Here is a 72,089-nt window from a genome sequence, read left to right as displayed (position 1 = left end):
TTTACAGGATTCCGGGCAATGGCAAGCGCACCCATCTGTGGAATGACAGAATTATGGGGAAAGAACCTCTGAAGGACAACGAGGACATAGCTGATCTCAGGGATTGGCTGAAGCAGGCAAGAGTTAATACCATATTTGAACTGTCAAAATGGGACCAACGTGGAGATTGGATAGGGTGGGATTTCCATGGAGTCCCAGAGAGGTTAATTCATCAACAAACTATGCTAGAAGACTTGCTGGAGGAAGCAGCGCCCACCAACATATATATGTATTACAAATGGGGTTGGGGACAGACAGGAGTGTACACGACAGCAGCAGGATACAGAGCTTTGCAAGAATAAAAAAATAGCAGTCAAAACCCGGCCTTTTGGAAGAATGTCTGGGACCCTCTAGCCCTTCCAAAGGTGAATTTCTTTTTCTGGACTCTGGCCCATAATAAAGTCTTGACCGGAGACAACCTCGAAAAAAGGAACATAGCTGGACCTCACAGATGTATTTTATGTAGTAGCCATGCAGAAACAACCCAACATCTTTTTCTGGAGTGCCATTTTGCAAAAGAGGTATGGAGTATCATTTTATATAATTTTCAGATTTCTATGCCTTCACCATCCTCTGTTGCAGATATATTTGCCATTTGGTACAATATCTATCCTCAGAGCATCCCTCTTAAATCAATCTGGAAAAGATATGGACAGCAATCCCAATGTATGTGTGTTGGCAGCTCTGGCTTGCAAGAAATTAGCAGATCTTCAGAGAGACGAAGCACACTCCAATGCAAGTTGCAGCAAAAGCTAAATCATTCCTTCTAGAAGCAGTTCAACAACAGTACGTTAAAGAAGATCCATTGCTCTTGCCTGAAGAAAAAAGATGGATTGGCATGCTAGAGCCCAGGCCGCATAGGCAGCTCCTCTCTCCTCAAAAGGCAAATCAGGATTGGCGCATAAGAGAAGAAAATGACAAATTCCAACAGTGGTGGCGGTCTCAAAAGTTAACTACAATTTTCTTTGATGGAGCATCCAAAGGGAACCCCGGTGATGCAGGTGCAGGGGGGGTCATATACTCAATTGATGGTATAGCAAAAGACTGCTTTAGCTGGGGACTCGGCCAGAAATCTAACAATCAAGCAGAGATACTTGGGTTGCTAAAAGCCTGTCACATTGCAAGAGACAAAGGAGTTAAAGAACTTCAAGTTTTTGGAGACTCAGAGTTAATAATCAAGAGCCTGAAGATGGGAAGCTTATTTAGAAATGCCAGCCTCAATAAAATCCTGGACAGGCTGAAGAGAGTACTTCTAGATTTTGATACATGTAAATTTTACCACATACTCAGAAAGTCAAATGCTGAAGCCGACCAGCTTGCAAACAAAGGCAGCTCCCTGCTGAAAGGATTGCTAATTGTAAACACTGAAAGCACAATTCAAATGCCCTGAACATCACGCTGATTGAGAACAACAACAGCCCGGAATCTGAAATATGTATTGTAATGTAACTGGAGCAGCTTGGGCTTAGACCCAAGGTTTTCAATTCAATAAAATCATAACCGTTTTAGTTAAAAAAAAAAAAACTGGCAACTAACTCCTGTATTAGCAATTAAAGCGCATAATTATGTGTCAGCTTATGGCAAGTGGATTTTCTTGAATATTGTGCCCAAACGATCTGCGATGGAGCGATTTTGCGATTTGCTTCGCAACATCGCAGATTGCAACATCGCAAATCGCAACATCGTAATATCGTAACATCGCACAAATGTAATATCGCAACGCTGGTGTGGCTTGACATCGCAACCATCGCTATATCGCAGAAGTTTATGTGTGACAAATTTATTTAACCTGTTTTCCTACGATATGCGATCTTGCGATCGGCGTCATCGCAGATCGGTAAATCTTGAAGTTTTTCTTATAAACTTTGCTTATTGCGACGTGATAGTTGCTTTAATACCATAATCTCGCATATGCCGGGATTGTACTTGTATGGTGGGGTTCTACTACCATTTATACGATGTGTTTTAAAGATTTCTCCCTCATCATAAACTTTAGGTTTTAAGTATTCGAAGGAGTTTCCTAAGCTTAAGATGGTAACTTTATTTTGAGGAAAAGAAAGCTAAGCCCTACTCTGGTTTTTCCTAAATTTTAACTAAGTGTTATAGACATTTTTGTGCCTCGCAGCATGGAGCATGAAATGTCGATAATTACAGGGATCCAAAGTCCCTAAACATGTTGTTCTTACCCCTAGAGGAACAAGGTCAGCAAACCACAGCACTTCCTATCAGTTCTCCACCTGAAAACACTCAAAAACAGGCTATTTTTGGATCATGTCAGCTGCTCCACTGAGCATCTGCACTGAATGTCAACTGCTCCTCCTTGTACCTGCGCTGAAAGTCAAAACCAATGAAGGCTACCTGCGCTGGGCGAGATTGGCCAAGTGGCACAGTCATTCTGCAAGGTGTCAAATGCCCAGGAAGCTTCCAAACTGACACTTGGTTCAAGGAATTCGCCCTATGATGAGTAAGAGGTACTTGATCTCCATGTGGAAGCAAGGATCTCCAAGTGGACTCAAGAACTGAAGTTTAACTGAAGAAGGAGAGGACACAAGGCAGCTTTATGTCAGTCTCAAGCTGACTCATCCTCTCTTCTTCTCTCCTATATATAGAGCTCTTCTATGAGGTCTAAGGAGGCTGGAATTTTGTGCAAAGCAAGGAAGTGCTGTTGGTTTACAGTTAGAGCTATTGGGTGATTGCTTTTATAGAGGGGAAGAGGAGATTTCTTGCTGCTGGGGAGGTGCTGTTGGATTGGAGCCATTTATGGTTGTAACCTTCTCAGAACCTTTTTCTTCTATCAATAAAGCTTTGATGTTCTCCTATATACTTGTATTGCAATGATGTATTGTTTTTATCTGTATATTTGATTCATCCTAATCCATGCATCAGTTATGAGTACATGTTTCTTGTAGTTTCCCTCTCTTGTTTTTGCAGGATCTTTGTGTAGCTGGGTCGGCAAAGGGAGCAAGGAGCTGGGAACAAGAGGCAAAGATAGAAGACAGGATCGACAAAAGCGAAAGACATCAGTTGGTCAATCTTTTCTTCCTTCTCTGTACTTTCATAAAGGAAAACTATCAAAGCTTTACTTTCAGTTGTTGCTAAGGAACTATCACCCTTAGAGTAGGGATAGGGTCATTCCGAGTCGGATACTTTTCCCCACAACAAACTGGCGACTCCACTGGGGATCGTATCCGTTTGATTGTATTTGTAGTATCTTTGCTATTCATTTCCTGAAGAAAAGAGTACCAAATCGAAAAGCTTTTGACTATATCAAAAGCGAAGTAGAGGGGCTGCTACTCTTGCTCATTTTCTGAGCAGATTCATGATTTGAAGAGCTGATCTACAAAATACTCTTGTGCTCTTTGTGATAGCTTTTCATCCTCTTGATCATCCCTTAACTTGTACTTGACCTATAGCATTTTATTTCAGCAAAAACAGTGAATTTTTGAGCTTTTTATGACCCGGAAATCCTTGTAAACGCAACTCTCGTGTCTCAGTGCAGGCTGTCCAAAGGCAGTCTGCATTTCAGCGTAGGTACTCCCTTCGGGAACTGTGCTGAAAGTCAGTTTGACAGACCAGAGCCTGCGCTGGACCAGTTAGCCAATGTCTTGCTGAGGTTTCCTACTGAGTCTTGGCCCTGTTTTCACTGTTATTTTGCTGCTGATTGCTTGTCATTTGTACTTGCTGTAAACCAACTTTCCTTGACATTATTCCGCCTCAGTTGTGTGATGAAACTGTGATTGTTCTTTCAATATTTCTTGTTTCAGTTACAGTTTCCCATTGTGAAAAGCAAACCAGTATAGCTGTGGCCTCTTAGATCCTGAACTGTAAAAGTGTCTTTGTGATCTTAAGAGCTAGTTTTGTTACTGTTCATGGCTGTTTGAGTTTGTTTGTTTTTCATTTTGTGGTTTGAATCTATACATTTCCAGTGTCTAAACAAGTCGATCTTAAGGTGTCTTTTGATTTTGGACAAGCTTGTTTACTTTCGCTTGAAATTAGATTCAAAGTTATACAACAGTTTCCTTTTTGTCTTACATCAACATTAAGGATAAAGAAAAGAAATATCTGCATTGTGCATGTGCATTATTGACAGTTTGCATGTTGATTTAGGAAAAAGTGCATTTAGTGTGTGTTCTATGATCTGTGTGAAAAGTTGATGTCTTTCTTTTCCCTCAGTAGATTAAGGTTTTCAAAGTTGAAAGATTGAAAAGTTTTGCTTCTCATCTTAGATTGCATTTAGGAAGTTGTATATATACATCTCGTGGTGATCCTTAAAGGCAAACTGCTAAGCAAGATCAACATTAAAATAAATCCAATTTACATAACAACGCTTTGTAACATAACGCAAACATCTAGAGGTCTAGGTAGAGACGTGTTCCGGCGTCGTTAAACATAGTGACTGTCGATCTCTACGAAGGTGGGTGATTCCTCCTGAGAGTCGGTGGCACTAATACGGACTTGTGCTCCCACGTACCGTCGCGTATATATTGGGAGACCCCTATAGGCAATTATCCTTTATCCATAGGAAGCCGTGTCGACCGCCCTACTGATCGCGATGCAGTGAACACAGCATTCACGAAGATCGACCACCCGTACCGTAAAACGTATTCTGTGGTTTCGCGAAAGGTTTGGCACACCCTCTGCCTAGAACTCCAGAGCAGTTTCTTTTGGCCTTTTTCAAACTCTATAACTGAAAAAGTCCAACCGAGCATTTGTCACTTCGGGCTCGTTAATACATCGAAGGCGACTAGAGTCATCTTTAGCTTTTTCTCGACTCTTAAAACATGAAAAAGCAAGTTTGTGTCTAAAAGCGTCGTTAATAAAATTTATTTTAAGCGGAACAAAATCACCTGTTATTCCCACGTTGATCTTTCAGTTGAAAAGTATGGAGCCCACCAACCAAGGAGGCAACCTTGGCGGAAGTCCAAATCCCTTCTCCTCTTGGGGAGATGTTGGTGCGCCTCATATGGCGACATTGTCACTTCCAGGATTGACAATTGGCCTACCTGTATGGCTCTTTTCAACTAATGTAGTCCAGATCGCCACTAATCCTGAGCAGTCGAATCAACAGTCAGAACAGTCTAGAACTACCCACCAGCCTTCCACTTCTTACAATACTTCCTCTGATCCTTCATTTTCGCAAGGTAGAGCTGGCAAAAGTCAACCTCCCAAGGAGAAGAAGGAAAAGAAGAAGAAAGAAAAGAAGCAGAAGGAGCCTATGGCGAAGGCGACTGGGGGCAAGCAGAAGACAGCTGACAAAAACTCACACACTGCACCGACCGGGCCTAAATCGCCATGTGTCATTTGAAAAGGGACCCACTTCCATCGTGATTGTCCTTGTATTCCCCGGATACTAAGGGATTGGTCCCCGAGGTTGCACAATCCGGTAGCATCAACCTCTGATAGTCATGTTGATTGCAATTCGTCGACTAGCGAGAGTGAAGGACGAAGAGGGAGATCAAGATCACCCTGTGTATTGTGTGAAGGCAAGCATGCCATCCACAAATGTCCATTCTTAGATGAGGTAAAGAGAGTTTTGGAAGATCGTCCGGTTTCACCGTTACGACTTCCTCCTGGATACCAAAAACTCGCGCCTAATCCCTTGATAGTTGAAAATCCAGCTGACCCGCCCAAGTGGTCAGCTGAAGTGTCAGTCATTGAGAATGAACCCACTGAATCCAGACCAGACGAAAGTCTAAAGGTCGAAACGGCAGTTGACCCGGTTCTTCCTTCAGAGGTTTCATCGTCCAATGACTCTGTCATTGAAGACCCATCTTCAAATGACATCGTCGCCGAAGAGTCATCTTCATGCGACACCCTCACTGAAGAGAATAAGGATGACACCATCCAGGTTCTTTTCATTAGCACCGATTTTGATGAGCGTCAGGGCAATGCGCCCATTCCTTTATCGCAGGAAGGAACATCATCAGGGTCATACCCGGCCGTATATTCGGTCCCACCACCAAGCAACCTGGTTGTATCCTTTGATTGGAATCAACTAGGCAGACCCCGGTTACCAGCCAGTATACCATTCAGAATCATTGTCCAGATCTATAGAATGATTATGGCTGGTACTATCATTGATGAGGGGGCGTCTGTGAGTATCCTTTCCTCTGTTGCTTGGAAAGCATTGGGTTCCCCGGCGCTTTTACCTGAGTTAAGAAATCTCTCAGGTTTTGATAAAGGAACCAGTCGACCATTAGGAATCCTCCCCAATGTGCCTGTTACATTGAAAGGGAAGACCGTCAATTTGAACGTGATGGTCGTCCAGGGACCCTTGGATTATAACCTACTCCTTGGACGTGACTATATTTATTGCATGGGAGCGATAGTCTCCTCACTCTTTAGAGTAATGTGTTTTCCACACGAAGGAAGGATGGTCAAGCTCGTAGACCAACTTTCGTTTCCGGGATCTCGCATCGCAAATAGTCAAATACCATTCCTAAATGGTCTGTTCACTCAAGATTCGCCTCCACCCCCAGTCCTCCTTCCCAATGAGTGCGAGTGATTCGGAAAGAAAGACTGGAACCCAGGGGGCATGCACCCTGGTCTGCTTCGGGCAGAAGAAACCCCGGGTATAAGGTAGAATTTCCGCAGAAGAATATGACTAGTCCGTACCCCGTCCGTGGATGGAAGAGGGGTTGTTCTGGAATAGTATTCTTTTGTTAAAGTTATGTGTTTGGCAAAAGAGTCATTCACCTTTGTCTAAAGAGGTGGGCACTGCCCAAGTAGGAATTCCCTTATTGCGACAAGCAGTAACCATCTTTGGGGAAAAGCAAGCCTCACCCATTAAAACAAATGTTTTGAAGGATAAGTAGGGGCAGCCTCCAAAGAAGGAGATTCTATTGTTGTGACAGAGGGTAACCATCTTTGAGTAACCCAATGATAGACATCGCCGAAGAAAGAGATTGATTTGCGGCAGCAAATAGAACCCTCTTCGGATAATAAGAAAGAGGCAAGCCTCCCTCAATAATACCAATGTTTTGTCTTTGAGTAGTGTTCTTCTCTTGTCACGAATAGCTGTTCGTTAAAAGTTGGGCCGACGGGAAGACTGAGTACCGCGTAAGACCCCTTAAAATAACGAGAAGACTAGTATCGTTAACATTAGATTGGCAAGATGACAAGTAGCTGTGAACACCCAAAGAAAAGCAGAGGTAGGGGAGAGGAGGGGCAGCCTCGAAATTCTATCCTATGTCTGGGGGCATGCAAACTTTTGGAATGTGAGCGAGGGATGACTATTTATTTTTTAAATTTTTAGGTCCTCCCTTTAAACCTGTAGGTCTAACCCTTTAAACTCGTAGGATTAGCCGATTCCGACCTTGCATGAAGAAAGTCTGTGGGGCAAAGGTAAAAACTTGCCAAAGTTGGAGCATAGCTTCGTGAGATAAAGCTCCTTAAAAAATAGCTATCTCACGGGAGGCGTTCTTATTCTATGACTGGTATATCGAGCAGTTTTAGCACATAGTTCATGCTCGTTAAAAAATAAACGCAAGATCCGAGCAGTTTTAGCACATAGTTCATGCTCGTTAAAAAATAAACATAAGTTGTGAGCAATCTTCCCCTAGAGTTCAAGCTCATTCAGAAAAAATGAACCGGTAAATAGCCTTTTGAGATCGTAAATTCATCATCCATAAAAGCCTTGGTCGTGTTTGTGCACCGTCACCTCCACTTTTCATTTGGCCGATCATTCACCTCCATTTGTGTGTTTACCTCTTTTGAGAAACAACTGCGAAGAGTGATTTCACCTAGCCATCCTTGTGACACTGCCGTGATTGGAAAATTCCAACCTGTACCTGGAATCTGCTGCTATCCCTGTTTATCACTCATTCCTCAAAAGACGAGTCTTCTTTGAGCTCTTTTCACTGACTCGTAAAATATGAAAAGTTTGCCGAGTTTTGGCCTTCCAGCTCGTTAAACGACCGGAAGAGCTATCCCTCCTCTAAATTTTAATCTTTTTGGACCTGAGGGATTATTGCACAAAAAGATCGAGCGCTTGTCTTGTTCGGCTCGTTAAAAGTACCGAACACCCATCCCTTCTGTATTGTTTTATAATTTTTCGGACTTAAGGGATTAGATGACGAAAAAGGAATTATGGAGTTAACTTTCTGTACCTTTTCAGACTCTCTAAAAATGAAAAGGACCGAGTTTTCCTTGTCGTTAGACTCGTTAAAATAATTAAATAGCGACAAACTTGTCTTTAGACGAGAACGAGTTTCCCTATCGCTAAGCTCGTTAAATCATAGCGATGGGCTTGCCCGAAGGGCAAGTTATAGAACAAGCATATGTTATCCTCCTCAAGCTTGACAAAAATAAAGAGGTACTGGTCAGAAATGACTGGGGAAAAATTGGGAGAACATCGAAGCTTAATGGTAGCAAGTCGCTCTTGAACATGACACTTTTCTTCCGTACCACATCGGGTTGGGTTGTTTCATTCACCGGTCTCATCACCATGGTCTTCGCCAAACCATCCACATTTCGGGGTAATGCTACCGATCCATCGCATCAGTGTCGTTACATGTTCAAGAGAGGTCATTCTGAAAGTGTCAACCGTGTCCCATCCACTGCCATACATTATCCTTCATCCATTCATGATCGCCACCCTGAATCATATATCACAGTTTGTTTTCACCTCCACTAAAATCATTAGCTCCGTTCCGTGTCATTGATGTGGGATTCATTAAGGCCCTCCTTTGACGGATCGCTTCTTGTCGACTTCAGCTCATTATCCAAGAAGTTGATCTAGGAACAACCCCATCAGTACTTTGAAGCTTGCATGCCTCAATGGCAAGTTTCTCACTTCCGGCGACAGGTATACATCAATGGCCTTCGACCAGAAGATTTTGCGTGGCGTTCGACACCAAGTCCTTTATTCACGCCACGTGAATTGTACTGCAGTACCTTGAGGGTCATTATCATTATCGGTGATTCCTCTCGCGCTTGTTAACGGTTTTCATCATTGACCGGTAATCAAGCGATGTCTTTCCATGTTCGACTTCAGCGAAATTCTCACATGGATCGACTTGTACTTAGAGTGAAGATCGAACGAGTTTGAAGACCCCGGATCTAGTTTCATCCATCCGGGCTGCGATACATATTCAGGAAATATAAAAGCATTTGTCATGTACATCATTGCAGCAGATGATCATCCTACTCAAAGGATGATAATTTCAGCAGAAAATTATCAGTCTACCATCAGACGATCGTCTGTTCTATGTACCAAAATGTATTTATAAAGCTGAGCATGGGAATGCCCGCCTCAGCTAGATCATGAAAGCAGAATGAAAAATAATGTATTGTATTGTATTGTATTACAGGGCACCTCTCAGCACTTGAAAGAACTTCGGACCCTCTGGATAAAGCATTTCACCCGATAAACGGCCTCATACTTTAGGGGGCAACTGTTATAGACATTTTTGTGCCTCGCAGCATGGAGCATGAAATGTCGATAATTACAGGGATCCAAAGTCCCTAAACATGTTGTTCTTACCCCTAGAGGAACAAGGTCAGCAAACCACAGCACTTCCTATCAGTTCTCCACCTGAAAACACTCAAAAACAGGCTATTTTTGGATCATGTCAGCTGCTCCACTGAGCATCTGCGCTGAATGTCAACTGCTCCTCCTTGTACCTGCGCTGAAAGTCAAAACCAATGAAGGCTACCTGCGCTGGGCGAGATTGGCCAAGTGGCACAGTCATTCTGCAAGGTGTCAAATGCCCAGGAAGCTTCCAAACTGACACTTGGTTCAAGGAATTCGCCCTATGATGAGTAAGAGGTACTTGATCTCCATGTGGAAGCAAGGATCTCCAAGTGGACTCAAGAACTGAAGTTTAACTGAAGAAGGAGAGGACACAAGGCAGCTTTATGTCAGTCTCAAGCTGACTCATCCTCTCTTCTTCTCTCCTATATATAGAGCTCTTCTATGAGGTCTAAGGAGGCTGGAATTTTGTGCAAAGCAAGGAAGTGCTGTTGGTTTACAGTTAGAGCTATTGGGTGATTGCTTTTATAGAGGGGAAGAGGAGATTTCTTGCTGCTGGGGAGGTGCTGTTGGATTGGAGCCATTTATGGTTGTAACCTTCTCAGAACCTTTTTCTTCTATCAATAAAGCTTTGATGTTCTCCTATATACTTGTATTGCAATGATGTATTGTTTTTATCTGTATATTTGATTCATCCTAATCCATGCATCAATTATGAGTACATGTTTCTTGTAGTTTCCCTCTCTTGTTTTTGCAGGATCTTTGTGTAGCTGGGCCGGCAAAGGGAGCAAGGAGCTGGGAACAAGAGGCAAAGATAGAAGACAGGATCGACAAAAGCGAAAGACATCGGTTGGTCAATCTTTTCTTCCTTCTCTGTACTTTCATAAAGGAAAACTATCAAAGCTTTACTTTCAGTTGTTGCTAAGGAACTATCACCCTTAGAGTAGGGATAGGGTCATTCCGAGTCGGATACTTTTCCCCACAACACTAAGGGTCCCCACACATTTAGTATTTTGGATAACACTTAAATGAGAAGGGGGGGTTGTTGCTGGTCACAACAATTGGCGATTCACTTGGGAGAACCAGTTATCTCTATTTTGCTGTTGAATTTTTCAAATTTCCAAAACGGGAAATTTTTTAGAAAATCTAAACTTCATTATGGAAAGATAAAGCATATTATGCTCTAACCTGTCAATGATATTTTGTTTCAAGCTTCCTCTACTTCAACTATTAGCTTTCTTAAGCTAGTCCTTGTATTTATATCAGCTATTACTTGGTTTTGTAAAGATAAAACAAATTCTCCTTTGTATAACAGTTTTAAATATGCTCATTTGTCGTAGGTAGAGCCTCTGCTGCCAGCAGGAGTTTATAGCCTCGACAGGGTTACCTGTTACCCAGCAATGATCATGTATCCTACTCAAGGTGACCTACAACTTTCAAAGAAAAATCCATATTCACACTTATTGCTTTGATTTTCTTTTTATTCTTAAAGAACAATGTCTTGGTTTGGTAGCCAACTTATGACACAGTCACTCACTTGATTCATAACTTTGCTGAACAAGCTAGCTCGTGATGAGACCCCTTGTCTTTTGATTGCAGCAATCTTGAGTCATTGCCTTGTTGTGGTAGACAGTATTGGCAAAGTCAGCAAGTTATGAAATCTGTGATAATGATAAGCCGGCTCGTGATGAGACCTCTTATTCTTCAAGATATAGTGTATCCTTGGATTATCCCTCTGAAAGCTGCGATTTTCCTTAGCAGGGAGGAAGTCATTGTTTCCTTAAGATAGCTCTGGACGACAATAATAGAGTTTTTTGGAAACAACTGTTCTACAGAGAATCTTCATTTTGTTATTGATACCTTTAATTGTGCTGATATAAAACAATTTCTTCACTAAAGGTTGCTTTCATCAAATTTTTTGAAGTTGAAACTCGTATCATATCTAGGCTAAAGTTTTTAACTGTATCTGTCAATAATAAAGATCAAGTTTCCAAAAGATTTGCTATTTATACAAGCGAAGGATTCAAAATCTGAAAGAGAGTTGGCCTCTTTTAGTAAATGTCAAATGCTGCCAATGACAGCAAATTTTATTAGGGAAAAACATGTCAAAGGAAATGAGAGGTGACTATTCCCTTGGATTATGTATACGATAGGGATAATTACTTCTCTTATTTTGCCTATCAACTGTTAAAAATAAACTATCCACCTAACAACCTAACTAAATTAATCCTACTCCTATTTTAACTATACACAAAAAATCAACTAGGTATAATGATACTTCCAGTGTAACCATCTTTCCATTTTTATTCCTAGATGTGTATCCCTTTCAAACATCAGTATTAAGACTAAATTTTTTCCTGGACTAAAAATGTTGAATGTGGAATTAGAAGGTGTAATTGTGGCCAGAATTCTGTCTGAAATCTCTTTCTCGTGAAATCTTCTTTCCAATTGGATATCTATTGGATCATAAAAATCAGGATGAGTTGCCATTATGGGTTGGTAATCATTCAATAAAAAAGATGATAGGCTGGGCTGTAAATATGAGTTTTTGGTTTTAATAGCCGGTATTTTATTATGTGTGAAAGTTAGGCCTTCAACTTTTTCTAATAAAAGGAAAGTTTCCAAATATATCTCACTAAATGAGTCAATGAAGAATGGATGGAAACTCCTCAAAAGACAATTAGCAATTAACCTGAATTGTTAGCAATTCTCGAAAAATACCTTCTTTTGTTGATGCTGTTCTGGATAGGGTAGAAGTTTTTCAAGAAAAGCTGATATTGATTGAACTTGGAATTGAAAAAGTTCTAGATTTCCTTGACACAATTGAATTTTCCAAAATGGTAAAACATCACTCCAATGTTTGTCAGTAAGGTGCTTAGTATGCCATAGTAATCTATTAAGAGTTTGAAAGTTGAAATTTAAAGCAAAATCCAGTTTTATACAAGATGAGTGCAAGCGACAAAGAATGCGATGACTATTTGTACAACTAGTGTTATAGCACAACTGGGATTGATTTGAAATATCTTCTCTTTCACAAGAATTGGCCAGAATTATGGGATTCGAGTAATTTCGAATTCCATCTTGTGAATTAGAAAACAAATTATGATTGGGAACATGCGTGAAGGTTTGTTCATGATATGAATCATAGATTGGGATATTCTCTTGGGTAGTGAAATCATGTAAATGATCTGCCACTCTGGAATGAGGATTGAATGAAATAATTCTTAAATTAGAATATCCCTCATTCCCAGATTTTTGTTGATTTACTCGACATAAATTAACATCTTCATTATCAAAGTAGTTATCATAAATGACTTTACAGGATTCCCTAGATCTCTCTTTTTTATCCAGTATATTCAAACAAGGGGGGTCAAGTTGTTCATGTTTGTCAATGACAAAAGGGTGTTCTATAGCTGCCTCTTTATCTTGAAAACCTAATGGTGATTCATTTGGATAATCCTCGGTACTTTCTGAGATATCATTAATACTGAGGGGGGGGGGGGGATTATCATCATTAAAAACATCAGGATAAAGAGAAAAATGAGATTCTGAAATAATACATTTGAAAGTATCATCGTGGAAAAACCCTTGTTCATCACATTCATCGTAGATTTCAGGATTTAGATCATACCTTGGTGTGCTTATGTTTTTTGAAAGAGGATTACTTTGCTGTTCTAACCTTGGCATCTGCATTTGTCGACTTGCGATCATATTATCTGACTTTGTCTCAAAATTGCTTTCTGGTTCCAAGGCAGGCTTTCTTCTAACATTCCCGCTTTCGTCTTCTTGTATTGGATCAGGCATGTCCCCTAAGCTTTGGGAATTCTCTTCATCATGACTTATTCGCATGTCCAAATTGGAATTCTCATTCACATTAGAAGAAAATGGAACAAAGCTGGGACTAATTTCTACTGGATCAGGGATAGGAGGCAGGGAATAGTTATGCTCAACACAATCTAATGATTCTTCGTTTATGAATTCATTCTCAACATCATATTTCAAACAATTAAGATGAAATCGAATATTAAAATCTCTAACAGACTCATCTTCTTTGCGTAGATATTCAATTTCGTCATATACCTGGTCGTAATCATAGCAATCAAATTTACAAATGAAAGCCGTGACAAATTGGTCCCAGCTGTGAATTGAGGCAACTGGGAGGGTTCTACACCAGTTTCTAGCTTCCGCTATGAATGTGAGAGTAAAAATTCTGCATAAAATGCCTTCATCAATTCCTTGAAAATTTGAATTTGAAACATTTTGAATAAATTGAAGGGCATGATTAAAAGCAGAAGAATTACTCTTACCATTGAATTTTACCTGAGACAAGAGTCTTACCACTTCGGGTGGAGTGTTGGAAGAGGCACAAACATGGATACAACTCCAAATGGGAAGTTTGAGAGAAGCCATCCTAATTCAAATGTTACAATTGCAAACAAACTCCAACAAGCAACATGTTCAGGCCCTCCTTCTAGCGCCAAATATGTTGAAGCCCCGAAAATTGGGTCGACAACAAGGGGGATATCCGTCCGGTCCGAACCTTGGTTGGCAGCTCCTTATCCATTTGGTATAGCGGGTCCGACTGGGGATAATGGGACCAGTTTCCCAATCTATGGGTGTGTGTGTGTAGAATTGGATGTTGCTGATCTAACAGTAACTATCTAAGGTATTCTAATTCAAACTTTAATCTAATTCTATGCTATTGTAATCTAATAAAAACAACACATCTAATCTATGCTAACCCGGGATGTAACTCTTCTATTATGCGATCTAAAAAGATTTCATATAACAACTGGTAATAAAGATCATTTAGCGATTATAAGAAAGGAAATCAATTAAGATGAACTATTTCGCATAAAAATTTAGGCAAAACAGTTATGAACAACATATCGCATAATAAGCTATTCATACATTAAACATAAATAAATAGCTACCACCGTACAAAAGTGCCAAATGTTAACTCAAGCATTCATGCAATAACATATAAACAACTAAAAATTGTATATCACTTTAACATATAAGCAGAAATGGTCAAGAGATAAAAGTACCATTTATGACTGGTCCTACTCATAAGCTTCAAGCAACAATGATTTATTTCTCCTTGCTCTAACATCTACTAAGAGTACAGAAGTGCAACATCAGTAGCAGATATCAAATGCAAATATCAATAAATCTTGATCCATTCATTCACCAAAACCTCCTCTGAGGGTGCAAAAGTGCATGTTCTGAGGACAAGTTTTTGATAAATTTCTGGACCCCTCTCTAAATGCATGAGAAGGGTTTAAATACTACTTCCTAGTTCTAATAATAGTTTATTTACAAAAATTCAGGATGCGGTTTTCAAATGACCGCCCTTTTTTCTAAGCAAAATCTAAAGCGAAAATTAAATTCAGAACTAAACTATTTTTGTATCTGGTCTTTAAAACTGCATGTATTCAGCATTGGTTTAAGGAGAGTCGGCTGGCTGACTTCTGCTTTGAGCTGGGCTGAGAAAACAGAATCGATGAGTACTGGTACCACCTTTTCGGCCACATTTATGATTCACTTCACAGTCATCCACTGACTATGCGGCTTCACCAAGTATGTCCAGTAACATTCCCAATTTAACCTGTTTAGTGCTTGAATTGCCTTTCCCTTTTCTTGCGCTCTCTGCTTCCATTCCGCCTCTAGTTGTAGTTTGTTTGGTAAATACCCCGGGGTGGTTTCTGCGATTAAATTAAATCTGTGCAAATTCTCATTTACACAGTCAATAAGAATGCTTGCTGTAGTGGTTGCTGTTTCTGCCTCCCTGATTTGATCGTCCCACTTGTTAAAGAGCAGCTCTTTATGATTCTCATTTATCCTGGGTGCATCTGCTCTTTTTCCCTCGTCCTCATCCTGCCAAGCCAAGTACTCAGTCACTCGCTTGTCAATCAGATCATATTCACTTCGTAAGTTGACCACTTGATTAGTGATCTTATCACTCATCTCGCAATAATCATTCCACTGTGACATCTTTTGTCCCAACACTTCTTGCTGCTGTAGTAGTTTTTCATTCAAAGCAATAGATTCTGAAATAAAATCTGTAAGCTTAGGGTCGTCCTTATGCAATTCTTGTACATCCTGTAACTGTTTTCCTTTTTCGTCCAAACTTCTCTGATAACTTATCTGCATTTGCTGGAAGTCTTCCTGCAACTTTTCAAGCTGTTTGAGTGCCTCATTATTAGCATTAGCTTGTTGTAATTGTAGTTGCAGTACCTGTATTTGATCTTCTTGCTCTTTCAACAATTCCTGTACTTTTGATGCTTTGTCAATAGTTGCAGAGGCATACGCTCCTGCGATCTGAGATAGTTTGGTGAGGTTTTCAGTCGGATTACTGGCGGGATCTTTCCATAAGACGTCTAATTGCTCAGCATCCTGAGAGAGTGCATTTTCTAACTTCCTCTTCTTTCTCTGTCTTCTTACCACTGCTTTATGCTGGGGACTATAAAATATGTCCAGAGGGGGAATTTCTTCTACATTAAGTAGAAGCTCAGAAGACGGCGTGATAGGAATATGTTCTGTTTCTGAGACATGGCTGACTATGGTTGGGACCACTTCCTGTACTACCTGTATATTGCTTACAGGAGTTTTTGGGGCTTGTCCTTCAAGATTGATCAGTTCATTGAAGGTTTCCCATTCTTTATCTAATTCTGTCGTGACGGGTGGTGCTTCAATGACGAGAGGGGGAGGATCTTTTTGCGGGGAGGCGATAACCTGCTGTTGTGGAAGTTCCATTGACTGAGCGGTGTCTTTAGCTGACTCTTCGCTCCTATCTTGGTCGTTTCTGGTGTTGGGTGTGCAGCTTGATTAACTTCTATATTCAAAGGTATCGCCACATTGGACCCCAGTTCGAAATGGGGGCGGCAACGCCACTCGTAAAATATTCGTTGCAGGGGGGGTCCAGGGGGGGCGGCTGCGACCTTTGGGAGCCCCCCCTGGTGGGGGGTTTCGGGGGCAGCGCCCCCGAAGCTAAAAACAACTGTAAAATTGCCTTGTAAAAGTATAGTAATTTCTAGTCAATCAGGGCCGTTCATTAGGCGGATGATCTGACGGTAGAACTTATGTTTAGTTTAGGGTTTTTTGCCCTAGAATGTAACCCCTCTCTTTGTATGAGGGTATTGTATTTGAGGCTGTGTGATAGATGTGTATTCTGTGAGCGGGAAATAGAGAGGTGAGACTGTGAGAGAAAACAGAGGATATTACAACGGATCTGCTGTAGGTTGTGTCTCTTCATTTTGCTGGATAATAGAAAGGAAGGACTGGCTGTTTGGGGTGGACGTAGCCCAAACTGGGTGAACCACGTATATCTGTGTCTCTCTTGTTTTATGCGCTTTCTGTGTTTATATTTCTACAATATTTTATGTGTTCCATTGCTCCATAATATATAATTTTCTAACATCCAGATCTTTTAGAATGTTCAAGCATTTCTTGTACAGATTTAGACTTAGATCCGTTAGTGCTTGAATTCCCACTGAGGCTAACGCTTGGAGTCGGTTCTCTGGCAGACAGTCGCAGCTTTTCTAGAGGAACACTGGCTAGTCTTCTTTCCCTGTATACCATGAATTTTTGAAGGTCTTCTGGAGACAATTGCAATTGGGCTTCCCGCAAAATTTCTTGAAGTGAGCTTTTACTTTGGAATATATCATCAAATAAATCCTTTTTCCCAAAGAACACTTTTATCTTGACTGTAGTTGTGAAATTCTGGGCAACCTCATTTGGGTCAAATGGTCTTCCCGGGAATTTAAATAATTGTAGACACGTCATATTCTGTACTTCAGTGACAGCGTGACCTACATCGAACAACGAAAAGGCCCCACAAGCCACAGGAAACTGTGGCCATATCGCCTTCTTTTTTCCCTTTAGGTCTTTAGTTAGGCCGCCTTCTGAACAGGTTTGATATGCAATTTCTCGAGCTAGGAGCTTATCAGGGATATACAAAGGTAGAACATGAGGAGGTACAGTACTTCCAAAAACTCTAACATAAGTAAGCAATTATTCTCCGAACCATCTTGCGATAGGGATGCTATCTATCTGTGCCTCGGGCGAGCACCTCGGGGGTTCTTTATCATACAACATTCTATACAAGGGCAACATGAGTCCGTGACAAATCTGGTAGAAATGTGGAGTGAACTGAGAGTCCCACAATATCTTATGATAGACATGGATAGGTAAGGGGTCTTGAGTTGTCTACTTCCAACCCATAACAGGGAATTTAGACACATAACATATTGAATCCATAACATATGCGGCTAGGTAAAAAAGAGGATAAATCCTTTGAGACGTAGATCTTTTGGACTGGTAACTGACAATAGCCGTGATTAGGTTATCAGATAAAATCTTGGCCCAATCTACAATAGTGGCATTTGTGGCAGCATCTAGTAATGGTAACCATTCGGATGAAAATTTGTTGATATATGGCATTCCAAATAATCTATAGAGCATGGTAGGAGAAAAACAATATGGGGAGGTAAGGGAACCAATACTGTACATACTGTGTTTATCTTTCTTGAGCGGTTCATCTTTTCTGGACCAATCTTTGGTGGTCCCCAACAAGTTCGGGTTCTCCTCCACAAATCTTTCTATGAATTATGTATTATAAGTTTCCTGCGGCTCAGGAAGAGGATACATAAGCTTTAAATCTTGCGCAGCGAATGACCCGATGAGCCCTTGACCTTGAATCTTGAACTGTCTATTTCTCATTTCTGCGCTATCAAGTATCCACTTGATCATGTCTGTATATGGGAGAATTTTGGGCCTCGCTGCTATTTGATGTAGGAATGAACATGCTAGCACTTCTAGGGATGCTTCGGAAGAGCCCTATGAGCCTGCGACAACAGTAACCTTCATTATTCTGGGATTTTCTTCTTCGAGCAGTCTGTACATGCCTTCCCACGTTGAGATTCCTGCGTCTCTATTACAGGCTGTGTCTGTATATAAAGGTGCCATTTCCTTCACTTCGGAGCTCTGAGCCTTGTTTTTCTTCCCCATTTCAATCTGCGTATTGCCTTGGATCGTCCTCCATTCTTCGTTCCTACAATTCACAAGTAAAATGGAAATGAATGACTCGGACGGGTGATGGGAGAGTTCTTAATGCCGCAGACATACCAAATACACCACCTTACGTGAAATGATTCTTTGAAAAGCATGCGTCCATATTTTATTAATAACTGGCAACTAACTCCTGTATTAGCATTTAAAGCGCATAATTATGTGTCAGCTTATGGCAAGTTGGGAGGCTTTTGGGCAATTTTTGGCTAGATGGCCTGTCTGAAAGCGGGATCGACATCTGAAGAGGACACTTTCATAATCGAGTTTCTGGTTCCACACATAATCTTTACTTGTTAGGTTTATTTTAGTTGGAAATCCGGCGCTGAAGTCCATTTCCACACAGATGTGCCCAAACGATCTGCGATGGAGCGATTTTGCGATTTGCTTCGCAACATCGCAGATCGCAACATCGCAAATCGCAACATTGCAAATCGCAACATCGTAATATCGTAACATCGCACAGATGTAATATCGCAACGCTGGTGTGGCTTGACATCGCAACCATCGCTATATCGCGATATCGCAATATCGCGATATCGCAATATCGTAGATCGCAAAAGTTTATGTGTGACAAATTTATTTAACTTGTTTTCCTGCGATATGCGATCTTGCGATCGGCGTCATCGCAGATCGGTAAATCTTGAAGTTTTTTCTTATAAACTTTGCTTATTGCGATGCGATAGTTGCTTTAATACCATAATCTCGCATATGCCGTGATTGTACTTGTATGGTGGGGTTCTACTACCATTTATACGATGTGTTTTAAAGATTTCTCCCTCATCATAAACTTTAGGTTTTAAGTATTTGAAGGAGTTTCCTAAGCTTAAGATGGTAACTTTATTTTGAGGAAAAGAAAGCTAAGCCCTACTCCTGCTTTTCCTAAATTTTAACTAAGGGTCCCCACACATTTAGTATTTTGGATAACACTTAAATGAGAAGGGGGGGTTGTTGCTGGTCACAACAAGCCCCTAACTTGTTCCATAATTTCTTCACTACACCTTTTCCTGAAACATTTAGTAATACTAAATTTGAGGGACACAATCATATTATGCTCTTTGCCTTCCAATCCAACTTGGTCTAATCTTCAACTGAAATCCCCATCAATAAAATAGTTGGATCGATCATGATCAATTGATTAGTGTCCACCAAAACATCTTCCATTCTAAGTATCCACGGCTTAAAACTTTGCCCATTTAATTTCTTGATCTTTATCTTTAATTTGCTAGAAATTTCCTTTCATCATAGAATTGATACTATAGGTATCCTATTGTAACAAGGTTTTCCATAGGCTCGAGCCAAAACCCTTAGCTATAAAGGCATCCCCTTGAAGCCAAACTATTTTGATACCAAATGTAGATTTCAACCCTATATATCAATTTACAGAAAGAAAGAAAAATAAAATAAAATAAATAAAAATAATAAATAAATAAATAATCTTAATATAATAGAAATATGCAATGGCACACAAACATTTAACACAAAGATTTTATCCTAGAAACCCAAAATCGAGAAAACTAGAAATATTTTTCCATTATATTATATCTTTACAATGTTACAATGCAATATTTATATCTTGTGGCATCCATAAACCTCAAATCCATTAACCTTAGATTAGAATACAACCTTAGTTCCTTAACCAAAATTACAAAACCATGGGTTGAACCACCATGCGCCTCAAACCACTAAAAGTGAAAACTGTACTAAAATCCACAAAAAATGGACACAAAAAACAACCATTTCTTAACTTGCTCCACAAAAATAGGGCCACCAGCATTTAACACAAAGATTTTATCCTAAAAACCCAAAATCGAGAAAACTAGAAATATTTTTCCATTATATTATATCTTTACAATGTTATAATGCAATATTTATATCTTGTGGCATCCATAAACCTCAAATCCATTAACCTTAGATTAGAATACAACCTTAGTTCCTTAACCAAAATTACAAAACCATGGGTTGAACCACCATGTGCCTCAAACCACTAAAAGTGAAAACTGTACTAAAATCCACAAAAAATGGACACAAAAAACAACCATTTCTTAATGGGCTCCACAAAAATAGGGCCACCACATTTATCTATATATTTCTCAACACCCTATGCCAATGGCTTGGTTAATGGGTGATCTAGGTGGATATTGGTGGCCACCTGCCTATTCCACTTAGACCCCCAACATTGTCTCTTTCAGTTTTTTGGTTTCCTTAATTGTAGCACAATTTACTATTTTTGGCAGTTTTTCAGGTCCTGAACTTTCGGAGCCGTTTTGAGGCACTAAATGGCGTTTTTAAGGAAAACGGAGAGACCAAAAACGTCCCAAAATGGCCTTCTTTTTATTTTTAGCCACTTCTTTGACATCTTTGAAACGGGGTATTACGATAGCCAAACAGACATCGTATGCCAAAGTTATGACCTCGGGAAGTTGATGTACCAATTTACCCAAACGGGGCCCACAATTTTGGCACTTCATCTCCTAGGGTTAGGCTTTTGGATGTTTAGGGTTTTCCATTATTTCTCAATAATAAATAGGCCTTTGAGCCTCATTGTAACACAGTTCAGAGGCATGTAGATGTCACATCTCTTCTCAGAGATAAGCTACCATCGCCCGAGCTTGTCTTGTTTCCATTTTGTTTGTAAGCATATTTCAGTATTTGATATTAATCAAATGAAGTGTTATTTCTAATGTATCTTTGTATTTATGGTTATATCTGTAATTTGTTACGTTCCTATTTAAATTCGGATTAGTGGTATCAGAGCAGTCCGCTCTTTCTATGTTTTTCTTTGCATGTCGGGATATAAGGAGTTAGCACTTGAACTGGTCGAACCTTTGCAAGATCAGCCTCGCAAATCCTGACCGGCCTCCCATGGCAAATGAAAAGAAAGATTAGGGGGCATGATATCCTATCAAAATCTTGCTCTAGGAAGCCCTCAAGCGACAAAGGAATGCGATGATGGACAACTTTGCTCAGATCCTTCATCGGCTACCCAGGGGCGACGCATCTACTTCCGGCAGCTACTTTGGAAGTGCCACACCCTTTAAGGTACAAGTTAACTTTGACATTCCTATATTTGATGGTCAGATAGATGTAGACGCTGTAGATAAAGGGTTAAATATGCTAGAAGGATATTTTTTCGTTCATGATTTTTCTAGCCAGGAAAAGATCACCTTTGCACTTCTCAAAGCAGCTCCCCACATCAAGGATTGGTGGGAAACTTATTGTGAGCAGGAGGATGAAAGTACGAACTCACTGTTTTAAGCCGCACCCACTTGGAACTCGTTCCGGGATGCCATCAAGGAGTAGTACTACCTTGTTCGGAGCTATGAGGATAAATACATAAAGTGGACAACGTTGTGACAGGGAAGGGACCAAGATGTGCCGGAGTTTACCAATGTTTTTCATACCCTTCGCACGAAGTTGGGTATCAAGGATTCTGAGAAGCATTTGGTTCTCAAGTACCTTGGCTACCTACACAGGTACATCCAAGACGAGATGGAATTCCTGGACATCTCCTCGCTCGAAATGACATACTGATATGCGGTCAAGATCGAGCAAAAGTTTAAACAGAAGAAGTGAGACTTTGGATCTGCGAATCCGAAGCAAGGGAAAGGTGCCCCCAAACTACAGAACAAAGGACAAAGCCAAGGTGGGGTAGCCCAGGACAACCCACCAAAGCCGCAAACAAAGAACAACGCCGCGAAGCCGAAGAAGGACACGGGAAAGTAGTGTGAGTTCCATAAGAGCTCCACTCACAACACAAGTGAGTGTTGGGACAAGCAGTCATTGGTGGCTGAGCTAAAGGCTTCGTAATCAGATGCATGTTATGACTTTGAGTCAGAACCACGAAGATCCAGAAGTAGGCACCCGAAGATCCAGAGGAGGAGGAGTGCCTCTTCCACTCCCAGATGTGGGTAAAGGTTTCCCCGCTACAGTTCATTGTCAACAGCATGAGCCAAAAGAACCTCATTTTGACAGAGGTCGTGAAGTGGTTGGGCTTACCGACCACAACACATCCACAACCGTACACCATCGGGTGGCTTCACCAAGGACGGGATCTTCGCGTGAGCCATCAGTGTCACCTTCCATACAACATCAAGCCATTCACGGATGAGGTATTATGTGAGGTTGCTCCCCTTGATGTTTGTGATGTGACATGTTGTGTATGAGTTAAAGCCTCGTGCTGTTATTGTTACTTTGGGAAATAATTTGTACATGATACCAAAGGTAGTACCGCCTACTGCCATCTCTTTGGTTACTGCAAAACAATGCAGTAAGCTCATTTCCAAAACCAGGAAATTTGTTTTCCTGATGACAAGCCCTCAACGAAAGAAGCAGACGGTGACCACGACCTCTAGACAGGGCCCCTCCGCATAGAAACAACAAATGGACAAGGTCGTGGAGGAGTACGAGGACATCTTCACCTTCCCCCATAAGGGTGCCTCTACACTGTCAGGTCAAGTACTCCCTTGATCTGACCCCATGTGCATTGCTGCCCAATGGACCAATCTATCGGTGCTCTGTTATAGAGAATGACAAAATCAATAGGCATATTCAAGAGTTGCTGCAGAAAGGTCACATTCGTCTGAGTTCATCGCCCTGTGAGAGCCCGATCGTGTTGGTACAGAAGAAGGATGGGACTTGGAGACTCTGTATTGACTACCGGCGCTGAACAAGATCACTGTCTGGAATAGGTACCCGATCCCACAGATTGATGACCTTCTAGACCAACTAAAAGGGGTAAAGTATTTCAATCAGATTGACTTGAAGTCCGGCTATCACCAGGTACCAATTGAACCCTTTGATGTGTGGAAGACTGCCTTCAAAGCCAAGGAGGGCCTTTTCGAATGGTTGGTTATGCCTTTTGGGTTGACGAATGCTCCTGCAACCTTCATGAGGCTGATGGATGACATCTTGCAGCCATTCACCAACTCATTTGTAGTGGTCTACTTAGATGACATCCTGATCTTCAACAGAGTTGGGAAGAGCACCTCCACCACATCCGACAGGTTCTCCAAACATTGTGGCAACACAAGCTGTGTGCCAATTTGGAGAAATGCACTTTTGGCATGACCTAGGTTCAGTATCTGGGATACATTATTGATGAACGAGGGGTGCATGTGGATCTAATCAAGATCCAAGTCATTCGGGATTGGCCAGTCCCAACCACTCTGACAGATCTCCGTAGCTTTCTGAGTCATACCAATTTCTACCACAGGTTCGTGTTGGGATTCTCTCATATCACTTGGCCCTTGAGTCAAGTCACCAAGGGAGGAGCGAAAGAAAAATTCGTTTGGTCTGAATCTCAACAGAAGTCATTCACAAAGTTTAAACATCGCCTTTGCTCTGCACCAGTGCTCACTTTACCATACTTGCAACAACCATTTGAGATCGAGATAGATGCCTCCGACTATTCTATTGGGGCAGTCCTTACTCAACAGGGGCATTCAGTGGCATATCATAGTGAGACACTTTTAGACACAGTCCGGAAGTATCCCACTTATGACAAAGAGATGTATTCCATTGTGTAGGCTTGCTGACAATGGAAGCATTACATTTTTTGGAAGGAAACATTCATCCACATAGGCCACCGACCCTTGCAGTTCATACAAATGCAAGGGAAGTTGCAGAATGATCGCCATCAAAAGTGGTCCACATAAATGCAACAGTTCCATTTGAATATCAAGCATAAGAAGGGTAGCACCAATAATGTTGCATATTGCCTCAGCCGACCACTGATCATGGCGTTAACCACTGTGCTCAACTCTTGTGGGCACGAGACTTCTGATTGGCCACTTCTTTACAAAAGGGGCCCAAAGTTCGGCCACACATACCAGATGCTCTTGGAGGGTTAGCGAGTTCCAGATTTTCACCTCCAGGATGCCTTGCTATGCCACTTGGGACACCTTTGTGTTCCTTCAAGCGAGCGAGTCAGGATGATTTGGGAAGTGCACTACAGTTGGGCCGCTGGGCATTTCGGGGTTCAGAAAATAGTGGCAGTATTGCAAAAGTATTTCTACTGGCCGAATCTTCGACAGGATGTCGGGAAGTACATCAGATCCTGCACTTCCTGCGCCATTTCCAAACCGACTATCAAGAAGCAAGGCCTTTATACTCCGCTGCCTACCCCTAGTCGACCTCGGGAATCCATTTCCATGGATTACATGTCAGGCCTTCCTTCTACTAAGCATGGAAACGACTATGTTTTTGTGGTCGTCGACATATTCTCGAAGATGGCCATTTTGGCGCCCTGCAAGAAGAATATCATAGCAGAAGCCATTGCTAAACTCTTCTTTGAACAAGTGTGGGTAAACTTTGGGATCCCACAGTCTATCATCTCAGATCAGGATAGCAGGTTCCTTTGTACATTTTGGTCTAGTCTTGGTCGATGCTAGACACCAAGCTCACTAAGTCCACAACTTTCCATCCCCAAACTCATGGCCAGACAGAGGTCGTCAATAGGATGATCGTACACATTCTGCGCATGTACAACTAAAAGCATCCACACACATGGGATGAGAGCCTTCCCTGTGTCCAGAACAGCTATAACCGAGCTCTCCACAACTCGACTAGCCACAACCCTTTTCAGGTGGGCTTGGTATTCCAGCCACTATGTCCCATTGATGTGGCCATACCATTTGCAGCTACTCAGGCAAATATGTCCAGTCAAAAGCCGATAAGGAAAACAATTTCATTGAGAACATCAAACATATCTGCCGGCAGGTCCATGACATTATGGAGAAATCAAATGCCAAGTACAAACAGCAACATGATCAACATCGGGTGCCACACAAGTTTCGGGTGGGCGACAAAGTTTGGTTGCATTTGCAGAAGGAATGCCTTATCAAAGCCTATCGTAAACTCAGACCACTTCGGTATGGTACTTACACCATTACCAAGGCTGTGGGTGACAATGCATTTGAGCTCAGCATTCCCCCATTTGTTGGCCTACACCTAGTGTTCAATGTGGACAACCTTCGACCATACTTCCCACCATTGCTGGACACATCAGACATTGCAGAACAACTCACACCTACAGAGTTAAATCAAGATTGCATGGAGTAAGCCACAATTAATCAGATCATGGACACACAGATGTAGAACACTCACCAGCAGAAAATCCAACTGTATCAAGTTGTCAAAGCAGGCCAACTCCTTCACTAGGGCAAGTGGCTCACTAGGGACCAAGTTCAACAAAAGTTTCCTCATCTCATGGAGGCACTCAACGCAATGGGGACCATTGCTTCCTAAGGGGGGAGGAATGATCAAGGTGGATATTGGTGGCCACCTGCCTATTCCACTTGGACCCCCTATATTGTCTCTTTCAGTTTTCCGGTTTCCTTAATTGTAGCACAGTTTACTATTTTTGGCAGTTTTTTGGGTCTTGAACTTCCGGATTCATTTTGAGGCACTAAATGGCATTTTTAGAGAAAACGGAGAGACCAAAAATGTCCTAATTTAACTTTATTGTTTATTTTTGGCCTTTTCTTCGAGATCTTTGAAACGGGGTATTATGATAGCCAAACGAAGATCGTATGTCAAAGTTACGACCCCGGGAAGTTGATGTACCAATTTACCCAAACAGGGCCCACAGTTTTGGCGCTTCATCTCCTAGGGTTAGGTTTTTGGAAGTTTAGGGTTTTCCATTGTTTCTCAATAATAAATAGGCTTTTGAGCCTCATTATAACATAGTTCAGAGGCATGTAGCCACCACATCTCTTCTCAGAGATACGCTACCATCACCCGAGCTAGTTTTGTTTCGATTCTGTTTGTAAGCGTATTTCAGTGTTTGATATTAATGAAATGAAGTGTTATTTCTACTGCATCTTTGTATTTATGGTTATATCTGTAATTTGTTGCATTCCTGTTTAAATCCGGATCAAGGGGCTATAACTCAAATTGTGGGGAGGTAGGTCTTGCACTCTCCCCACCTAGGTTCAAATCCACATTGAAACATAATCCATTCTAATTAGGCTCGATGGTTGGATGTCCCATTGGATAGAGATCTCTAAGGGCATGGCTCGAGATGTCTCGACCCTTGCTAAGTCATAAGTTTCTTAGTAGGTGTTGGCCTATGGGTTGTTGGCACTTGCCTAGGTTTTATAGTAGCAACTGACCGAATTTGAACCCATGCATCAACTATGTAATCCCAATAAATTATATATTCCCTAAATCTTAAAAAAACTTGACCAATAGCTTGATTCTTGACACCCAAGTAAGACCTTCCAAATAATCACACTTAGAACAACATATATTAAAACAAAAAATGAACTTTTACCTTTAGATATTTGGGAATTGTTTGTTAACCAAATTCCCCAAATAAATATCAATGAAAGAGTTATGATTTTTTTTATTATTATAGTAAAATGTACGCAAGACTTATGTAATCCTTCATGAATTATAATACTTCTCGTGCCTCCCTTAAACAAGATGTTCATATGTTTAATATTTTAAATCTAAGTGTTTAATTTAATTTTATCTAATATTTTTAATAATTGACAAGATATTTATTTTTAAAATAATAAGTAAAATTATTTAAAAGATGATTTTTTTTTTAATATCTACTTATTTATTTTTGGCGTAAATGAAATTATTTTTTGGCCGGAATTCGACAATACAATTTTACTATTTCTCATTGTTTAAAATACACTTTTAAATGCATAAATGTATTCAACACCTTGAAAACGCTGAAAGCACAAATTTTTGCAAATTAAACAATTTAAACTTACGATTTTTAAAATAGGTTCTTGATTTTAAACTAAATTGATTAAAAAAATATTTGAAAAAAACCATTCACTTATTAGTTAGATTAGACTACATGTTTATTTTTAATCTATATAATATTTAAAATTAACAAAATTAATTATAAATTAATGTTAAAATTTGATTATAAATTTTACAACCTCTTAAATACATATTAATTTTAATTAGATTCTAACTATTAATTATGGATAACATATTTATTAATTTACATTGTTGTATAAAATGTTACGTGAAAAATGAAAGTCGAACAATGTTACAATGGGAGACATTATATTTCCCTAACATCACATCGCACTAGCTTCCATACACTTTTATAAAGCCTCTTTATTGTCATTATTCCATTCGCACTTTTTTAACCCATGATTACCTATGGTTAGTGTCTTCTTTGCATCGTGTTGATTCCAATGGTTAAGTAAAGGGTTTAGCGAAAATCTTGTATCCACCTGCTTTGTCTTTCGAAGGATAACCAACTAAAAACCCCACTCCATACCACCCAAAAAATAGCAGCACGGTAGAAGGTTGTACTTTAAACATCCTTAAAGGCCTTAGGAAGTGTTACAACTTTAGCACTAGTTTCACTCTTTGAAGCCTTTCGTGTCATTTTCATCTAAATGCACATTGCACACCTACTTATTTTGCAGTCACTCATTAAGTTTATTAGGCATGGGTGTGATAAATTTTATATTATATGAGTTTAACATACATCGATAAGATGTGAAATGGGTTTTGTTAGTTATATAGGGGAGAGATGTCTAATGTTGTGCAGGGATCAGTAATTAATATAGTACTCGTCCCACCAAACCACTAGAAATTGAGACTTTTGCAACCAATATTTAAACAAAAATAAATAATATTAAGTGCAAATAAGTATTAATTTATGTCCAAATTTTCTCAAAACTGGGCCCACAAATGTCCATAAATAGTATCTTAATACTTAAGAGTGCAAGCCATATTGACCCAACTAGAAAACAGATAAAACCATAAATCCTTCTAAAATGGTCTATTCCATAAGTACAAAGTAGCAATCACTTCAACCCCCACTCATCATAAATGAAGCTATGTATCCCAAATAAATATCCATACCTGCACATAATAAAAGTGAATGTATGTCAGCGATAACTGTTGTGTTGTTTAACATTTAAAACCCACGTGTTCAATAAATGACACCCAACCCAATAACATTTAAACCCACTTTGTTCAATAAATGACACCCAACCCATTCTATTTCTCATTAAAACAGATCAAAGCACATGGATCAACAAATAACGAATTCCCAACCATTGGATCACATCAAATTAAATCCAGATCACACATTCAAAATGGAGCCATTGCAATCCATGTCCATCCTTACCATCGATTAAATTCAAGTGCCAAAAACTATAAAAGAAGTTCAACCACCTCTGAAGTTGCATGTTATGCTTTCAAACTATTCACCAACCTTGGAGACAAAACATCACAGAACAATTGCCAGTATATCCAAGTTAGTTATTTCAATTACAACACATTTTTCTTACAGTTTCATTTTTAGTTTCAGTTCTTACAGTTTCAATGTCAGTTCTTACAGTTTCATTTTCATGAAAATATATATTTTTTCTATTTTTCTATATTCTGAAAAATAAGAGAACCTATGAGAAATCAATCTTGTGTTGAATATTTGAATGAAATGTTATGTCTTCCTCAAAAACTTCTGAAGTATTACAATAAGATTGAACTTGGTCAATTAATGTACTCATCATTCCCTTCAATATGTTCTCAGGTTGGTTATGGTAACTCAGACCATTAATGTTGGCAGAGGCTAGAATATATGAAAACACCAAGACAAGCCTACAATACTGACACTAGCAATCCTGGATCAAATCTTGCAGGAGAAACTTCTACGCTAAGGCAGTCAGTCATCCCTCACACAAAATATTTTATATAGACTCTAGGAAACTAAGGTATCTAACGAAAGTCTTTTCCTCATGTATATCCGCACTCCTTCAATCTATGTCTTTGAACAACTCATCTTTGCAAGCCATTTCTCAGTCAATTGAAAATCATATATCCCCATCACATATTTGCAATAATCGACAATACCCATAGGATCTCTATCATCCACTTATGCACTAAAAGCATCCTCATTAGAAGAAGCACTCGGGCCTCTCACTCTGACATCACACTGTTGGTGAAGACACTTGGTTGCCATAACTGAATCCTATGGATAGAAGCTCCCTTGGGAACTACAGGCTCTATTGAAAGCGAGATCGAGAGCTAGTCACTGTTACACCCATTGATGAGGATCCAATATAAAATCCAGATGTCGAAGCATTAGAAACATGTTGTTAATCAAAGCACTCTTATAACTGGCAATTAGAACTTCCTTGTAAACAAACCTAGTACAACTAGAGACCCAAGCAAATTGATTCAATTACATGGCAGGCATGATACAATGTTCTTACCTTTCTACCTTACTGATAGCCTTTGGGGACCCACTAAAACCCCACATTATTTTCATAAAAAAGCTCAAGAATGCCCCTAAATGAATAGGAACAACCCGTAAGGGACTGATAAAAAAAATAGCCTAATCTTATGAAAATAAGTCCTGCTTTGGCTTCATTTCTTCAAAAATCATAAGAATTCCCAAGACCAAGATCCTTGAGACTTTAAATCAAATGCTGGGCATGAAATCCGAAATCCTAATCAAGGATAAGTCTTGCTTTGGTTTCATTTCTTCAAAAATCATAAGCATTCCTAGGATCAAGCTCCTTGAGACATTAAATCAAATGCAGGGCATGAAAGTCGAAATCCTAATCAAGGAAGTCCTGCTTTGGCTTCATTTCTTCAAAAATCATAAGCATTCCCAGGACCAAGCTCATCGAGACATTAAATCAAATACTGGGCATGAAAATCGAAATCCTAATCAAGGAGAAGTCCTGCTTTGGCTCCATTTCTTCAAAAATCATAAGAATTCCTAGGACCAAGCTCCTTAAGACATTAAATCAAATGTTGGGCATGAAAGGCGAAATCCTCATCGAGTCAGTAACAGCAAAGAGTCTCTCTATGTATTTTGTGAACCCGCAAAGAGTCTTCTTGGAGATTGAAGAATAGACCTAGAATAGACTTAGAAGGCATTATGCAAGTCCACTTGGTGAGACAACGGGGCCGTGAATGAATTCAATTGCGATAACAAACAGGAGTCTAAACAAATTAATCCAAACAACAGTAACTACTAGACCTTCTCATGGTATTTTAAGTGTAAAGACAAGTTATCAAAACAACAAAATGATATTTTAAGTAGTCAAACCGAACAAGAGGCACTATTGGGAAATGCATAACAAAACCAATTAAATCATTTAAAGAAAATTTCCTGAAGGTAATTGGAATGTGGATAACTTGAATATCCTTCAATTGGAAGGAGCTCTCAAAATGATCCTTTGAATCCATTGACGCTGCTATCCCAGAAACTACTTGCTCCTCTTGTCTTGTCAACCCAAAGCTTGGTCAGATTGAAAATTTTTGTGACACAGGACATTTTTGCACCCTAAATTCTTAATCTCAGGGCAGAAAATCTGCATTTAAGTCTCAATAGAAGGCCTATAGAAAGAGAAATGCATTGCTTCTTTTTAACCCTCAGCATTTTGGTTGTTAGTGTTTAGTATGGAGTCAGATTTGAACTTTTGGTGGAGGTTTGCTGTAATTTATGAATTGGGTATCAAACACCTTAAGCGTCTAGATCTCTTACCCTTCGTGGAAAATAAATGACGGTGATTAAATGTGAAGGCTCCATGTCTAGAGACCAAAATTCGAACAGAGAATCTCCTCCTGCAACAAATAGGGCAGTTGCCATGCTTACTGTCACTGCAACTACACTTGAGCTTTAGGTGGATAGATGGGTGACACTGGAAGCATAGATAAATAGGTAGTAGCGTAAGGTTAATCCTGTGCCAAAGTTTATGGGAATTGTAGAGGCTTTTGTTAGAAATATTAGATAAGCATTCCACTCTTTGACAAAGACTTTGTGAAGCTTAACGCAGAGAGTTCCTGAATTTGCAGAGAGAAATAGGTTCTTCAAATCCATGCCCTACCTAAAGATTTGCATGACCCTGGAAATCTGATATCTGAGTCATTACCTCGCATGAGTAGTTGCCATTTACCATTGCCAGGGTTGCCGTCAACCAACCAGCTATACATACAAACTAGGTTGGAGACGAAATTTTGTAAGGCAACCCCTCCATCAAAGAAATGCATTCGCGTACCGAGGCCTTTTGGTGGAGATTACACAGGAGTTGACCAATGCTGGTTGAATATTTCCAGAGAGATGTCCAGTGTGCATGCTTGTCATAAGATGCAGTTATAGGGTGATTGTGTTTGCTAAATGCCCCACACATCCTATGTTGTCCTCTGTGAGAGGGCTACTGTCTTTAATTTATTTTCTATTATTGAATCTTGATTATATAACCTAACATTTAACTGTCATTTACTGTCATGGTATTTTAAGTGTAAAGACAAGTTATCAATATAGTCATGGTATTTTAAGTGTAAAGACAAGTTATCAAAACAACAATCACTGATAATTTTGAAGACATACAACAAAATGATTCTGTATATTTGATTTTTCAAGGATACTAACATTCATGTTGATAATTTCCTGCAATAAAGCAGAAGTAATTTTTCCTTGTATGAAAGCATAATTTACAAATATTCTTATCTAAATGCATGCAATAATTCTACAAGTTGTTGCATCTATGGAAAAATTTAGTTATGTTGCTCGTACAAGGAGAAGTGGAAAGAGAGTGACGAGGGGTACACAGCTGCGATGCCCATCATCAGATGAGGACAGGATAGGTGATGTCAATGTCAAAAATGCCCTAAGGAATGTTGTTGAGGATGACCATGCAACTGAAGTTGATGTTCTCACAGCATCACCCAAAAAACCAACGTCAACAACAGTCCAAGGGGCAAGTTCAACTAAAAAGATCAGTGCTAAAAGAGGATGGAAAAAAGAAGAAATGTTAGTTGCAATTGACGACATAGAGTTTAATGGATACTTAGTTCGGGCATCTGCAAAAAAACATGGTATTCCTCCCTCAGCAATACATTATTGGATAAATGGACTGACTCATACAAAACAGAGGGCCTCTTACAGTTATGAGTGACGAGGAGGAGGCCGAGGTGGTTGAGTGGTGTAAAGAGATGGCCCAATTGGGACATGGGCTAGAGTTGATACAACTCAAATCCACTGTTGCTCAAATCTGTCAAGGGAGGCCAAACCCATTCAAAGATGGGTTTCCTGGTAAATCATGGTGGTTTGGGTTTAAAAGAAGGCATCCAAACCTTGTATTGCATACTGCTGAGGGCCTTGACAGATACAGAGCATTAAATTTGCGCCCTGCAGTCGTGCAGAAATTCTATAACACACTTTCTAGTGCTTACGATAAACATTCTTATGGAGCAGACAATATATGGAACTGTGATGAAACAGGTTTACAGGCATGGAGGAATTGTGGCATGCAGGTAATTACCAAGAGAGGGAGCCGAAATGTGCCAAAGATTTTTCCTAAGAGTAGGGAGTGGATAGCTATTTTATGTTGTGTCACTGCAATTGGTACTTCAATCCTAGGATTTTATCTATTCAAAGGTAAAAATCAATTGAAAAACTATATACATAACTATGAACCAGGTGCATGCATGGCTGCACATCCCCATGCATGGATGACTAAAGAACTATTTTTAAGTTGGATTTTTCACTTTGCTGCATCGGTACCAGGTGGCGTCTCACCTAATAACAAACACCTATTGATATTAGATGGCCATGGGAGCCACATGGTTGTACAAACAATTGAGGAAGCAAACAATTTATGCATCGACCTGCTAACATTGCCTACTCATACCGCTCATAGACTACAACCCCTTGATGTTAGTGTGTTTGGCCCTTTCAAGAACTATTTCAGGTCGGTGCATGCTGCATGGATGGAAAAGAATCTAGGGGTTGAGGTAAAAAGGTTTGAGCTAGCATAGCTTGCAAGTAAACCTTTTAAAAGGGCTCTAACACCATCAAATATCAAGGCTGGCTTTAGGAGGACAAGAATCTGACCACTGAATTATGATGCTCTTATGCATCATACTGGTTGTAGCAGGCATTTCATGTGGATGGTCAGGAAGAAGGGAATGCCCAAACAGGGGTTGAAGTGCAAGAAGTAGATACCAAGATGATGTGGTTGTAGTTGGTAATATGATTTACCTCACTCAAGGACACTTATATGATGAATATGATGAAACTATATGTGAAACACAATATAATCATGAACAAATTCGTAGTAACATGGGGATCGTTCCACCAAATCAAGAACATGAAACTCTTGCTGTTGATATTGTTAATGACATTGTTGAACATGCAGTTGACAATGACCAATTGACATTGCCAAGCCAAGTAACCCCACCATCATGGCTAGCAGAAGAAATGATAAATATGAATGAACATAGTGTCTCAACAACCAATGAACAAAGCATGAACATGCCCTCACAACCAACAAAATTGAATAGTGAAATTGTTCATCTTTTTGTGGACAACAGATCAATGGAAGAAGATGAAGCACATATTGAGGCATCAAATGAAGATAATGATATAGTTCAATCAGTTGTCTCAGATATTGAAAGGGAATTACCAAGCAATGACATGCAGGTGGGAGGGGTGGAGAAGATACTTGGTCGGTTCCTAAAGCTACCAATAGAGAGAGTATCAATGAAAAAAAACGAGGTACACCAGGTAGTCTTCGTTTGGGCCGAAGTTCACAGTTACTCACCTCAGAAGACTATATAAACCTGTTAGTTGAGTCTGAAAAAAATAAATTTGAAATGCAGGAATTAAAACAGAAAAAGAAGGATCTAGTCAAGGAGAAGAAAGCAGCAAGGATTGTTGCAACACAACGTCGAGTAGTGTCACACGGAATCTACAGAAGGACCTCTTGAGGAGGATTCCTTTTACAGAAGGACGCACCTGTCCCTTAACATACAGAGCGTCCAAGGACGCACCTTTTGTGAACATGGTCAGCGTCCCCGCAGGTAAGGCTAGAGAGAACCTGCGACCCCAGAGATAAACATATTTTTTACAAGACTTTCTCTCTTCTTTGAGTTTGAGATGGATAGCAGAGGCATAAGACTTGCCTAAGAGGGTAGCATGACTGTTGATTTGAGCCATACTAACTGTAAGTGGTCATGGTGACATTTTTTAGTGTAACAGATTGCCCCCTAAAGTGCGAAGCCTGGAATAGATTTAGGGTTTTGTAATTCTAGGAAGGGTGAAGCGCTTTATCATTTCAAGGATTGTCTTGTGGATGGCCTGGTTGGAACCTGCAATTTTCAACACAAAATACATGTATAAGATTATATCATCACTGAGGTAGGCATTCCCATACTCAGATTCAAAACTTCTAACTATTCTGATACAGGAATGATCTTGCAGTACATCATTTTTATAGACTTTTGTAGACACAGTATGGACGCAGCCATCTGTTTATGATTAGTCTACATAGATAATGAATACAAAACTCCTCGCAGCCTGGATGGTAGAAACTAGATCCAGGGTCTTCATTTCTACTTCCCGAATTGGAACGATTCTAGCCATGTGATTAAATGATTCGATGTCGAACATGTTAGAAACCACTTGATTACCAGTCGATGATGTAAACTGTTAACAAGCGTGAGAGAAACCACCAGTAATGTCAATGGTTCTCAAAGTACCAAGCACAACCCGTGAAATGTGAATAGATGTTTTGATGTCGAACACTTCACGGAATCCTTTGATCGAAAGTCAATGATGTAAACTGACGTCAAAGGCGAGAAACCTGCCATTGATGCATGCAGACTTCAAGGTGCTGTCGATTCCTAAGTCATCTTTCTAGATAATGTGTCGATGTCGATAGAAAGCGACCCGTTGCAGGCAAGCCCACAACACGAAATCATTGTTCAAGTTGAAGAAATGTTGCTGTAAGGACTGACTCAGGGATGGTCAAATGGATGACAAGTATTTTGCAGATGAAAGTTTTTGCTTGCAGACCTCTTGAACACATAACGACACGACAGATGGCTTGGTGACGAATAACTCAAAGTTAATCCCTGGAACCCGGTTAAAGACTTTCAAAGTGGTTTGGTCAACTGTGAGGTAAAAGATTTCCCAACCCAGGTGAATGAAAAGTGTCGTGTTCAAGAGTGGTAATAAAGTTTCTTTTGAGACAAAAGGTAACAAACAGGTTCATTCTTCTCTCTTTTCCCCCACCATTTCTGGCAAGTACCTCTTTATTTTTAACAAGCTTGAGGAGGATAACATATGCTTGATTATAAGCTCATCCTTCGGACAAGTCCAACCTAGTTTAAATTCGAACCCTAGGAAGGAGTGGTTCGTTCCTGTTTGTAATTGAACAAGTCCTCTACTGTAAAAGTTTAACGAGCCCAGTATAGGAGAAACTCGGCGTTTTTCAATTTTAGAGAGTCTGAAAAAACTAAAGGAGACTCCACGTTGAACTTTTTCGTACATTTGTGTCCCTCAAGCCTGAAAAAGTATAAAATAATACCTGGGGGAACCGCTTGATCTTGCGACCAAGGAGTACTTTCATAATAGTGTCGTTGACCTGAAAAGTAAAAAGAGATCAAGGACACGTCGTTTTATTTCCTTATCGAGTTTGAAACGACAAAAACCCGGCAATCTTTTCCTGATTTTGCGGTCAGAAAAGAGCTAAAAGAGGACCGTCTTTTAATTCCGTTTTAACGAGTGTAAAAGAAACGCTCGGTGATCTTTTCATGTTGTAGGAGTCAGAAAAGGGCTTAAAAGAGAACTCCAAGGTTTCACTTTTTCGTAAGTTTTAACGAGTTCGAAAAAATGATAAAAATGTACTCATATAGCCGACTTTCAATTTAATTTACGAGCAGGAAAAGACGGAAATAACTCGGCATTTTCATTTGTTTTACGAGAATGAAAAATAGCAAAATAATCTCGGGATTTTCATGAGTTTAACGAGTCTTGAAAATAACTGAAATTGACTCAAGATAGGTTTCATTTTTACAAAAGCTTGAAACAGATAAAAACTATGCTTCAAATTAGTTTCATTTTTACACAAGCTTGAAACAGAGATAAAACTGTGCTTGATGCCCCCTAAGCATAACTGTTAGAGCGCATGCCCCCCAAGCTTCATTGCATTCAATGAGGTGGATGGAATGAAGCTTTAATTTCAAAATCTTGGAAAGACTCGTGGGAGTTGTTTCATTTTTTAGTGAGCTTGACACAAGACAAGGAACTATGCTCATAACTACTTTCTACAATCTACCTAACAAAAAACTATACTCTAAAAAACCTTGATTCATTTTTTAACGAGCTTGACACAAGACAAGGAACTGTGCTCTAAAAACCTTGATTCATTTTTTAATGAGCTTGACACAAGACAAGGAACTATGCTCTAAAATCCTTGTTTCATTTTTTAACGAGCTTGACACAAGACAAAGAACTATGCTCATGACTACTCTCTACAATCTACCTACTTAACCTACCCTTGTTTCATTTTTTAACGAGCTTGACACAAGACAAGGAACTATGCTCAAAAAGTTCGCATGCCCCCAGCATAATGATGCGAAATGAGGGTACATGCCCCCCAAGCTTCATTGCATTCAATGAGGTGGATGGAATGAAGGTTTACTTTCAATATTTAACTTGAAAAGGGAGTTGTTTCATTTTTAAAGAGGTTGACACAAGAAAAGAACTATCCTCATACCTGATTCATTTTTTAACGAGGTTGACTCAGTAACAGGAACTATCCTCAAACCTGATTCATTTTTTAATGAGGTTGACTCAGTAACAGGAACTGTCCTCAAAACCCTACTTTCTACAATCTACCTACATATCCTAAAATCTAGCTGATTCATTTTTTAATGAGGTTGACTCAGTAAAAGAACTGTCCTCATGCTAGCCTATTTCATTTTTTAACGAGGTTGATACAGGAAAAAACTATCCTCGTACACACTGATTCATTTTTTAACGAGGTTGACACAGTAAAAGGAACTTTCCTCGTACCATCCAGTTTCATTTTTTAACGAGGTTGAGAGAGGAACAAACTATCCTCGTATCCACTGATCATGGCTTCCAACTGGAAGAAAGACATGTCAATGGACATACCTTGATCATGGCTTCCAAGAGGTCTTCATCAGAAGGAAGAATACTTCTTTGGAAGGAACACATGTCAAGGGACTCAAAAGGGATAAGAACATCGTGTTCAAGTAATCCCATAGAGTTTTCCATGTCAATTACCGGAGCTAAATCAAAGGAAGATGAGCAAACAGTGAGAGGCTCACTTACATCGGTAACTGAAGTCATGGGACCAGTTGCCACATAATTAACCCGTGGCAGGGTAGATACCACTTTAGAATCAGGAACATTTAGGGGTGTCATATTATTGGTAGTTGAAACAAGACTAGGGAACGAAAGCTGGTCTACAGTCACAATACTGCCATCGTGAGGGAAAGACATCACGCGAAAGAGTGTCGATACGACAGCTTTCATTGCATAAACATAGTCTCGCCCAAGGAGTAAATTGAAATCCAAGGGACCTCGAACTACCATAAGATCAATACAGACAGTTTTACCTTCCAAGGTAATAGAAAACTTAGGAAGGATCCCTAAAGGTTCACTAATGGTTCTGTTAAAAGCTTTCAGATTCTGCGTAATAGGCGCAAGCTGAGGGGAACCCAAAGCTTTCCAAACAGTTGAGGATAAAATACTAACAGAAGCACCTTCATCTACCTGAGTACGATGTATGTCCCTACCACCAGCCTTGACAATGATTTGGAAAGGGATGGAGGAAGGAAGACGAGGTTCTGTCAGTCTATTCCAATCAAAGGAAAAGACCTCAGTGCTTGGAGAGGGTTCTATAGAAACAGGTGAAATAGCCCCCGGTATAGAAGAATCTGATGTAACAAGAAGAACCTGAGCGGTATGAAGTTCACTCTCTAAAGGGAAAGTGGGATCGACTGAATGTGAAATTGAATCGACCACTTGATCAACTAACGGATCATCAACCTGAGTGACATGAGTTTCACTCTCCAATGGAAGAGTGTGATTGACGGTACTTGAATTTAGATCAATCACTCTGTTAGATGACGGTAGGTTGGGAGAAAGTTTACGGTAACCAGTTGGAAATTCTTGCTGTAGAACAGTAAGTTTTTCCAACAATGTTGAGGCTTCATCCATGTGAGGGCAAATGTGAGTTTGATGACTCCCTTTGCATAACTTACAAGGAAACCTAACTTTACCCTTTTTCCCAGAAACCTGACTATCACTGGTTGATGGATCAATGGAAAGTTGATGAGATTTTTCTGACCATACTTCCAAGACCTTTGGAATACCAGGACAATTGACAAGGAAGTGGTCACCCTTACAAAGCCTGCAAGGGTATTTGGGTTTACGGTGCATGTCGGAATTTTCCTCAACACAACTAACACTTACAGCCATGGTTGGTTGGTTGACTTCTTTCTTATCTTGCTTCTTCTTCTTCCCTTTCTTCTTCTTCTTAGCCTCCTGGTTACTAGCATCAAGACTTTTACCAGGCGAAGAGGAAGAAATTGAGGAAGAAAAATTAGGCGAAGAAGGTAAAGGGTCAACAGAAGGTTGGTCATGTTGAGATGGTGAACTCTGTTGAGGTGAAGCATCCGGTTGAGGTGGAACAATTGGAGTATTTTGGGCCAACGAAGTTGAAAATAACCATATCGGTAAACCTATTGTAAATCCAGGTAATGACAAAGTAGCCATATAAGGAGGACAAACATTTCCAAAGTAAGGAAAAGTACTAGGATTCTCATTAGGAGGGGTTCCTAGGTTGATAAATTCCGGAACATTTGCCATTATATTCAACTTCAGTGAATTTTATTAACAATTTAAAACTAAAATTAACAATTCACAATTCACACTTAACAACTAAAATTCACAATTCACACCTATGGTCTCTAAAAGTAAAAACAAACAAATTAACACGCGCTATCAAATCTAGGAGTCAAACCACACACAAACAGTAGCCTTCCGGACCGAAAACACTAGTTGGTGATTAAGCCTAACCTCGCAGAATCCAGTACAGACATAGTGGGTGGAACAGTTACCCCGACAACCTGCTTAATGAATAGACTGGACCAAGTTCCTCCACTTTAACCGTCTCGAGTGAAGTGAACCCCCCAGAAAATCCGAGTGAGTATAGCCGACGTCTGCTCCAGGTACAGTGGGACCTTCCCTCCACCGTCACCTTGGGTAGAATCCTAGAGATTATGGTCACTAAGGTTACCAACGGCCACAAGTACACCTGGGGGAACAGTCTAAACTCCGACAGCACGCAAGGGCAGAGTAGCAAGCTCAATCCCCTTACCGGCTCCTTGACAGTAATCCAAGGTTTACCGATAAGTGACCCCTGGCTCCTCGACAATGGTTAATCCGAGGTTTACCGTTTGTAATACGTACTGTCTGGCGTCGTTCTCAACGAGGGGGGAATGATCCCCTCACTGGTTCGGACACGAGCTCGTGCTTCTCCTTTAAGAGGAGCTTTCCCAGAGTGTAAATGTAACAATTGGATTTGATTCTATCACAAGATCGACTACTTGTTTGGTTTTACTGTCTTGGAGAGTTAAGTACTCACCTACTCCAAGACACTAGCCTAAGCTATGTTGGTGCTTCAGAGCCCTAGAAATGTAAAAAATACTAGATGAATTTTAATTAAGCGTTGTGTTATTAAGGCTGTTATTACTCAAATGGGTAAATGGAGATGAAACCAATGGTGTTATGACCCGACTCAACTGAATGCAATCGAATATGATAATGTAATCTTTTCAATTCGATGAATCCTAACTAAAGTAAGGATAGAGTTTCCATTCACTTCCAACAATGCAAAAAATTGATCACTAAGAGAAAATATAACAAATTCTCTAATGCACTAATTTCATCAAGAAAAACTAATGCAAATCAATTCCCAAACAATTTATTTTTATTTTTATTTCTGTGTAAATTCAAATCAAAGAAAGCTGATCTAAATCTACAATTGATTTTTTCAGAATGTAAACTATGCAATTGTAATCTATGCACAATTCACTTGAAAAGTATGCAAATGTAATCTATGCACAATTCACTTGAAAAGTATGCAAATGTAATCTATGCACATTTTTCATTAATATTCTGAAAATGAGAATTCTAATTGTGCAAATGTGATCTATGCAAAAGAATTCTCAAACACAAGACGATTCTAATGTGATCTAAGAACCAATCAAGTGCAAATTGAGAAAATTGGGTGAGAGTTCCAAAGATCAAAACATAAAAACACTCAAAGGCGATTAACACTCATACACAATTTAGCCCCCCCCGGCGAATGAGGGGGAAATTTTTTTGCAAAAACAAAAGCAAAAAGATGCAAAATTGTGAAAACACTGAGACAAACCTCCAAGTAATGATCAAAGGAAATCAAATCAAGAATTTCTCAAGAAAGAGACTCAAAACACCCAATTGATGAAAGCTAAGAGCAGGAACAAGCTTAGGTGAAGATTCTGGACAAGGGACTAATGAATCTGGGCAGAAAAAACTAAGAAAAAACAAAATCTAAGAGCAAAAAAGGCAAAAAAGGAGTTTTCCTAAATTTTTACAGGAAGACGCAGGCAACCCGTTAGCACAGGTGCGGGCCCGCTCTGTGCACACAGCAAAAGTGCGTCCAGGGACGCACTGTGCAGCACTCAGAGGATGCGTCCGTCTAAAAAACTCAAGAAAAACCAAAATAAAACTAATCCTAAGCTAACCCACCCAGAGACAGAATCACAGAGCCAAAACCAGAAAAATAAACCAATTTTCTCAAAGCAAAGTTCACATAAAGGAAAAGACTTTTCATTAATGGAATCCCCAGTGGAGTCGCCAATTTGTCACACGGAATTTGTCAAGGGTGCGGACACGACTGACCTTCCTAGAAGTCTAAGACATTCTAATGACAAACAAGACAAAATGGAGTGATCTTTCTCTAAATACACCTTTTACAACATGAAAACTACAAGTGTTTAGGCTTACCTTATTCCAAAACGCTGTTGTTGAAGTCCGTTCTTGACGATTCGGATGAGCTCCTCCTTCAAGTCAATTCCTGCAACCACAAACAATCAAACAATTACCAAGCACTTGCATTTCATATAATAAAACATATATTCAACATGCAGACCAAGGAACACATGAAATAACTCATTAACACAAGCTATTGAGAAAAATAAACCAGTTTGTATTAATAACGAAACAAAGAAACTCTTACAACCTGGCCTTGGTGTTGTGCAAGTTCCTCCCAGGGTCCATCAAGGGTTTTCCTCTACTTTGACAAAGCTCACCCTCTCCCAAGTAGAATCAAGTGAAGACAATCTCTCCTCACAAAGGCTCTAATGGAAGACCTAAATCCTGCAACATTTACCCAAAGAAAATGTATAGCTCCAACCTCCTCTCCTTCTGGCTCAATGCCTTTATTTATAGTGCTGTAAAGAGGTTATTCAGGTCCACTATCAATGGGATCATCCCCCTCTATGGGTGGGATAGCTCCCTTATTGATGGGATAAGTTCCCCCTTAATAGAGATACATGAACCAACTGGAGGCGCATCCATTTCATCAAACCGACCTCTAGAATGTTCTAGAAGTAACCACAAGTAACTTTTTCAAGATAAAACTCGCGCATTTTGCCTTTTACAGAGGGACGCACCTGTCCCTTAACATACAGAGCGTCCTTGGACGCAGATTTTGTGAACAAGGTCAGCGTCCCCGCAGGTAAGGCTAGAGAGAACCTGCGACCCCAGAGATAAACATAGTTTTTACAAGACTTTCTCTCTTCTTTGAGTTTGAGATGGATAACAGAGGCATGAGACTTGCCTAAGAGGGTAGCATGACTGTTGATTTGAGTCATACTAACTGTAAGTAGTCAAGGTGACATTTTTTAGTGTAACAAGTAGATGAAATGCTTGAAAGAGATAAAGCAAGGCAAGTTAAGGACCAACAAAAACAAATGGCAAGATATGAAAAGGAATCAAGAAAGACACAACAAATGCTTGAAAAGGAACAAGGGATGATCAATATGGTTGACAATGATGCAAGCATAGCCGATGAAACCAGGATTATTTCAAACTCATTGGACCATATTGCAGATAATATACCATTATTCCAAGACCTCATAAACATTCAAGTGCCTCACTATCAAACTGAGGGTTTACCCACTTGCCTTATTCCTACCAGAGGAGGTGTTAATTCTATGTTTGCTCATTACACACCTCCACTTAATGCAGGGGCTAGTAGTGCAAATTTGAGGTATGGGTACTCAATTGCTCCATGGTTATAAGGTGCAAATTGGACTCAATCATATGGAAAAAATCAGCCATTTCCTAATCAACCCTTTTTAGGTATGCCAACCTACCTGGCTCAAGAAGGTAACTCGGGGAGTTTTGGCACTCAAGATTCTCAGGGCCATAAAGAATAGGGGCGTCATATGTTTTTCATTGTAACCACATTATGATGTGGATTTTGGATGGATTGTATCTTTTTCTTGTCACATAAAGATTTTGGCTTACAACCTAGGTTGTTTTATTTTATACTGTTTGCGTCATTGTAACCAAAATCCATTTTAGAAGGAACATCTATAGTCTATTATAATGTAGAAAACTTACCTGAGAATGCAAATGGGATTTTCTGTTATGCATCTACACACCAAATGATTTACAAAACATTTATAACGGAGTTGTAAATATGATGACAAACGAGTGAATAATGAAATCTTGAACAAGTCACTTATTTTAATATGAAAATTCCATAAAACAGTGAACCATATTTCTATGAGCATCAGTTTACCTTTTTAAATCAATGCACTTCCAACAAAAACACAATACAAATGGGCAATGCACTCCGGGCATTGAATTTCCCTTATAAACCAACATTTAATACATCAACAAATATGGAGACAGTGCAATAAAGAAGCTCCTCAAGATGACAATTTACAAGAGGACAACTTAGATCCATCTGATATCAACTCAATAAGACACGAGACTAAATATGACCAGAACCAAAACCATTTCCAAAATGACATAAAATCCAGATTTCTCCACAAACTAGATGCCACAAAGGAATGAAACAACAATACACAAGTGAAACCTCTGAATGTGAAATCTCTGCATATTATCACAGACTCACACCTTGTAACAATGTATTATGCCTAGTGCTACAATTACATATAACATCATGCCCAACCATAAACAAACAATGACAACATTTTTAGTTTACATTTCATGAGATTGTAGCAATACTTCATGATGAAACAACACATAATGCACATAATACCTATAATTAAAACATAATACAAATGGGTAATGCACTCTCGACATTAAATTTCCCTTATAACCCAATTTACTTCGAATCTAAACACAATGGAAAGTTGCTCTTACAAATCAATTTACCTCCAATTCTGCCAACTATGGACATTGAATGACTCTTATAAATGAATATACAATGCAAATGGGCTGGTAGGCCAGCCCACTATGAGCATTAGTTTACCTTTTTAAATCAATTCACTTCCAACAAAAACATAATACAAATGGGCAATTCACTCCGGGCATTGAATTTACCTTATAAACCAATAATCAGTACATCAAAAAATGGAGACAATGCAATAAAGAAGCTCCTCAAGATGACAATTTACAAAAGGACAACTTAGATCCATCTGATATTAACTCAATAAGACATCAAACCAAATCTGACCAGAACCAAAACAATTTCCAAAATGACATAAAATTCAGATTTCTCCACAAACCAGATGCCACAAAGGAATGAAACAACAATACACAAGTGAAACCTCTGAATGTGTAATGAGAATTTGGATTTGCAATAGAAATTTCATCAATAAGCAAACACAATCATATTCCTCGTGGATGAAGTCTAGTCTCTCAAAGCTAAGGCCAATTGCCAGGATGATGAAATTGATGCTTTGCGTAGGCAATTAACTAAGTTACAAAGGCAAATGGAAGTAAATGAATATCAGAGTTCTACAACTAATGCACCCAGCAAACCTCTCATAAATCTATTGATTGATTAACTAAGTTACAAATGCAGATGGAAGCAAATGAATATCAGAGTTCTACAACTAATGTACCCAACCAACCTGTCAGAAATCTATTGATTGATTTAAATCGACATACAACAATCATTGATATTATTTCGTTGAATGAAAAGACAATTTTCCCCTAAATTCAAACAAACACAAACAAAATCACTCTCCATAAATTATGACCTAACAACATTAACATAACACTTGAAAAAACTATAAGATCTCTCCAATTATGACCTAACAACAGATCTCTCCAAGAAATTGACCTAACAACAGATCTATAAGATCTCTCCAATTATGATGAAATTGATGCTTTGCATAGGCAATTAACTAAGTTACAAATGCAGATGGAAGCAAATGAATATCAGAGTTCTACAACTAATGCACCCAACCAACCTTTGAGAAATCTATTGATTGATTAACTAAGTTACAAATGCAGATGGAAGCAAATGAATATCAGAGTTCTACAACTAATGCACCTAGCCAACCTCTCAGAAATATATTGATTGATCTAAATCGGCATACAACAATCACTGATATTATTTCATTGAATGAAAAGACAATTTTCCCCTAAATTCAAACAAACACAAACAAAATCACTCTCCATAAATTATGACCTAACAACATTAACACGACACTTGAAAAAACTATAAGATCTCTCCAATTATGACCTAACAACATATCTCTCCAAGAAATTGACCTAACAACAGATCTATAAGATCTTTCCAATTATGATCAAATCGATGCTTTGTGTAGGCAATCAACTAAGTTACAAATGTAGATGGAAGCAAATGAATATCAGAGTTCTACAACTAATGCACCCAACCAACCTCTCAGAAATCTATTGATTGATTAACTAAGTTACAAATGTAGATGGAAGCAAATGAATATAAGAGTTCTACAACTAATGCACCCAGCCAACCTCTCAGAAATCTATTGATTGATCTAAATCGGCATACAACAATCATTGATATTATTTCATTGAATGAAAAGACAATTTTCCCCTAAATTCAAACAAACACAAACAAAATCACTCTCCATAAATTATGACCTAACAACATTAACACGACACTTGAAAAAACTATAAAGATATTAAATGAGAAAACACATTTTGTCCATAAATAATTTTGTCGATATTGTGACAACAAATGTTAGCAGAGAGAATAGGGAACAAGAAATGACAATGACTGATATTGTTGTATTTTAAAGACTAGAGTTAAGGTGCACTAATGGGCCAATGAAGAAAATAAACATATGGCTAAGCATGGGCACCAAGTCGTGCAGGAAAAATATGCCCCAACATCCTTGGAAAACACTCTCAGTATGTTGAAAACCAGTTTGAATCACCTCAAAGGCTTTTCCTCCATCACGGGGATTTCATTACCAACAGAAGATTCAGTGAAAGTATTTGCTGAAAACTTACATCTAAGCAGTCACTCAAATCTGTCTTTGAACTATTCACAGAACCAAATGCAATGCTTGGCACAGACGATAGCTCAATGCTATGAAGATCAACTGGACAGGAGCATGCAAGGAGCTAAACCCCGCTAATAAACCCTAAACTTACCTAAATTCAACCACACAAGGGTTTTATAGTTCAAATTTCATGGGAAATTGTGCTAAACTCTACAAAAAATGGAAATTGTGCTAAACCTGCAAAACCCTCCAATGCAACGGGAGACTGACCGAATGCAAAGCGACTGAAAATCCAAGAGCAAAAATAGCAAAAATTCCAGCAACAAGTTCAAGTGTTAAAAAACACAGAAGTTCAGGTGTTGAAAAACACAATGGTAGTGGCTGGTAGGAAAATCCTACCGGATAGACGCATAAGCCATGTCCAAGCGTCCTCCATGTCCAAACGTCCTCCAGACCTTGCCAGACCTACAACCAAACTTGTAAAACATGAAAAAATTAGCAAATTAGCCAATGGCAAAAATATACAAACACAATTCGGACTGGCTAGAATTTGGTATTGGCTCCTTCCCAAACAACAGGTCGCGCAAATGAAACAATGACCAAGGTATATGTAAATCCTCAACGATCCATAACGAACAACAACAATGGCATATGTAAACCCCCGATCCCGCAGAGTGTTTAACAACAACAACAGAGTTAAACCCCCCTAGAGACAGGTGACACAACAAAACCCTAAACCCTGAACAACACTGGTAGGTGGAATGAAACTGTTAGGATATTCCGACACATAGGATATAGTTAAGTTCAACTTGGTCTAGTGTAGAGTTAGGTATAGAGTTAGGTAAAGTGTGTTTCTTTACCGTTGTACATTTTGTAACTTACAATCCGACGGTCACGATATGTAGTGATCCGACGGTTCATTCTCTCCTCGGTATTATCGACACTTGATCCGTGGCTTGACACCCGATTGGTCCATGAGTTCTATTTAAAGCGCATGGAGGGTCATTGTTCGGGTAATCCGTGCATGAGAGAAGCTTATGTAAATTTTCATTCTTTGATTAATAAATTGCCTGTAGTACCCACGTTGGGACAGGCCGTGGACTGTTTCCCTCTTTGAGGGTTTTAACCACGTCAAAAATACTGGTGTATTGATCTGTGATATGGTTGTGAGCGGTGTCCTTTTGGTATTCTTTCTGAGGAACTTACCCTGTAAATTCCTACATGGTATCAGAGCTATTTGAGGGCCGCGTCCGTTGGTGATCCAAATCTGAAGCCGGTAGAACTGCATGCGGCTGTCATTTCCTAGATCTGCTGTTTCTGACTGCTTTCGGGCCGAGAGGACTGCTCTGTTGCGTTCGGAGCATCTGTTCCAGTGAGGAACCCCTTTTGTTTCACGCGAAAAGGTTTCTGGTAGCCCTAGCTGCGTCATTTTTCAGATCGGGAGGTATACAATGTTTTTTGCAGTTTACTGTTATTTTTTCTCTGCTTATTTCGGTTTCGGTTTATTTAACCTTTTTTTTTAACCGGATCTATACCTTTCATTTCTGCGTATGCTCTTTGCCCTGCGACTCTGTGCGATCTGGACAAATCAGAAACAGAAAGGAAGGATTTTTCTCATGCGTATGCTCTTTTCCCTGCACCTTAATGTGATCTCGGAAAATCAGAAACATTGAGAAAAATATTTAGTTTTTCGGCTAAAGCTAACTTTGAGATTTTTTTTTTAAATTTCTAGTTTTTTGGCTAAAGCTAACTTCGAGCCGCAAGGTTCGTTTTTCTTTGCATATTCGTGTTGGGTTTTGTGTTTTGTGTTTTGTAGGGAAAAAGAGCTTTCTCAAGGCAAGCACGCAAACCAAGGCCCCCCCCCCTCTCTCTCTCTCTCTCTCTCAAATTTTTTGTATAGATCAATTGTTTCAAAGCTATTTTAAGAGAGTAGAGGTCTTGGGTTCAAGTCTCCATTTTGTGGGGGCGGATTTTTTCATTCCCGCACATTTGCGCACTTTGCCGGCAACGTCAACAATTTTTTTTCAAAAAGCCATAACTTCTTCATCCGGAAGCCTTTTTCAGAGCCGTTTTTTTTAAAACCGCCTATTTTTTCGAGATCTATCCATTGGAACACTTACTTTCAGCATCTTCAGCTTCAGTTTAAAAAAAAAAAAAATGAAAATTCCATGCCAAGTCATTCTTGACAGCACTAACTACTTCCAATGGGTAGCCTACATGGAAGATTTACTTAGAAGTAAAGGTCTCTTCAGAATAGCCACAAACCAAGAGAAAAAACCAAAAGATGAAGACAAGGCTGCAAAATGGGAAAATAGACAAGATCAAGCACGTGGTTTGATAGGGATGTCTATTTCTCCTGATCTTAGATTCCACATTGCAGAACTTGAAACTCCTCATGAAGCATTAGAAAAACTCGCTAAAGTTTTTGGGATTAAAAATGAAATTAGAGCCCATCAACTTGAAAATGAGTTGCTTACTTTGGATCCTAATAATTTTTCTTGCATTGAAGATTTCTTGTCCAAATTCAAGACCCTTAGATATCTCTTGGAAGGTGTTAAAGTTAAGAAAGAAGATGGTAACCTTATTTATTCCATCCTTACTAAGTTGGGACCAGCCTACTCTGTATTTGTTTCCACTTTCCATTCTACAAGGGAAGCTTTCATTTGTCAAGGAAAAGACTACAAGGCCCCTTCCTTTGACTCCTTTTGTGATTCCTTAATAAGAGAACAAGAAAAACTCTTACACCTTGGTCTTCTTAATCTTGGAAACTCTTCCACGAAAGCGTTAGCCGCCCAGCAGCAACCAAATTCAAAGAATCCTAAGAAGTCATATCCTCAAAAGAATGGTCCTAAACCAACTCAACCTCAAAATGAAAGATCATTTCAGCAAAATGATAAGACCAATAAAAACAAATGGAAGAAGACTGATAGACATTGTAACTTTTGTAATCGAGATGGCCACTTAGAATCTAAATGTTTTAAGAAGATGGAAGCCTTGGAAGCCGCAATGAAGAAACATAACATCCATGTGGAGCCTACTTCAACTTCAACTTCCAGAATGGCACTTTCTGCATGTCGTTGTCAATCATCTCAGTCTGGTTATGCATTAAATGTATCTTCTTCTTCTTCTCATTCTCATGAGTGGCTCATTGATTCTGGAGCCTCTTATCACATGGCCAAAAACCAAGCCATGTTTTCTTCTTTAAATGATTGTAACACCAAAAATATATATGTTGGTGATGATAGATCTCTTAATGTTGTAGGGACTGGAACTGTTCATCTAGACAATGGTCAGTTTAATGATGTATTATGTGTTCCAACCTTATCCTGCAACCTTCTATCTGTCTATCAGATAACTCATTCAGGTGAAGGTAAAATTGTTGAATTTTCACCTCATGATGTTGTAATCAAGGATCTAAAAGATCCTAAACAGATTCTAGCTACTGGTCTTGCTGATGATTCCACAAGGTTGTATAAGTTTCACAACTTTGGGTCATCAAATCTTCCCTCAATATTTGTTGCTCATAATGATGAAGTGAGCAAACTTTGGCATGAGCGATTTGGTCACTTAAACTATCGCTCCCTTCAGCATCTATGTAAAGAAAATATGGTGACAGGTCTTCCTATGGTATCTTGCAGAGATGGTGTTTGTTCCGGATGTGTACTCGGAAAACATCATCGGGACAGTTTTGACAAACGTGCCTCTTGGCACGCCTCAGCCCCTTTACAACTTGTGCACAGTGATTTATGTGGTCCTCTTCCTGTTGCTTCATTCTCTAGCTGCAAGTACTTCTTAACTTTCATTGATGATTTCTCCAGACGCACTTGGGTATACTTCTTAAAACTCAAGAGCGAAGTATTTAACACATTTTTGGCCTTCAAAGCCTTTGTTGAAAAACAATCTGGACATCAAATTCTTAAGCTAAGAACTGATAATGGTGGAGAATATGTTAAAAACACATTCATCAACTTTTGCACCGAAAATGGAATTCAAATGCAACATACTGTTCCATACACTCCACAACAAAATGGTGTAGCTGAAAGGAAAAATCGCACCTTAAAGGAAATGGCTAATTGTATGCTGCAATCTAAAGGACTCAGTCTTAGTTTTTGGGCCGAAGCAATTAATTGTGCAAATTATATAATCAATCGCACTCCTACTAAGGTTCTAAAGAATATCACTCCAGAAGAAGCTTGGAGTTCCATTAAACCAGATGTAAGTCACTTTCGTGTGTTTGGAAGTGAAGCATGGGCCCATATTCCAGATGAAAAGCATAAAGCTTTAGAACCTAAGAGTGAGAAATGTACTTTTGTTGGATATTCTAAAGATGTAAAAGGTTATAGACTTATTCCATTTAAGTCCAAAAATGTTATCATTAGAAGAGATGTAAAATTTGATGAAAATAAATCGGCCTGCGAGCCTAGTCCGGCGGATGTGCCACCTCTTCCTATCTCTTCTACTTTTGAAAACATTTCTTCTTCAGATGATGAAAGCGAGGATGATAATCCTCCCCCACCTTCTTAGGATCCTCAACTTCCAAGATGGGTCCGTGCTACTCGGGATGCAGCAGGTGATCTTGCCGGTGATCCTACAGATCAGCGACGTACACGTTCTCAGTTTGAAAGAGCCTCTTCTTTACTGGCTCAAGCTCCAGTAAATCATGATCCTGACACTTTTGCAGAAGCTTCAGGCCATCCACATTGGGAAGCAGCTATGAATGAAGAATATCATTCATTGATGACAAATGATACATGGGATCTTGTTCCTCTACCAAAGGGACGCAAACTTGTTAGATGTAAATGGGTTTACAGAACCAAGTATGGACCAGATGGGAAAGTTGATAAACATAAAGCTCGTCTCGTTGCTAAGGGCTTTTCACAGGTTGAAGGCATTGACTACACTGAAACCTTCTCCCCTGTTGCCAAAATGAACTCTATCCGCCTTGTTCTTTCCCTTGCTGCCTCTTTAAAATGGGAAGTCCATCAGATGGATGTTAAATCTGCCTTCTTGCATGGGGACTTGCAGGAAGAAATCTATATGGAACAACCCATTGGCTTCATACAAACAGACTCCAGCCTTGTCTGTCGACTTAAGAAATCCCTTTATGGCCTCAAGCAAGCTCCTCGGGCTTGGTATGCCAAAATGGATAGCTTTCTTTTAGAATCTGGCTTTTCTAGGTGTCATTCTGACAATACTGTCTACACCAAGAAAGTGGGAAACTCTCTTATCATCCTTGTTCTTTATGTTGATGATCTTATTCTTACTGGTAGTGATCCCAACCTTATAAACCATGTGAAGTCCAGCCTTAAAAAGAAATTTGAAATGACAGACTTAGGACACTTACACTATTTTCTCGGTCTTCAAGTCTTGCAATCCAAGGAGGGTATTTTCCTTTCCCAGTCCAAGTATGCTTGTGATATTCTTCGTCATTTTCACATGGAAGACTGTAAGCCAGCCCCTTCTCCCTTTCAGTCTGGAGTCAAACTTTCAGTCTCTTGTACTTCTCCTGAAGTTGATGCTACCTTATACCGTCAACTTGTAGGAAAACTCTTGTATTTAACCCATACTCGTCCTGATCTTTCCTTTGCTGTTGGCCTTGTTGCTCGTTTTATGCAAAACCCTCGTGAAAGTCATTGGAAAGCAGCTAAAAGAATACTTCGTTATGTTCGAGGTACAGTACAGTTTGGGATTCATTACAGTGCCAAAGCAGCTCCTCTGTTAGTTGGTTTCACTGATTCTGATTGGGCTGGTGACCCTGATGATCGGAAGTCTACTGCCGGTTATGTCTTCACTCTTGGTTCAGGACCTATTACATGGGCTTGTAAGAAACAGGCTGCCATTTCTCTTTCGTCAGCAGAAGCAGAGTATCGTGGTGCCGTGGAAGCTAGTAAGGAAGCCTTGTGGCTTCGTCAGATCCTATCAGAGTTTGGCTTTGAGCAGCAGCATCCAACCACACTTTGGTGTGATAATCAAAGTGCCATTCAGCTATGCAAAGATCCAGTCCAGCATCAGCGCAACAAACACATTGAACTACACATGCACTTCATCAGAAAGCTCATTCATGACCATGTTCTTGAAGTGCAATATTGTTCAACAGATGATCAGGTTGCAGACATCTTCACAAAGGCTCTCACAGAGGCAAAGTTCACTAAACTTCGATATATGCTTGGAGTTCAGGAAGTTGTCACTAAGGGGGGATAGGCTCTAGTGCCTCCTTCCTTCTCCTATTGTGTCATATTTGTAAATCCTTCAATCCTGTCCCAAGTTGTTCTTAAGGGGGGATGTTAGGATATTCCGACACATAGGATATAGTTAAGTTCAACTTGGTCTAGTGTAGAGTTAGGTATAGAGTTAGGTAAAGTGTGTTTCTTTACCGTTGTACATTTTGTAACTTACAATCCGACGGTCACGATATGTAGTGATCCGACGGTTCATTCTCTCCTCGGTATTACCGACACTTGATCCGTGGCTTGACACCCGATTGGTCCATGAGTTCTATTTAAAGCGCATGGAGGGTCATTGTTCGGGTAATCCGTGCATGAGAGAAGCTTATGTAAATTTTCATTCTTTGATTAATAAATTGCCTGTAGTACCCACGTTGGGACAGGCCGTGGACTGTTTCCCTCTTTGAGGGTTTTAACCACGTCAAAAATACTGGTGTATTGATCTGTGATCTGGTTGTGAGCGGTGTCCTTTTGGTATTCTTTCTGAGGAACTTACCCTGTAAATTCCTACAGAAACAACCACAACAAAAACCCTGTTTCGTTTATGAATGCGTGCAAGAAAACTAGCCGGGTTAACAGGTCAAGAATGGCAGACAAGGTGTATAGGTAATGGAGTTGTCCAGCACCATCATCGGCGGAGCGCTTCGCCCACACATCGGACCCGAACAAAACAACATAGAGTAAACACACATCGCAGCAAATATGCGGAAACAAACCCTAAAACACGTTTAATTGATGCCACCCACCACAACACGTGGTAGGCTCCTTCGGGCAGTTGTCGTACACCGGGAGCAGCTGTCCATGTGCCCAATGCTGAGGTGGCACAAGTAATGGCATCCCTCCCTTATATATAATTGGTTTTAGCGGTACTCGTTTAAGTAGTTATTATAGTTATTTGATTTGAGTTTAAGTGAGTGGATGGACTATAGGTATTTGAGATGTATGATAAAAGATAAATGGAATAGGGTTTTTATAAGGAGCATTAGAGTTATTGTTGGGTTAGTAATGTTGGTGTTGAAAGGGTTAATAGTTGTAGACACGGATCTCATATAAAATATGGAGGAGGAAGCTCTGAATTACACAACAAATTTGTTGGAGGATTAACAAATTTGGACTAGCCACCATTTAGTACACCTAGAGATATGTCTGATTAAGGGTTGATATATCATTTGGGATTGTACCCAATGAGAGTGGAAACAATGGGCATCATTGGTGAATTGGTTTAGGCATTGATTAAACATGGTATTATGACTAAGGGTAGGTCGAAGGAAGGAGTGATGGGACTAATTGACATCTCTTCTAAAATTCTTTAATGTGAGATAGGTACACTACCTATAAAACATGTTGGAATAGATATTACAAACCCACCATCTTTAAACAATTGGATACACAAGGATAGGGATTTTATAAAACCACATGATGGTGTTAATGCCATTAATCTTCTAGATGACTACTATAGTGAATTCAAACTCCCTTACTATAAAACAATTAGAAGAAAATATGTGTTGTCTAAGTTAGGTTTTATTTGTGAGTTGCTATAACTAAAGCAATTGAGTGGATCCCCAAACCTTGATACAGAGCTTTTGGGGTCATAGTGATAGGGTGGTGTGTCAAAACACAAATGGTATATATATATAAAGTGTAGGATTATTTTATCTTGAATTTGGGAGAAAAGATAAAGCTTAATAACATTACAAAATTGGGGGATTTGGTGCTTGTAGGTCATTTTATAAGAAGAAGGATAAGAAGTGAAGAACTACATGATTGGACCAAGTACAACTTCATGTCCATTGTGGATTGCATCCCATAAGTAATGATCCTAGTAAAAGGATAGATGATCTGGGTTTTTAGGAATATGGAAGAGGTTTAGAAAATTCTACACCAACATTGTAAGTGGGGTTCACAAACTTTTTTTCTTTAGAAACAACATATAGAATTTGATGCTCAGTTGGCTAGAGTGGATATTCTCTTGGTTTGGGTAAGGATTTTGGGGTTTCCTTGCTAGAAATAAAGACAATGTGAAAGAAAATAATCATAGCAACAACAACACATAAAACATATAAGTTTTATCCCAAAAAACCCAAAATTAGGAAAATCCAACTAATAGATTTGTTATTTTCTTGTGGCTTAAACACAACCATGCCTTGACTTAAAAGTACCCAATCTAGCCAACATCCTGGCCCTGCCAAGTGAGCCCTCCACTCAACTTACAAATGATAGAATGGAGATTCCAAAGCCTTTGAAAGGCTTCATCACATGTAATCCATGGGCTCTAATACCACAGACCACCAAAACCATGTGCCTGAAACCACCATTGTGGACCTAACAACTTTGAATCTTTCTTTGAGTTAAGTTTACCTCAAAATCCCCCCATTAAACTTGATTAGGGAAATTTTCATGCTCTCCTCCTCTATTGCCTGGGTCTAATCCAAGACTTTACCAACAGGGGTATGCATGCCTAACTAGGCCCTACAACCATATGCCCATATACATGTTATTTACAAATTTCATCTCCAAAGTAATTTTTTTTCTTTTATTGTTGTTGGACAATTATGTCACCATTCTCTCAAGTCTATGAACCTGCTCACACCAAGTTCTCTCCAGATAACTTATATAGAGTTCCAATCTGAACCCCCTTAACAATATCATTGCTCCATGAAACATATTGCAAGTATTTGAAGTAGAACAGATGTATGTGAAGAGGGAGTCCCTACATGGGGATCTGGAAGAAGAATTCTACATGAAGCATCCAGAATGTCTAGTTTTAAAGAAAGAAATAACTCTTTATAACAAGGTCTACCATAAACTTGAGCAAAACCCATCAGCTACAAAAGCACCCCCTTGAAGCCAAAATAGCTCTAATACGACTGTTGAAAATGAAGACGATGCGAGTGAAAATAATCATAGCAACAATAACACATAAAACACATTAGCTTTATCTTGAAAAACCCAAAACCATGAAAAACCAACAAATAGATCTATTGTTTTCTTATGGCTTGAATGCAACCTCTCGGGTGAAACAATTGTTCCTTCAAACTGGAGCAACAGGTCCATTATCACATTAATTATCAATCTGGGTAGGCTTAACTTTTACAAGGCTATCATGCAAAGTCTATGAAAGGGCAATGATAACTAACATAATGAATCTCAAACCAAAGTTGTTGCAAACTCACTCTCAATAAACACTCAAGTTGTTACACTCTTCAATACAATCAGAAATGAGTCACACCATTGTAGAATAAATCACTCTATTACACAATTTCTCCCATTCATAAACAACACTCCTGCAAACCCTCTGATCTCTCATTCAATGTTTAACACACACATTCAAAGAAATTGCAATCCAATTTGTAACATAAAAGTAAATAACTCGTTGCTACACTAATAAGAGGGATCGATCCAGGACTTATGTTGTCACAACATTCAAAAGCTCTCCACAATCAATAACTCATAAATAAAATTGAAAGTAACAATAATCACATAACTGAGAAGAATTAATACAAATAACTACTATACCCTACTTAACCAGTGATGCCTGCTAAGAAGTTCCTCCTCAACAGGGGCTGGTGCACTAAATAACACACAAAGAGCTCAGAGAAAGATATAATGCCACAAGGTTGAGATTTGAATTAATAAAACATCAAGATTACATTGCTTGGTGCTTTCCCCCTTCTTTCCAATCATATCTATTCAATTCCCTTCGCTTCCCCCGTGGGCAGAAAGATCTCTTCTTTGTATTTTTTCAATACAATAGGAAGATCATCACGAGAATCAACATTCTCATGTGATCTTAAAATAAGAATACTTTTTGATAATTTATACAATAATTTCCATGATAAGGGTAAAGTTGTAACAATTTCCTTCAATTACAATAACTTTGTAGAAAATATTAACTAAGTGATCTGTATGCTCCATGAATATCTCTCGGTGGTTGAATTGGATTTGACTTGATGCACTCCTAGATTTAGTCCATGTGAATAATTAAGAAAGGACAACATGCCCAAGGAAAATTGTTCGTGTATCAACAACATTTCTCAGAATCTTTTCCTAGATTGATAAAGGAAACTGAAAGTGCAATCATGTAACAACAACTTCAACAAACCACTTAAACTTGAAACAACCCATATGTCAATTTTATAATAAAAATTGCCTAAGATAGTAGTTCCTATGCCAAATTATAAGTAGAATTAGACTAAGAAAGTGACATATAGAAAAGGACATACTTAGGTGAATAATTGTTGTTACAGTGATAAAGTGTGGTGGTGTTAGTCAAAAAGGGAGAAAAATGAATAGTAAAGTGGATGCAAAAAGGTAACAATTCCATGGCCCAACATCTCCCCCCATCTCAAGCATTTGCATGTCCTTGTGACTGGTTTCTAACATGTTAAGAATGTAGTTATGAAAGATTGTAGGATTCTACAATATCCTCCGCCCTGCCCTTGTAGCCTCGGGAAAGGACCAACTCAATTTCCCAAAGTTTGTTGGTAAAATGATAAGGGCGTTAATAATGATAGGTAGGAAGCCAAACAAGAGGAAAATTAAACCTAAGTTCAATCTATCCTGGGTCACTTCTCTTAATACAATCCACATAATGAGGAACCCTAGAGAGCTTGCACAAAGTTTTGATAACAATAGGGGTCCTCTTCCCTCAACTTTTGTCGACAAACATTCCATCTTAACGTACTTCCTTCTAATGCACTTGCTTTTATCCACTGAATATTCTTGAGGCATCTCTGCAAACTAACCTATGATATTCCATTACCAATGCATTGGTGGTTGGAAACTGTCATATCCGATTGTATGCCCCAACAACAATATCAGTACAACCAGGCTCATTTCTGATGCACAATTTTACTCGTTCCCCATTGGCGATTATAGTGTCATATGTAGTTTTCCATCTTACCTGGTTATGGGAAAAACACACATGATCCAGATTTAAACAGGAACGCAACAAATTACAGAGATAACCATATACACAAAGATGCAGCGGAAATAATACTTCATTTCATTAATGGAAAATACTGACATATGCTTACAAACAGAAATGGCAATAAACTAGCTAGGGCGATGGTAGCTTATCTCTGAGAAGAGATGTGATGGCTACATGCCTCTGAACTGTTCTGAACTGTATTACAATGAGGCTCGAAGGCCTATTTATTGTTGAGAAACAATGGAAAACCCTTCACATATCGAAACCTAACCCTAGAAGATGAAACGCCAAATTGTGGGCCCCGTTTGGGTAAATTGGTACATCAATTTCCCGGGGTCGTAACTTTGGCATACGATCTCCGTTTGACGCGTACGATAGCTCGTTAGAAAGATCTATCCGAGTACTACCACTTTGGGAGGGGGAGGAGACATAGGGCTCGGTCGCCCCAGAATTCCAAAAAAACGTCGTTTAGGGCCTCAAAACGGCTCCGGAAGTTCAGGACCCGAAAAACTGCTAAAAATAGTAAACTGTGCTACAATTAAGGAAACTGAAAATGCTGAGAAAGACAATGGTGGGGGTCCAGGTGGACCTGGCAGGTGGCCACCAATATCCACCTGGATCATTCCTCCCCCCTTAGGAAGCCATGGTCCCCATTGCGTTGAGCTCCTCCATGAGATGAGGAAACCTCTGCTGAACTTGTTCCCTGGTGAGCCACTTGCCCTGCTGAACGAGTTGGCCTGCTTTGACAACTCGATACAGTTGGATATGCTGTTGGCGAGTGTTCTTGATCTGTGTGTCCATGATCCGATCAGTTGCAGCTTGTTCCATGCAATCGGGATTTAATTCTGTGGGTTTGAGCTGTTCTGCAATGTCGGATGTGTCTAGCAATGGTGGAAAGTATGGCCGAAGGCGGTCCACATTGAACACTGGGTGCAGGCCAAGGAATGGGGGAATGCTGAGCTCAAATGCATTGTCTCCCATAGCCTTAGTAATGGTGTAAGGACCATATCGAAGTGGTCTCAATTTCCGATAGGCTCCAGTAAGGCGTTCCTTTTGCAAATGCAACCAGACTTTGTCGCCCACCTGAAACTTGTGTGGCACCCGGTGTTGATCATGTCGCTGCTTGTACTTGGCATTTGATTTCTCAAGAATGTCATGGACCTGCTGGCGAATATGTTGGATGCGCTCAATGAAGCTGGTGGCCTTATCTGTTTCGGACTGGACATGAGCTGAATTCATGTGAGTAGCTGCAAGTGGCATGGCCACATCAATGGGGCATAGTGGCTGGAATCCTAAACCCACCTGAAAAGGGCTATGGCCAGTGGAGCTGTGAAGAGCTCGGTTGTAGCTGTGCTGAACATAGGGGAGGCTCTCGTCCCATGTGCGTGGATGCTTTGAGTTATACATGCGCAGAATGTGCACAATCATCCTGTTGACAACCTCTGTCTGGCCATCAGTTTGAGGATGGAAGGCTGTGGACTTCGTGAGTTTGGTGTCCAGCATTGACCAGAGACTGGACCAAAATGTGCTGAGAAACCGACTGTCCCGATCTGAGATGATAGACTGTGGGATCCCAAAGTTCACCCACACTCGTTCAAAGAAGAGTTTAGCAGTGGCTTCTGCTGTGATATTCTTCTTGCAGGCCATCATAATGGCCATCTTTGAGAACCTGTCGACGACCACAAAAACACAGTCATTTCCATGCTTAGTGGAAGGAAGGCCTGACATGTAATCCATGGAGATGGATTCCCAAGGTCGACTAGGGGTAGGCAACGGGGTATAGAGGCCTTGCTTCTTAATGGTCGGTTTGGCAATGGCACAGGCAGTACATGATCGGATGTACTTCCCAACATCCTGTCGAAGATTCGGCCAATAGAAATAGTTTTGCAGTACTGCCACTGTTTTCTCGACCCCGAAATGCCCAGCAGCCCGACTGTAGTGTGCTTCCCAAATCATCTTGGCACGCTCGCTTGAAGGAACACAAAGGTGACCGAGGTGGCATAATAGGGCATCCTGGAGGTGAAAATCTGCAACCTGCCGACCCTCCAAGAGTGTCTGGTATGTGTGGCCGAATTCTGGGTCGCTTTTGTAGAGAAGTGGCCAATCAGAAGTCTCGTGCCCGCAAGAGTTGAGCACGGTGGTTAGCGCCATGATCGGTGGTCGACTGAGGCAATCTGCAACATTATTGGTGCTGCCCTTTTTATACTTGATATTCAAGTGAAACTGTTGCAGGTATGTAGACCACTTCTGATGGCGATCATTCTGCAATTTCCCTTGGGTCTGTATGAATTGCAGAGGTCGGTGGTCTGTGTGGATGACCGTTTCCTTCCCCAAAATGTAATGCTTCCATTGTCGGCAGGCCTGTACAATGGAATACATCTCTTTATCATAAGTGGGGTACTTCCGGACTGTGTCTGAAAGTGTTTCACTGTGATATGCCACTGGATGTCCATGTTGAGTAAGGACTGCCCCAATAGCATAGTCAGAGGCATCTGTCTCGACCTCAAATGGTTGTTGTAAATCTGGTAACGCGAGCACTGGTGCCGTGCAGAGGCGATCCTTCAACTCCCTGAATGCCTTCTGTTGAGATTCAGACCAAAAGAATTTTGCTTTCGCCCCGCCCTTGGTGACTTGACTCAAGGGCCAAGAAATATGAGAAAATCCCAACACAAACCTGCGGTAGAAGTTGGCAAGACCTAGAAAGCTGCGGAGCTCTGTTAGAGTGGTTGGAGAGGGCCAATCCCGAATGACTTGGACCTTGGCTGGATCGACATGCACCCCCTGTTCATCAATGATGTATCCCAGATACTGGACCTCGGTCATGCCAAAAGTGCATTTCTCCAAATTGGCACATAGCTTGTGTTGCCGCAGTGTTTGGAGAACCTGTCGGATGTGGTGGAGGTGCTCTTCCCAACTCTGGCTGAAGATCAGAATGTCATCCAAGTATACTACTACAAAGGAGTTGGTGAATGGCCGCAAGATGTCATCCATTAGCCTCATAAAGGTTGCAGGAGCATTCGTCAATCCGAAAGGCATGACCAACCATTCGAAGAGGCCCTCCTTGGATTTGAAGGCAGTCTTCCACACATCTGAGGGTTCAATTGGTACCTGGTGATATCCTGACTTCAGATCGATCTTGCTGAAATATTTCGCCCCCTTTAGTTGGTCTAGGAGGTCATCAATCCGCGGGATCGGGTACCTATTACGGACAGTGATCTTGTTCAGCGCCCGATAGTCAATACAGAGTCTCCACGTCCCATCCTTCTTCTGTACCAACACTATCGGGCTCCCACAGGGCGAAGAACTCGGACGGATGTGACCTTTCTGTAGGAGCTCCTGAATCTGCCTCTTGATTTCATTGTTCTCCAGAACGGAGCGCCGATAAATTGGTCCATTGGGTAGCGGCGCACCTGGGGTCAGATCAATGGAGTGCTTGACTTGACAGTGCAGAGGAACCCCTGCCGGGGAGGTGAAGATGTCTTTGTACTCCTCCACAATCTTGTCCATTTGTAGCTGCCGTGCAGAGGGACCTCGTTTGGAGGCCGCGGCCACTGTCTTCTTCTTCCCTTGAGGGCGTATCATCAGGAAAACAAATTTCCTGGTTTTGGAAATGATCTTACTGCATTGTTTTGCAGTAATCAAAGAGATGGCGGCAGGTGGTGGTACCTCTGGTATCCTGAACAACTTATTTCCCAATGTAATAATAACAGCACGGGGCCTTGATTCATACACAGCATGTCGCTTCCACAAGTATGGTTGTCCTAGTAATACATCACAAACTTCAAGGGGAGCAATGTCACACAATACCTCATCCGTGAAGGGCTTGATGTTGTATGGAAGGCGACACTGCTGGCTCACGCGAAGATCTCGCCCTTGGTAAAGCCACCCAATGGTGTATGGTTGTGGATGTGCTGTGGTCGGTAAGCCCAACCGCTTCACGACCTCTGCCGAAATGAGGTTCTTTTGACTCCCGCTATCAACAATGAACTGTATCGGGGAGCCCTTGACCCACATCTGGGAGTGGAAGAGACGCTCCTCCTCCTCTGGATCTTCGGGTTCATTTTTCTGGATCTTTGCGGTAGCAACAGTGGCGCTGGGATCCGCATCAATGATCTGCTTCCCTTTTTCATACCCCTTATCGGGTTCTGACTCAGAGTCGGAACATGCATCTGATTCTGAAACCTTTAGCTCAGCCACCAGTGACTGTTTGGCCCGACACTCACTTGTGTTGTGAGTGGAGCTCTTATGGAACTCGCACCATTTTCCAGTGTCCTTTCTCGGCTTCGCGGCGTTGCTCTTTGCTTGCAGCTTCAGCTGGTTGTCTTGGGCTGTCCCGCCTTGGCTTTGTCCTTTGTTCTGTGGTTTAGGGGCACCTTTCCCCTGCTTTGGATTCGCAGATCCAAAGTCTCGCTTCTTTTGTTTAAACTTCTGCTCGACTTTGACGGCATACCGGTATGCTGCGCCGAGCGAGGGGATGTTTAGGAACTGTATTTCTTCCTGGATGTACTTGTGCAGGCAGCCACGGTATTTGAGTATCAAATGTTGCTCCGAATCCTTGATACCCAACTTTGTGCGAAGGGTATGGAAAAGATTGGTGAACTCCGGCACATCTTGGTCCCTTCCCTGCCGCAGCGTGGTCCACTTTATGTATTCATCCTCATAGCTTCCGACAGGGTAGTACTGCTCCTTGATGGCATCCCGGAACGAATCCCAGGTGGGTGCGGCTGAAAATAGTGAGCCAGTACTTTCATCCTTCTGCTCGCAGTAGGTTTCCCACCAGTCCTTGACGTGGGGGGCTGCTTTGAGAAGAGCAAAAACAATCTTTTCCCGACTCGAAAATTCATGAACAGAAAAATAACCCTCTAGCAGATTTAACCATTTATCTACGGCATCGGCGTCTATCTGACCCTCGAATATGGGGATTTCAAAATTAACTTGTACCTTAAAGGGTGTGGCGTTTCCAGAGGAGCTGCTGGAAGCCGATGCGCCGCTTCTGGGTAGCCGCTGAAGGATCTGCGCAAAGCTGTCCATCATCGCGTTCCGTTGTCGCTCGAGCGCTTCTTCGAGCAAGATTTTGATGGGATCTCCTGCCCCCTCGTCTTTCTTCTCGTCCGCCATGGGAGGCCGTCGGGATTTGCGAGGCTGGTCTTGCAAAGGTTCAACCAGTTCAAGCCCTAACTCCTTATATCCCGACCTTGTTGGGGACATGCAAAGAAAAACAGAGAAAAAGCAGACCGCTCTGATACCACTGATCCAGATTTAAACAGGAACGCAACAAATTACAGAGATAACCATATACACAAAGATGCAGCGGAAATAATACTTCATTTCATTAATGGAAAATACTGACATATGCTTACAAACAGAAATGGCAATAAACTAGCTAGGGCGATGGTAGCTTATCTCTGAGAAGAGATGTGATGGCTACATGCCTCTGAACTGTTCTGAACTGTATTACAATGAGGCTCGAAGGCCTATTTATTGTTGAGAAACAATGGAAAACCCTTCACATACCGAAACCTAACCCTAGAAGATGAAACGCCAAATTGTGGGCCCCGTTTGGGTAAATTGGTACATCAATTTCCCGGGGTCGTAACTTTGGCATACGATCTCCGTTTGACGCGTACGATAGCTCGTTAGAAAGATCTATCCGAGTACTACCACTTTGGAGGGGGAGGCGACATAGGGCTCGGTCGCCCCAGAATTCCAAAAAAACGTCGTTTAGGGCCTCAAAACGGCTCCGGAAGTTCAGGACCCGAAAAACTGCTAAAAATAGTAAACTGTGCTACAATTAAGGAAACTGAAAATGCTGAGAAAGACAATGGTGGGGGTCCAGGTGGACCTGGCAGGTGGCCACCAATATCCACCTGGATCATTCCTCCCCCCTTAGGAAGCAATGGTCCCCATTGCGTTGAGCTCCTCCATGAGATGAGGAAACCTCTGCTGAACTTGTTCCCTGGTGAGCCACTTGCCCTGCTGAAGGAGTTGGCCTGCTTTGACAACTCGATACAGTTGGATATGCTGTTGGCGAGTGTTCTTGATCTGTGTGTCCATGATCCGATCAGTTGCAGCTTGTTCCATGCAATCTGGATTTAATTCTGTGGGTTTGAGCTGTTCTGCAATGTCGGATGTGTCTAGCAATGGTGGAAAGTATGGCCGAAGGCGGTCCACATTGAACACTGGGTGCAGGCCAAGGAATGGGGGAATGCTGAGCTCAAATGCATTGTCTCCCATAGCCTTAGTAATGGTGTAAGGACCATATCGAAGTGGTCTCAATTTCCGATAGGCTCCAGTAAGGCGTTCCTTTTGCAAATGCAACCAGACTTTGTCGCCCACCTGAAACTTGTGTGGCACCCGGTGTTGATCATGTCGCTGCTTGTACTTGGCATTTGATTTCTCAAGAATGTCATGGACCTGCTGGCGAATATGTTGGATGCGCTCAATGAAGCTGGTGGCCTTATCTGTTTCGGACTGGACATGAGCTGAATTCATGTGAGTAGCTGCAAGTGGCATGGCCACATCAATGGGGCATAGTGGCTGGAATCCTAAACCCACCTGAAAAGGGCTATGGCCAGTGGAGCTGTGAAGAGCTCGGTTGTAGCTGTGCTGAACATAGGGGAGGCTCTCGTCCCATGTGCGTGGATGCTTTGAGTTATACATGCGCAGAATGTGCACAATCATCCTGTTGACAACCTCTGTCTGGCCATCAGTTTGAGGATGGAAGGCTGTGGACTTCGTGAGTTTGGTGTCCAGCATTGACCAGAGACTGGACCAAAATGTGCTGAGAAACCGACTGTCCCGATCTGAGATGATAGACTGTGGGATCCCAAAGTGCACCCACACTCGTTCAAAGAAGAGTTTAGCAGTGGCTTCTGCTGTGATATTCTTCTTGCAGGCCATCATAATGGCCATCTTTGAGAACCTGTCGACGACCACAAAAACACAGTCATTTCCATGCTTAGTGGAAGGAAGGCCTGACATGTAATCCATGGAGATGGATTCCCAAGGTCGACTAGGGGTAGGCAACGGGGTATAGAGGCCTTGCTTCTTAATGGTCGGTTTGGCAATGGCACAGGCAGTACATGATCGGATGTACTTCCCAACATCCTGTCGAAGATTCGGCCAATAGAAATAGTTTTGCAGTACTGCCACTGTTTTCTCGACCCCGAAATGCCCAGCAGCCCGACTGTAGTGTGCTTCCCAAATCATCTTGGCACGCTCGCTTGAAGGAACACAAAGGTGACCGAGGTGGCATAATAGGGCATCCTGGAGGTGAAAATCTGCAACCTGCCGACCCTCCAAGAGTGTCTGGTATGTGTGGCCGAATTCTGGGTCGCTTTTGTAGAGAAGTGGCCAATCAGAAGTCTCGTGCCCGCAAGAGTTGAGCACGGTGGTTAGCGCCATGATCGGTGGTCGACTGAGGCAATCTGCAACATTATTGGTGCTGCCCTTTTTATACTTGATATTCAAGTGAAACTGTTGCAGGTATGTAGACCACTTCTGATGGCGATCATTCTGCAATTTCCCTTGGGTCTGTATGAATTGCAGAGGTCGGTGGTCTGTGTGGATGACCGTTTCCTTCCCCAAAATGTAATGCTTCCATTGTCGGCAGGCCTGTACAATGGAATACATCTCTTTATCATAAGTGGGGTACTTCCGGACTGTGTCTGAAAGTGTTTCACTGTGATATGCCACTGGATGTCCATGTTGAGTAAGGACTGCCCCAATAGCATAGTCAGAGGCATCTGTCTCGACCTCAAATGGTTGTTGTAAATCTGGTAACGCGAGCACTGGTGCCGTGCAGAGGCGATCCTTCAACTCCCTGAATGCCTTCTGTTGAGATTCAGACCAAAAGAATTTTGCTTTCGCCCCGCCCTTGGTGACTTGACTCAAGGGCCAAGAAATATGAGAAAATCCCAACACAAACCTGCGGTAGAAGTTGGCAAGACCTAGAAAGCTGCGGAGCTCTGTTAGAGTGGTTGGAGAGGGCCAATCCCGAATGACTTGGACCTTGGCTGGATCGACATGCACCCCCTGTTCATCAATGATGTATCCCAGATACTGGACCTCGGTCATGCCAAAAGTGCATTTCTCCAAATTGGCACATAGCTTGTGTTGCCGCAGTGTTTGGAGAACCTGTCGGATGTGGTGGAGGTGCTCTTCCCAACTCTGGCTGAAGATCAGAATGTCATCCAAGTATACTACTACAAAGGAGTTGGTGAATGGCCGCAAGATGTCATCCATTAGCCTCATAAAGGTTGCAGGAGCATTCGTCAATCCGAAAGGCATGACCAACCATTCGAAGAGGCCCTCCTTGGATTTGAAGGCAGTCTTCCACACATCTGAGGGTTCAATTGGTACCTGGTGATATCCTGACTTCAGATCGATCTTGCTGAAATATTTCGCCCCCTTTAGTTGGTCTAGGAGGTCATCAATCCGCGGGATCGGGTACCTATTACGGACAGTGATCTTGTTCAGCGCCCGATAGTCAATACAGAGTCTCCACGTCCCATCCTTCTTCTGTACCAACACTATCGGGCTCCCACAGGGCGAAGAACTCGGACGGATGTGACCTTTCTGTAGGAGCTCCTGAATCTGCCTCTTGATTTCATTGTTCTCCAGAACGGAGCGCCGATAAATTGGTCCATTGGGTAGCGGCGCACCTGGGGTCAGATCAATGGAGTGCTTGACTTGACAGTGCAGAGGAACCCCTGCCGGGGAGGTGAAGATGTCTTTGTACTCCTCCACAATCTTGTCCATTTGTAGCTGCCGTGCAGAGGGACCCCGTTTGGAGGCCGCGGCCACTGTCTTCTTCTTCCCTTGAGGGCGTATCATCAGGAAAACAAATTTCCTGGTTTTGGAAATGATCTTACTGCATTGTTTTGCAGTAATCAAAGAGATGGCGGCAGGTGGTGGTACCTCTGGTATCCTGAACAACTTATTTCCCAATGTAATAATAACAGCACGGGGCCTTGATTCATACACAGCATGTCGCTTCCACAAGTATGGTTGTCCTAGTAATACATCACAAACTTCAAGGGGAGCAATGTCACACAATACCTCATCCGTGAAGGGCTTGATGTTGTATGGAAGGCGACACTGCTGGCTCACGCGAAGATCTCGCCCTTGGTAAAGCCACCCAATGGTGTATGGTTGTGGATGTGCTGTGGTCGGTAAGCCCAACCGCTTCACGACCTCTGCCGAAATGAGGTTCTTTTGACTCCCGCTATCAACAATGAACTGTATCGGGGAGCCCTTGACCCACATCTGGGAGTGGAAGAGACGCTCCTCCTCCTCTGGATCTTCGGGTTCATTTTTCTGGATCTTTGCGGTAGCAACAGTGGCGCTGGGATCCGCATCAATGATCTGCTTCCCTTTTTCATACCCCTTATCGGGTTCTGACTCAGAGTCGGAACATGCATCTGATTCTGAAACCTTTAGCTCAGCCACCAGTGACTGTTTGGCCCGACACTCACTTGTGTTGTGAGTGGAGCTCTTATGGAACTCGCACCATTTTCCAGTGTCCTTTCTCGGCTTCGCGGCGTTGCTCTTTGCTTGCAGCTTCAGCTGGTTGTCTTGGGCTGTCCCGCCTTGGCTTTGTCCTTTGTTCTGTGGTTTAGGGGCACCTTTCCCCTGCTTTGGATTCGCAGATCCAAAGTCTCGCTTCTTTTGTTTAAACTTCTGCTCGACTTTGACGGCATACCGGTATGCTGCGCCGAGCGAGGGGATGTTTAGGAACTGTATTTCTTCCTGGATGTACTTGTGCAGGCAGCCACGGTATTTGAGTATCAAATGTTGCTCCGAATCCTTGATACCCAACTTTGTGCGAAGGGTATGGAAAAGATTGGTGAACTCCGGCACATCTTGGTCCCTTCCCTGCCGCAGCGTGGTCCACTTTATGTATTCATCCTCATAGCTTCCGACAGGGTAGTACTGCTCCTTGATGGCATCCCGGAACGAATCCCAGGTGGGTGCGGCTGAAAATAGTGAGCCAGTACTTTCATCCTTCTGCTCGCAGTAGGTTTCCCACCAGTCCTTGACGTGGGGGGCTGCTTTGAGAAGAGCAAAAACAATCTTTTCCCGACTCGAAAATTCATGAACAGAAAAATAACCCTCTAGCAGATTTAACCATTTATCTACGGCATCGGCGTCTATCTGACCCTCGAATATGGGGATTTCAAAATTAACTTGTACCTTAAAGGGTGTGGCGTTTCCAGAGGAGCTGCTGGAAGCCGATGCGCCGCTTCTGGGTAGCCGCTGAAGGATCTGCGCAAAGCTGTCCATCATCGCGTTCCGTTGTCGCTCGAGCGCTTCTTCGAGCAAGATTTTGATGGGATCTCCTGCCCCCTCGTCTTTCTTCTCGTCCGCCATGGGAGGCCGTCGGGATTTGCGAGGCTGGTCTTGCAAAGGTTCAACCAGTTCAAGCCCTAACTCCTTATATCCCGACCTTGTTGGGGACATGCAAAGAAAAACAGAGAAAAAGCAGACCGCTCTGATACCACTGATCCAGATTTAAACAGGAACGCAACAAATTACAGAGATAACCATATACACAAAGATGCAGCGGAAATAATACTTCATTTCATTAATGGAAAATACTGACATATGCTTACAAACAGAAATGGCAATAAACTAGCTAGGGCGATGGTAGCTTATCTCTGAGAAGAGATGTGATGGCTACATGCCTCTGAACTGTTCTGAACTGTATTACAATGAGGCTCGAAGGCCTATTTATTGTTGAGAAACAATGGAAAACCCTTCACATACCGAAACCTAACCCTAGAAGATGAAACGCCAAATTGTGGGCCCCGTTTGGGTAAATTGGTACATCAATTTCCCGGGGTCGTAACTTTGGCATACGATCTCCGTTTGACGCGTACGATAGCTCGTTAGAAAGATCTATCCGAGTACTACCACTTTGGGGGGGGAACATAGGGCTCGGTCGCCCCAGAATTCCAAAAAAACGTCGTTTAGGGCCTCAAAACGGCTCCGGAAGTTCAGGACCCGAAAAACTGCTAAAAATAGTAAACTGTGCTACAATTAAGGAAACTGAAAATGCTGAGAAAGACAATGGTGGGGGTCCAGGTGGACCTGGCAGGTGGCCACCAATATCCACCTGGATCATTCCTCCCCCCTTAGGAAGCAATGGTCCCCATTGCGTTGAGCTCCTCCATGAGATGAGGAAACCTCTGCTGAACTTGTTCCTTGGTGAGCCACTTGCCCTGCTGAAGGAGTTGGCCTGCTTTGACAACTCGATACAGTTGGATATGCTATTGGCGAGTGTTCTTGATCTGTGTGTCCATGATCCGATCAGTTGCAGCTTGTTCCATGCAATCGGGATTTAATTCTGTGGGTTTGAGCTGTTCTGCAATGTCGGATGTGTCTAGCAATGGTGGAAAGTATGGCCGAAGGCGGTCCACATTGAACACTGGGTGCAGGCCAAGGAATGGGGGAATTCTGAGCTCAAATGCATTGTCTCCCATAGCCTTAGTAATGGTGTAAGGACCATATCGAAGTGGTCTCAATTTCCGATAGGCTCCAGTAAGGCGTTCCTTTTGCAAATGCAACCAGATTTTGTCGCCCACCTGAAACTTGTGTGGCACCCGTGTTGATCATGTCGCTGCTTGTACTTGGCATTTGATTTCTCAAGAATGTCATGGACCTGCTTGCGAATATGTTGGATGCGCTCAATGAAGCTGGTGGCCTTATCTGTTTCGGACTGGACATGAGCTGAATTCATGTGAGTAGCTGCAAGTGGCATGGCCACATCAATGGGCATAGTGGCTGGAATCCTAAACCCACCTGAAAAGGGCTATGGCCAGTGGAGCTGTGAAGAGCTCGGTTGTAGCTGTGCTGAACATAGGGGAGGCTCTCGTCCCATGTGCGTGGATGCTTTGAGTTATACATGCGCAGAATGTGCACAATCATCCTGTTGACAACCTCTGTCTGGCCATCAGTTTGAGGATGGAAGGCTGTGGACTTCGTGAGTTTGGTGTCCAGCATTGACCAGAGACTGGACCAAAATGTGCTGAGAAACCGACTGTCCCGATCTGAGATGATAGACTGTGGGATCCCAAAGTGCACCCACACTCGTTCAAAGAAGAGTTTAGCAGTGGCTTCTGCTGTGATATTCTTCTTGCAGGCCATCATAATGGCCATCTTTGAGAACCTGTCGACGACCACAAAAACACAGTCATTTCCATGCTTAGTGGAAGGAAGGCCTGACATGTAATCCATGGAGATGGATTCCCAAGGTCGACTAGGGGTAGGCAACGGGGTATAGAGGCCTTGCTTCTTAATGGTCGGTTTGGCAATGGCACAGGCAGTACATGATCGGATGTACTTCCCAACATCCTGTCGAAGATTCGGCCAATAGAAATAGTTTTGCAGTACTGCCACTGTTTTCTCGACCCCGAAATGCCCAGCAGCCCGACTGTAGTGTGCTTCCCAAATCATCTTGGCACGCTCGCTTGAAGGAACACAAAGGTGACCGAGGTGGCATAATAGGGCATCCTGGAGGTGAAAATCTGCAACCTGCCGACCCTCCAAGAGTGTCTGGTATGTGTGGCCGAATTCTGGGTCGCTTTTGTAGAGAAGTGGCCAATCAGAAGTCTCGTGCCCGCAAGAGTTGAGCACGGTGGTTAGCGCCATGATCGGTGGTCGACTGAGGCAATCTGCAACATTATTGGTGCTGCCCTTTTTATACTTGATATTCAAGTGAAACTGTTGCAGGTATGTAGACCACTTCTGATGGCGATCATTCTGCAATTTCCCTTGGGTCTGTATGAATTGCAGAGGTCGGTGGTCTGTGTGGATGACCGTTTCCTTCCCCAAAATGTAATGCTTCCATTGTCGGCAGGCCTGTACAATGGAATACATCTCTTTATCATAAGTGGGGTACTTCCGGACTGTGTCTGAAAGTGTTTCACTGTGATATGCCACTGGATGTCCATGTTGAGTAAGGACTGCCCCAATAGCATAGTCAGAGGCATCTGTCTCGACCTCAAATGGTTGTTGTAAATCTGGTAACGCGAGCACTGGTGCCGTGCAGAGGCGATCCTTCAACTCCCTGAATGCCTTCTGTTGAGATTCAGACCAAAAGAATTTTGCTTTCGCCCCGCCCTTGGTGACTTGACTCAAGGGCCAAGAAATATGAGAAAATCCCAACACAAACCTGCGGTAGAAGTTGGCAAGACCTAGAAAGCTGCGGAGCTCTGTTAGAGTGGTTGGAGAGGGCCAATCCCGAACGACTTGGACCTTGGCTGGATCGACATGCACCCCCTGTTCATCAATGATGTATCCCAGATACTGGACCTCGGTCATGCCAAAAGTGCATTTCTCCAAATTGGCACATAGCTTGTGTTGCCGCAGTGTTTGGAGAACCTGTCGGATGTGGTGGAGGTGCTCTTCCCAACTCTGGCTGAAGATCAGAATGTCATCCAAGTATACTACTACAAAGGAGTTGGTGAATGGCCGCAAGATGTCATCCATTAGCCTCATAAAGGTTGCAGGAGCATTCGTCAATCCGAAAGGCATGACCAACCATTCGAAGAGGCCCTCCTTGGATTTGAAGGCAGTCTTCCACACATCTGAGGGTTCAATTGGTACCTGGTGATATCCTGACTTCAGATCGATCTTGCTGAAATATTTCGCCCCCTTTAGTTGGTCTAGGAGGTCATCAATCCGCGGGATCGGGTACCTATTACGGACAGTGATCTTGTTCAGCGCCCGATAGTCAATACAGAGTCTCCACGTCCCATCCTTCTTCTGTACCAACACTATCGGGCTCCCACAGGGCGAAGAACTCGGACGGATGTGACCTTTCTGTAGGAGCTCCTGAATCTGCCTCTTGATTTCATTGTTCTCCAGAACGGAGCGCCGATAAATTGGTCCATTGGGTAGCGGCGCACCTGGGGTCAGATCAATGGAGTGCTTGACTTGACAGTGCAGAGGAACCCCTGCCGGGGAGGTGAAGATGTCTTTGTACTCCTCCACAATCTTGTCCATTTGTAGCTGCCGTGCAGAGGGACCTCGTTTGGAGGCCGCGGCCACTGTCTTCTTCTTCCCTTGAGGGCGTATCATCAGGAAAACAAATTTCCTGGTTTTGGAAATGATCTTACTGCATTGTTTTGCAGTAATCAAAGAGATGGCGGCAGGTGGTGGTACCTCTGGTATCCTGAACAACTTATTTCCCAATGTAATAATAACAGCACGGGGCCTTGATTCATACACAGCATGTCGCTTCCACAAGTATGGTTGTCCTAGTAATACATCACAAACTTCAAGGGGAGCAATGTCACACAATACCTCATCCGTGAAGGGCTTGATGTTGTATGGAAGGCGACACTGCTGGCTCACGCGAAGATCTCGCCCTTGGTAAAGCCACCCAATGGTGTATGGTTGTGGATGTGCTGTGGTCGGTAAGCCCAACCGCTTCACGACCTCTGCCGAAATGAGGTTCTTTTGACTCCCGCTATCAACAATGAACTGTATCGGGGAGCCCTTGACCCACATCTGGGAGTGGAAGAGACGCTCCTCCTCCTCTGGATCTTCGGGTTCATTTTTCTGGATCTTTGCGGTAGCAACAGTGGCGCTGGGATCCGCATCAATGATCTGCTTCCCTTTTTCATACCCTTATCGGGTTCTGACTCAGAGTCGGAACATGCATCTGATTCTGAAACCTTTAGCTCAGCCACCAGTGACTGTTGGCCCGACACTCACTTGTGTTGTGAGTGGAGCTCTTATGGAACTCGCACCATTTTCCAGTGTCCTTTCTCGGCTTCGCGGCGTTGCTCTTTGCTTGCAGCTTCAGCTGGTTGTCTTGGGCTGTCCCGCCTTGGCTTTGTCCTTTGTTCTGTGGTTTAGGGGCACCTTTCCCCTGCTTTGGATTCGCAGATCCAAAGTCTCGCTTCTTTTGTTTAAACTTCTGCTCGACTTTGACGGCATACCGGTATGCTGCGCCGAGCGAGGGGATGTTTAGGAACTGTATTTCTTCCTGGATGTACTTGTGCAGGCAGCCACGGTATTTGAGTATCAAATGTTGCTCCCGAATCCTTGATACCCAACTTTGTGCGAAGGGTAT

Source organism: Pinus tabuliformis, chromosome 5_2 (assembly GCF_031772625.1).
Source record: "Pinus tabuliformis cultivar Carrire ecotype Pingquan chromosome 5_2, CPIR1, whole genome shotgun sequence".
NCBI classification, from domain to species: Eukaryota; Viridiplantae; Streptophyta; class Pinopsida; order Pinales; family Pinaceae; genus Pinus; species Pinus tabuliformis.
This window is presented reverse-complemented; position numbering follows the sequence as displayed.